This window comes from Gossypium raimondii, chromosome 13, assembly GCF_025698545.1.
Source record: "Gossypium raimondii isolate GPD5lz chromosome 13, ASM2569854v1, whole genome shotgun sequence".
Lineage (NCBI taxonomy): Eukaryota > Viridiplantae > Streptophyta > Magnoliopsida > Malvales > Malvaceae > Gossypium > Gossypium raimondii.
This window is the reverse complement of record NC_068577.1, coordinates 18013933-18086021: the sequence shown is the minus strand read 5'-3', so window position 1 is coordinate 18086021 and position 72089 is coordinate 18013933. Positions and strand designations below refer to the sequence as shown.

At 33.1% G+C, this 72089-nt stretch overlaps 1 protein-coding gene across 4 annotated transcripts; it reads right to left on the bottom strand.

The window, feature by feature from the left end:
• Window positions 1-32938: 32938 nt before the first annotated feature.
• Window positions 32939-38733, bottom strand: LOC105783117 (homeobox-leucine zipper protein HDG2). 4 transcript variants are annotated; one of them, XM_012608337.2, is made up of 13 exons: window positions 38375-38733; window positions 37764-38270; window positions 37143-37345; window positions 36944-37061; window positions 36644-36832; window positions 36148-36570; window positions 35962-36063; window positions 35060-35260; window positions 34801-34975; window positions 34394-34665; window positions 33924-34019; window positions 33406-33834; window positions 32939-33317 (listed from the first exon to the last, which is right to left on the bottom strand). In XM_012608337.2, exons 2-12 carry the CDS (start codon window positions 37857-37859, stop codon window positions 33442-33444), a joined length of 2268 nt encoding a protein of 755 aa, XP_012463791.1. In that variant the 5' UTR covers window positions 37860-38270; window positions 38375-38733; the 3' UTR covers window positions 32939-33317; window positions 33406-33441. The 4 variants fall into 4 exon arrangements, with proteins under 4 accessions (XP_012463791.1, XP_012463792.1, XP_052482578.1 ...); XM_012608338.2 differs by having other exon boundaries at window positions 37143-37406; window positions 38391-38733; XM_052626618.1 differs by having other exon boundaries at window positions 37143-37365; window positions 38391-38733.
• Window positions 38734-72089: the final 33356 nt, after the last annotated feature.

Genomic DNA, 72089 nt, shown 5'->3' with positions numbered 1-72089 from the left:
ACATTTATGGGAAAAATCTAAAACATATTCCCTTCACTGTTAAATATGTACAGTAAAACATTTTTATGATTGACTTCCTAAATGGTGTACATGTGTTTTGTTTACCTGTATGAATAAGTTTTTAACAAGTATTTGGAAGATCTTTGGATGAGCAAATCAACGTAGCCTTGTCTAAAGACAAGAATGTTCCTAGAAAATTAAGTTGGAACAACATAGGATGGATAAGTAAATGGAGAGGATGTTAGAAAACAAAGTAAATTAACCTTTGCCACTATAACCCATGGAATTCCTTCCATCCCTGCTTGGTATGAGCGCATATACACCTAACATACAAGCCAAATAATTAACTCTCTCTCTTACTCTCTTACTCTCTTACATTTGTAGCTTACATATAAATATACACTAAAATAAGTAAAAAGAATAAAGAAATTACATTCTCGTATGTAATGCCAGAAGAGAATGCAACTTACCCAAATGTTTTATGTTGAAAAAAATAGCTATGCATTTTTAGTTAATTTGATATTTTACATGCACGATCTATATAGAGAGAGAGCATGTAATCCGGCACTTGAATTGAAACAATAAAAATCATACAAAAAGATAAAGAAGGGTCATTTTGCCACTTTTTTTGTTTACTAAGGTGTCATGCTATGAAGCAGACACTACACCAAAATAGGTCTTTAGCGGCGTTTTTTTAGGCCTTTAGCGGCGCTTTTTAACGCCACTAAAGGTATTTGCGGCGCTTCCACAAGCGCCGCAAAAAAGGCCGCTAACGAAAACGTCGCAAACTTTTGCAGCATTTACAAACAAAAACGCCGCTAAAGAACATGGTCTTTAGTGGCGTTTTTCTCTAAGCGCCGCTAAAGAACATGGTCTTTAGCGGCGTTTCTTTCTAAGCGCCGCTAAAGAACATGGTCTTTAGCGGCTTTTTTTTCTAAGCTATTTTTGGGATTTTTTTATATTAAATTTTTCATTTTTTCAGCCCTCCTGTAGCAACAAATCAAAAGCAACCAGATTTAAACCAGCCAAAAGCAATAAATTTATATAATATTTCAAATCAAACGAATAAAATAATATTAATATCAATAAATAAAAGTGAATTCATATTATTTTTGCAAAAATGCTAAATGTTAAAATGATAAAAATATTTATGCAATACACTATGACAGCGGAAGTTGCGACTGAAACATCTTCATCATAGTCTGAAGCTGCTGCTAGAGTTCGTCGTACTTTTTGCTCTGCTCTACTTCTCTCGCTGCAGCCTCTGCTTCTCTCGCTGCAGTCGTTGCTTCCCTCGCTACCGCCTCTGCTTTAAGTTGTAGCTGGAGTTCTTCATATTTCCTTTGAACCTCAACTGTGGTCGCTTGCATCTGAGCCATCTGGTCTTTTAACCTTTGAACTTCACCTTGAGCCTGACTCCCCGAAGCCATGTATTGCTGCGAGCTGGATCCAAAATATTGGGTTGGGCTAACAAAAGATCCTTGAAATCGAACCCGACCATACCTTTCAGGACCCAAAACTTCAATAATAATCCGGTTATCAATGTCTTCAAGATGAACAGAACTATCACTAGAAGCAATCGCTTCGTACTCCACCTTTTTGTCCTTTAGTTTTTCCTAATAAATAAATCACATAGTTAGGAACGCAATATATATTAAAAAACATATGCAACATAACAATAGTCGCATTACAAGCAATGAATTAAACCATTAGAAAATAAACACTATAAATAACTAAAATAAGTCAAATCGTATTAAGTAAATGTACCATTATTTCACCGACTTGAGTCATGGAGATCCATCTTTCTTCCTATGTAATTTCAAAAGTTGAAGCGCCCAACTTTTGACCGGACAACAGTTCCTACAATATAGTAGTAAAATGTTATTTAATGGAAAGTTATACATATTTGACAATATTAAAAATTAAAATACCTCGCCTCACTACACATGCAAAACTTCTCGACCTTTGTGTGAGTGAATTTTATTTCACTTTCTTGCTTTTTCCAACTTGTTCATGATCCTTCGTTATGAAATTTTTAGTACATAAATAGTAAATACTATAAACTAAAATAATTACAATAGTTTGGAAGTACGTCATACCTCGCCTTTCTTCGAATGCCAAAATCTAACCGCATCTTCCCATTGGTACCTCAACATACCTGGCGGGACATTTTGCAATTTCTCATCGAAGGTTGTTTTTGTCTTATAATAATTTTTCTTCAAAGTACTTTTATTGTCTCTCCATCTTTTTCCCAATGCCTTCTTTACATAAGCATCCGAGACCTCTAAAGCAAACCTCGCCTACAAAAAACACAAGTTAATAAAGTAAATATAAATGAAACTATTTCCCAAGCATTACAGATGACATTAACATTTTGTTACCTTAATATTATCGAGGGCTTGGTTTTTGTTGCTATCGGGCATTTGATGCCATGACTCATAGTTGATAGGCAACATATTCACATTTCGTGCTAAAATGACCAGGTATCCTGCTAAAAGTCGAGCTTCTGATCCAACAGGCTGACCAAAACTGTTTCGTCCAACTTTGACACGCTCATTGGATTTAACTCGATAACTCTCTAAGTAGCGTCGTCCTCGACTCTCAAGGCGTCCCACCATTTTCAGCTACAAATGGTATATTATAATATAAGAATTTGAAAAATAAATCAATTATAAGTCAACACGCATGTAAATTAAATGTAAAATTATTTTGAACTTCAGAGGATCCTCGGTGTAATCGGAACATTCAAGATCCAATTATTGTCTCATTGTTCAAGACTATTTGTTTCTATCGAGTTTGGATCATTTTGAACAATGCTTCCCTTAAAATTTTTCTTCTAGGCATTTTATCGCAATACACATAAAATAGTTGAAAACTTAATAACTAATTACAACAATAACAAAGACATATAAAATAGTTGAAATATATAATAAGACCAAGATTTAAATTATGATATTACATATAATTAAACAATCGTAAAATCTTACTACATCATTATTCAGTAAATATCTTCATCCGTATCTGACGAACCCATTGAAATTGTGCACTAGTACTAGGGATATTATCGTTTAAGTTTTGTTCTGGAAAAGGGCAAAGTTTCTGACCTGTCGTCGATGTTATCTCTACTTCCACTGCCCATGTCAAACAAGTTGTTCAGTGGTAAGTATAAATGAGTTATGTGAGTATATCATATGATATATATTTATGTATTAAGTAAATTATGTAAGTTATGTACGTATATAAGTTATGTAAGTTATGTATTAAGTAAGCTATGTAAGTTATGTATTATGTAAGTTATGTAAGTTATCAAAGTAATGTATGTTATGTAAGTTGTAAGTTATTATGTATTATGTAAGTTATGTAAGTTAAATGTATTATGTAGGTTATGTAAGTTGTGTAAGATATTTAAGTTATGTGAGTTTTGTATTATGTAAGTTATGTAAGTTATGTAAGTTTTGTATTATGTAAGTTATGTAGGTTATGTAAGTTTTGTAATGTACAAGTGTCAGTTATTGTTATTAAATTTTAATAAGATTATTGTTAAATATATTTTAATAAAAATAAAAATAAAATAAATAATTTAATTATATTTTAACATAATTATTGTTAAATACAATTTAATAAAATAATATATAATTTAATAACATTACTAATATAATTATTAATAATATTTAATAATAATTTTAATATAATATTATTATTAAGAATATTTCAATGCCTAATATATTTGCTTCAATCTAGCATCTCACATGTTCTCTTAGGTCACAATAGCCAATATAAAATGAGTTTAACATACGGTATGATAATCCTCTAATAACATTTTATTTTAATAGTCAATTTTAATAGAAAACATATTTTTATATTTTATTTTGTCTTTTATGATAACATGATAACAAAAATTAATTATAAGGTATACTCTTTAATAAATTAATTATTTATAGCAATCTTTTGGTGAAATAAAACCTTCAAATTTTACATAAAATTACTAAATTTTAATAACATTAGTTCTTTTCATATGTGAAATGAAAATCAAAACTCATAGTCCTATGTTATTCAAAAACTCATAGTTCTTTTTAATTAATTATATGATTGCGTTTTTTGCACGAAGCTGCTGAAGAAAAAACATGCTAGAGAAAGGGAAAATTTTGTGTTCATATTCCTTTCTAAGCTACAAGAACTGTTACCAAGTAAAAGAATTGATTTTCAACAAAGAAAACCGAACACATAAGGTACAATTTGTAATTTAAGCAAAGTCTAAATGTGATTATGAATAAGTTTACATCCAATTACGAGTCATAGTTAGAACATTATAATTTAAGATACAAACCAGAAAATGAAAGTAGAACCCAACATTATATTTTAACTCACATTCTTAAATTAAAAAATAGTGATTTAAAGACACTCATATGCTTAAATGATATGGAAAACCAGATTATGCATAATGTACAAACCAGATTATGATGAGAAAGTCAATGGTATGGATGAGCTCTTAGCCATTTAGCAGCAGAAATCAATAGAAGGTACCATCTTAGCAGCAAAAACCAATAGAAGGTACCATCTTAGCTGCAAAAACCAATTAAAATCCAAAACCTAAATTCATGATTTCTTTTTTAATTTCTTGAATGATTTTTTGAATTTCTTTTTTGAGATTTTCTATTACTCTTACGAACCTCAAAACCCAAATTGAAGGAATCTGTCATTAAAATCTTGAGAAACATAATCTCATAAAAATCCATTAAAATCGAATTCATTACTTGGAAATGTAATCATCATAAACTTGTAACAACTTTTTTTTATCAATTAATAAAATAAAACCTAAATTACACATCAAAATTTCATCTAAAAAAAACAAGCACATGATTTCATCGACACCAACATAAAAGAAATAAAAGCATAACATTTACTCCAAACCGTTGTCACCAACAGCATAACATTTACTCGAAACCAATGAAAGCATTCCCAGTATAAAAGAAGTGAAAGCTTTACAGTACCTTCGCGACGATGAAGAAAAATTAAATGATCGAAAACCCTATACACAGAGAAGACGATTTCAAGACATTTCAGGGTCATCAACAAATAACAAACAAAAAAATTAACAAAGACAAGAAAACCCAATGTTTAAATGTGCAGAATCGGGAAGTCGAACCTTAAATACTGATTCCCCCGATGACAGAATCTGAATGTCTGGCCACCTTCTCTGTCTTCTCTGTGTGGGTTATGTAAGTTAGCAAGAAACCGAAACAATGAAGCTAAATAATCCTTATAAGTTTGCAAGAAACCGAACAACGGAACACTGAAGCTTTTCAATTGAAGAATCGCATGTAAGAAATCGCAGATAGAAAAAAAAATTAGGGATTTCGACAGATAGGGGATTTGGTGCTGGGAGCGGGGATTTAGTCCAAAACTGATATATGTTTAAAATGACCCCGTTTTCTATTCCAACTTTTACGGCGCTTACAAGGAAACGCCACTAATTTTACAACTTTTACGTTGTTTTGAGAAAAAACGCCACTAATATTTAATTCGTCAATGAAAAGCTATTGCTTTCGTTCAATTTTATTATATTATCTGCAGCGTTTATTGACAAAACGTCACTAATATTTAGATTTTGTTGCATTTTTCAGAAAACGCCACTAATTATTCACTTTTTAAATATATATTAATAAGTTTATAAGTTTTCAAATTTTTAATAGATTTATGAATTTGATACATTCATATGACATTATTTTAAGCAATACATTGTTATGACATTATTAAAATTATTTCAATAATATTATTTAAAAATATGATCTGATTTAATACATTATTTTTAATTGTTAAAATTTAATAAATTTTATAAATCTTAAAGAGTGTATAATTTAAATTTTATCAACATTCAATTTATAAATTATTGATATTATTCAAATAATGTATTACAATTTTAAATTTATGTTCTATTTTTAAGTTAATAAACGAATGTAAATAACACAATTAATTTGTTTCATCATAACATATATGCCACAACGAGTTAATAAACTAAGCATTTGTGTCACTTAGAACCCTAATAACATAATAAGAAGTAAAAACAAAAAGTATTTGTAATTTTTTGAATTTGGTATCACAAAAGCAAGTGTCAGGTCAACCACTGAATATTTATAATGTACAAGTATGTAATATTTATAATGTACTCTAAAAAATTATACGTAAAAAATAATAATTTAGTGTATATTAATGTTTAAATAACATATACCCTTCAGTAGAAATCATTGAAGCCTTTAGGCAGTTCAGCATATAATTCATTTCATGAAGCGGCGCTTAACAAAAACGCCACAAATCTTACAAATTTTGAGGGCCAACTAAACTCGTCAATGAAACGACTCCGTTTTATTCAATTTTTCAAATATTATTTGCGGCGTTTTTCATAGAAACGCCACTAAATATTCACTTTATTTATAAGTATTTGCGGCTATTGTATCCATATTTGCGGCGTTTTAGTAAAAAACGCCACTAAAATTTCAAGTACAGAAAGAGACGGTGCCGTTTTATTAAAATATAAGTAAATTTTCTGGCGTTTTCATAAAAAGCATACAAATGATTAACTGAAACGACGCTGCTTTTCCGGTTTAAAGATAATTCTACGTTTTTAAAAACATACAAATAAAAATGCAAAAATATTTGCTAAAATTTGAATAAATTTTATTATTTATTTATTTATCTCTTGTATATTTAATTTAAATTTTACATAAATAATTCTTAAAATTTTAAGTAATATTTAAAAGTATTTAATATAAAAATTAATAACCCCTAAATCCCAAATCCCTAACCCATAAGCCCTAAATCCCCCTTAACCCTTAAAGCATAAGCCCGAACCCCTAAATCTCCCTAACCCCTAAAGCATAACCCTTAAAAATTTTATTATATAATTTTACTATTTAAATTTTACGTAAATAAATATTAAAATTTTAAGTAATATTTAAAAGTATTTGATACATGTATCAATCTACATGCATAAAGTGATCATCTATCTATTATATATCTCTTAAATAATATAAACTATATACTCATAATTTAAATATATTAAATTTATTATTATCTATTTTAGAAATATATAAGAATATATTTGATATAAAAATTAATAAAACTAATTAATCTAAACTTAAACTCTAACCTTACTATTGAAACCCTAAACCCTAAACCCCTAACCCCTAAATCCCCTAAATCCCCCTAACCCCTAAACCTTAAATCTCAAACCTTAAATCCATACCCCGACCTACTCCTTAAACTCTAAACCATATACTATAATGATAATTAATTCAATATTTTAAAATTAATACTACTTCTTTTACGATGGTATAAGAAATTATTTAATATATAAACTAAAAAAATCAGTAATGTATCCAAAAAACTTTAAAAATATTTTAAATAATAGTTTTTTAATTTTTCCATTTTTAAGAAATATTTTAAATTATTTTAAATCCCTGAGCATTAGCGGCGCTTTCCTAAAAATGCCGCTAAATCCTCGAAAGCACAGAAAACGGCACCGTTGGGCTTAGTTTTTTTTGCGGCACTACACCTAAAACGCCGCTAAATCCCTGAGCATTAGCGGCGCATCCTTAAAAACGCCGCTAAATCCCCGAAAGCACAGAAAACGGTGCCGTTGGGCTTAGTTTTTTTTTTGCGGCGCTATTCCAAAAACGCCGCTAAATCCCTGCATTAGCGGCGCTTCTTTAGAAACGACGCTAAATCCCCGAAAAGCTCAGAAACGGTGTCGTTGTGCTTAGGTTTTCTTGCAGCGCTCTTTCAAAAATGCTGCTAAAGCCCTAAGCATTTGCAGCGTGTTATTAAAAACGCCACTAATCACTCGAAAGCTCAGAAAACGGCGTCGTTGGGATTAGGTTTTTTGGGGCGCTTTCTCAAAAACGCCGCTAAAGCCCTGAACATTAGCAGCGCTTTATTAAAAACACCGCTAAATCCCCAAAAGCTCGATAAACGACGTCGTTCGGCTTAGGTTTTTGCAGTGCTTTCTAGAAAACGCCGCTAATTCTTATTTTTAGCGGCGTTTTCCATAAAACGCCGCTAATAATCGATCTTTAGCGGCGTTTAAATAACAAACGCCGCTAAAGACGCCGCTAAAAGCCTGTTTTGGTATAGTGAGAAAATATCTGCTTTTATTGAATATTTGTTCTTAGTAGTTATTTATATATCCATCCATGCAATGTTCTAATCTCATATCTTGAATTACAACACACTAACAGGTACGAGGCCAATACCATTGATCTATCAGATCACAAAGAGCTGGAGTAAGTATGCTATTCAAATATGCTACTTAATACTCATTATTCTGGACTTCGTAAGAGTGCCTTGCAAAATAGATCATAATAACTTTTATGATCCAAGATACTGATTCTGCAAACATGGATTCTTTATCTTATTTTTTATATACATGTTTAGTCTTGGTTCGATGTGCTTTGAGACACTTGCCTGACCTTGTTGATAAGGTAAATAAATATGCACACTATGAGGTATCTAGGATTCTCTCTAACATAAGAGAATTTTTCATTTGTATTCTAAGAAAGGAGTCATTTCAAGTAGAGTTTTGAAATCATACAAGCCTAAAGGTGTTGTTATAAATATTATTTTCTACTTTCAATTGTTATATATTTTTAATTAGTGTACAATTTTATTAATTTCTTAATATAATACTTTTGACTTAAAAAACCATAGATCATTATTGTAATAGGCCCAATTTGCCCAGGCCCGCATGCATAAACCAAATAAAAATAAATAAGGGCCAACAATTCCAAAGTCCATTTACATTTGTCCAAAAGACCCAAATTACATCAGCCCAAATACTAGACCCTAGCCCAAATACAATGTGACCCAAAACAAGCCTTTAGAAACCCTAGTAGTAGCCTATGACCCCTAGAACCGCAGTGGCCAGAGTTTCCTCCGCCCGAGTTGTGCCATCACGCGCGTGTGCACCTCCGTCCATTGCTCCAGGCTGGCCTCCAAATCTGCAAACAAATAGCAACAACAGAAAAAGGAAACAAAAATACAAGAAAAGGGGGATAACAGATTGGATTTTGGAGGCATTTTATTTTGATTTTTTCTGTAATTCCGGCTATAAAAAGCCAATACGAATACTGTAAAAAGGGGACGAAAAGCAAAAAAAAAAAAGAAGAGAAATAAAATCAAAGAGGTGAAACGCATCTCTTATTGTTTTTTTAAATTTATTTTTCTCGTTTTATTTACTGTTATTATATTGAACAAGAACAAAAATATTACCTTCGCGGTTACGCCGTTGAGATCCATGTCTACTTTGCCTGAATCGGGCCGGATTTGGTGTCGGAATTCGGATCGGCCGAATCATCTGAGAACGGCAGCATAGAGGAGGCTTTGGGGTCTTTCTGAAATTAGTTAAAGGGAGGGGGCTGATAGTTTTAGGGTTTCATAGGGTATTTATACAGCACATGAAACGGTACCGTTTAAAGCCTTTGTTAATAGCTTTAAAACGGCGCTGTTTAGAGGTATAACCCGGCGACCCGACCCGAGTAGTGCAAGATCCGCGTGTTTTACTTTCAATGGGCCATTTGCCCATTTGGTCCCTCGATTTTTAGAAGCGTGTTTAAATCAATTTTTTTAGTTTCTTTTAAATTTAGCCATGCGCTTTATTTTTGTTTCAAATCAATCCTCATTGCGGCGCAGCATTTTAGGGAGGCGGATTATTTCCATTTTGGCTCCCTCATTTAATGCACACGTTGTAAATTAGTCCTCCATTTTGTTTTAATTACATTTTTTTCTTTTTCTTCTTTGCAATTCGTTTGTTTTTAAAAAAAATAAATTGTTATTTATTATTATTATTATTATTATTATTATTATTATTATTATTATTATTATTATTATTAAATGCATGCATCGTTTTTTTATGTAATATGTATATTTGTATATTTATTTTTATGTACATTTATATTTTTAAAACTAATATTTTCTTCATATTTATATATCTACACATATATTTTTAATTAATTTTGATAATGTTGATATCATTTAATTATTTTAATATATTTATGTATATATGCATATATTTATTTTATTTTATTTCTTGTTTTCATAAATGCATTATGTATTTTGTATATAAGTTTTATAACCCAAAATTTTATTTGTAAATCATATGTATTTTTTTAATTTCTATGTGCATATTATATACCTTCTTTTCATTATTTATTTTGCTTGCTTTCTTCATTCTCTATTTAATTGTGTTTACATTTATATTTTTATTCATTTGATATTTTACTGGTCATGGAATATTGTTTTATATATATTCATTTCGTTTATTTATTTATACTATTTCTATGTCATTGTGATATTTGTTATTGTGACATTTATACATACAATATAACATTACGTCCTTTTTTTACTCGAATTTAAAAATAAAACTTTTCAAAATAGAGATAATACTCGTATTTAGGATTTTCAAGAAAATTGAGCCCTAACGTATTGGGTTCCGATTTTCTTCGTTAAATCTAATAATCGAGAATTACTCTTTGATCAAAAATGAAATGAAAAAGCTTGTTGTTAGGAATTTAATATGTTGTGTCCTAACGCATTGGATGTGACGTATTGATTTCTCGAAATAAAGATTTTTTGAAGTATATATATATTAATAAAAGAAATATTCAATGTTTGGGATGTTGAGAAATTGTGCCCTAACGTATTGGGCTGCGGTTTCGTCATAAATCTTAAACAATTGAATATTCTTTTAAATTTTATCACACAAATCTTTTGGACAAACTCATCTTGAAGAAATAAAATAGCGTGCCCTAACATATTGGGTGTGATGTTTTCTATTTCAAAATGAGAGAGTCTTAATAAATAATTTAATTTAATTAAGGATCGTATTTTTCAACTCTCGACATTAAGACATTAATTAATCAACTTGGTACCAATTTTTGGGCGTTACAAGGGTTCTAATCCTTCCTCGAACGTAATTGACTCCCGAACCCGTTTTTCTAAAACTCGTAGACCAAAGTTGTTTTTAGGTGGTCCAATCACACCTTAATAAAAAGATTGGTGACGAATCCAAATTTTCATCGACAGCAAATTTTTGTTTTTTGTTTTTTAAAATGAAAATGGTTTTGACAGCTTGGCGACTCCACTGGGGACTTTTTAAAAAATAAGAGAGTCAAGCCACAAAGTTGATTAATTTTTGTCTTATGGTCGAGAAATTTTTTTTTTTTAAATTCATGAGATCCTTTTGCATTCATTATTTTCTTGCTTAATTGATCTTTGCATTATACATTGCATAAGTTGAATGATTTTACCCCTCTAAGTGGGAGTGAGAAACTAGTCCTTCGTGAGGTTTTCACCTCCATGCAGGATAGTGGATCGCTTTCGGAATACATCCGTACCTATGTCTTCGTGAGATTTTCATCTCCGTGTAGCCATAGGGAAATGTATCCCCCTGAACTGAACTCGGTCTGTATGAGCCTATAATGGGTGAGGATCGAGGAATCTGCTGGTTCAGGTACCCTAAATTTAGAACCGAACCGCATATAGAAGACCTTAGGAGCTCACCCTAGGTAGAGCCACTTCAAACCCCTAGTGGTCACCTGAATAGATGTTCTATTTATTCTTACTTGTTTTTTCTTTATACTAACCAGTTTCTTTTTTGTTATGATTGCATTACATTTTCATCATAAAAAAGAGGTGCTGATTCACATTCAGTTGCGAAATAGAGAGCTTGTCATAAGAAAATGAGTTTCTTGATAAAATGGAAGACAATATGGTTGTCTGAATATGGTCCAAGAAAACGTGATAAGAGAAGGATGATAATTTAATGGAGGACTACACGACTATGGATTCAAGATGACAAAGATTATTCGAGAGCCGCTGAACTTTCTTAAAGAGAAGCCAACGAGCATCACGAGGATGAGCGAGCAACGAGTTACGGCCCGGATCGAGCAAAAAGGAGATAGAAGAGACGTCTTTTTGAAGAGTTTGTGAGATTTATCTTAACGCTTGAATGAAGAAGAGGATCGAATGTCTCCGCCTATGAGGGCAAGGCCGTATAAATATTCATTTTATGTAAAGAGATTTGTTTTCTAGTAAAGTTTTCTAAATGGAATTGAATCAGAATCAATGTCTCTTTATGCATTCATTGTATGTATTCGCATTACATGACATTATACACATTAAAGTCCACTAAAAGCGCCTAATCGATTAAAAGTATTCCTTAGTTAACCTGGAAACCAACCAATCAACTAAACTCCGTTACGGTACTCGGGCGAAATCAAGAAGTATGGACCAAAGATTAGAAAAGCTCGAACAATTCCAAAAAGAAATGCAGGATCAGCTTCAGCAGCAAATGAAAGAGCAGCTCGAGAAGATTCAGCAGAATTTGATGGACAAAATGATGGAATCTTAGGGGAATATGATGGCTAAGTTGACTCAATTGCTGACTGGAGGAATTGATAAAGGAAAAAGCTATGTGCTTAATATTGAAGAAGGAGATAGTGAGGGACCTGTCTATCCTCCAGCCTTTACCCCTCAACAAGTTGAGGAATGTCCGCGCAAATCCTCTGTCACCATCCAGCCTCAGCAGTTTCAGGCCGATGCTGTAACACCAATAAATTTTCAAGCTAAATCAGGCTCTAACCTCGGAGACATTAATCCTGCTATCCCTGACTTCGACGAAACAGCTAAAAAAGAGAAAATGAAGGATGAATTGCCAAAACAGCTCGAAGAAAAGTATAAATGGCTGGAAGAAAAACTTAAACCGGTGGAAAGTATTGAGAACTACCATGGAATTGACGCTAAAGAATTGAGTTTGGTTCCGGATTTAGTACTCCCTTATAAATTCAAAATGCCTGAGTTAGAGAACTACAATGGAGCTAGTAGCCCCGAAACTCATATTACCATGTTTTGTAAGCGGATGACTGGGAATGTTAATAATGACCAGCTGCTGATACATTGTTTCCAGGATAGCCTCACAGGGGCAGAGTCCAAGTGATACAATCAATTGAGTCATACCAAGATTAATTCATGGAGAGATTTAGCGCAGGCATTCATAATGCAGTACAGTCATGTAACTAACATGGTACCTGATAGAATCACTCTACAGAACATGGAAAAGAAACCTGGTGAAAGTTTTAGGCAATACGCACAGAGGTAGAGGGAGATCGCCGTCCAAGTTCAGCCGCCGCTCTTGGAAAGAGAAATGACAATGCTCTTTATAAATACATTGAAAGCCCCGTTCATCACACACATGTTAGGAAGTGCTACAAAAGGCTTTTCTGACATAGTTATGAATGGTGAAATGATTGAAGGCACCATAAGGAGTGGAAAGATTGATGCTTAAGGAAATAACAGAACGCAAGCCTCAAAAGAAAAAGAAAATAAAGTGAACAACGTGAATACGTACAGCAAATCGATTACTAATCAGCGGGATTTATCAAGGCAAGAGTCAGGTGTGAAGCAAGGCACTGAGAAGCTCCAGTTCACGCCAATTCCAATGTTATATAAGAAGCTGTATCAAAGCTTGTTTGATGCACATGTTGTTTCTCCTCTTCATGTAAGGCCTCTACAACCTCCGTATCCCAAGTGGTACGATGCGAACACACAATATGACTATCATGCAGGAACTATAAGGCACTCAATAGAGAATTGCACTACATTTAAAAAGCTGGTTGAAAGACTAATCAACATGGGTGTTGTCAAGTTTGATGACTCATCTAGTGCAGAAAATCCACTACCCAGTCATGATTCATAATGGATTGAATGCAATATATGAAGGGGTGTTGAGAAGTGTTCACGATGAAACAATTGAAGAAGGGACCTTGTCAGATATTTTCCCTTATAAACCTGGGAGTGTTCTAAATAATTAGACTATAGAAGAAATCCCTGTAGTATTTAGAGATTACTCAGAGTAATATTCAGAACACACTTGTTGCTTTTAGCCTAGAGGTGGTAAGAACTCTTTTGTGAAATAGGCTTATGTCTGAACATCATTATTCTAATAAAATGCATCTTTACATTCATTTTTGAGCCAATATTTTTTCATTATTTTTGAAATAATTATTCTTTCATTCTTTTGGATTTTCTTCCACATCATTTTTTCATTCATAATTATATTGTACAAATAGTTATTCATAAATACATTCTTTTGTATATTCTTTTATATTGGGTCTCCAGATATCAATAACATGAGTGACGCTGCTACGGACTCAGAAGTGAGATCTATGTTTAGAGGGATTTCAGGACTTTGAGAATGACATAGATTGTAGCCTATCTCCAGACTTATTGAGGATGGTAGGACAGGAAGAGAAACAAATTTTACCTTATGAAGAGACAATGGAGATTGTGAACATGCATAAATGGAGAAACAAAGCAGGACCTTGTTGAGTTACTTCAAGAGTTCAACGACGTCTTCACATGGTCATGCTAGGATTGCCCGAGTTAATCACTGACATTGTAATCTGAACAATAGCATGACATCAGAAATTTGCAGTATGGTTAAGATTAACATCATGAATGATGCAGTGAAAATTCTTTGTCGGGGCAATACCCTTCTCTTTGACTTATCATAGCTGTTGACACCATTTTTTTGATGAAAACGGGGTCGACTTGGATTTTGAAAACGAAAATAAAAACGGGAGTCGCCACTAATCTTTTGTATGAGGTGTGATCGGGTCACCTCGTAAAAGTGGTTGTTTTTAATAAACAATTTAATTTTATTAAAACAACGAGTTTGGTCCACAAAATTTAGAAAAATGAGTTCAGGAGTCGGTTACGTACGAGGAAGGATTAGTACTCTCGTAACGCCCAAAATTGGTACCTAGTTGATTAGTTAATGTCTTAATGTCAAAAATTAAAAAATTTGAAGAGATTTAAAATACGATCATTTATTTTTAAAAACTTATATAAATCGAGTTACTCGTTAAGACCCTCTCATTTCAGAAAGAGAAAATGTCACATCCAATGCGTTAGGGCACAATATTTTACCTCTTTAGAAATGAACTTGTCTAAAAACTTGCACGATAAAGTTTAAAAGGGTATTCGATTGTTTAATTCAGATGAAGAAATCACAAGCCAATACGTTAGGGCACAATTTCTCAAAATTCTAAACATTGAACATTGCCTTTATTTATTTTTTAGAAAAAATCCTCATCTCGAGAAAACGACGTGTCATGTCCAATGCATTAGGACACAACGTATTGAATTCTCGATAATGAGCTTTTATTATTCTTTGATTAAATAGCATTCTCGATTATTTAGATTCAACGAAGAAAATTAAAACCCAATACGTTAGGGCTCAATCCTCTCGAAGATCCCAAATATCGAATATTGCCTTTGTTTTCAAAATTTTCTCTTTTTACTAATTTGAGTAAAAATTATATGACGGAATAGCAATTATGATAATGCAAGTCAAAATAATACAAGCAAAAACAAATAAAAATAAATAAATAAATAACAAATCAATTATGTATATACCATAACAAGTAAATAAACAAATAAAAGCTAAAACATTTTTTTAGGATAATAATGGGCATATAAGCAAATAAATAAATAAACATCAAGTGAAACAATAATAAAAATAAAGAAAATAGACAAAATTATAAAATATAAAAATATATGTACATGTAAGAGAAATATACATGTATGTATATATATATAGAATTATAAAAATATGAAAAGATATATATATTTTAAATTTATTAAATATAAGAGTATATGTAAGTATGTATATATACGTATATGTTTATAAGAACTATATATATAAATATATATATATACAAGTATATATCTATATTAGTGAAAGAAATAAAAAAAATATGTATATAGATATATAAATATGTACATAAACTAAAAAAATATAAAGTAAATATATGAGAATGATAGTAACCAAAATAACAAAGGTAACAAAAAAGTTGGACTAAATCAGGATACAATGAGATTTAAAAGGTATAAATTATAAACTAAGAAAAAGAAGACCCAATGGGAAGCGCTGGAAACAGACGAGGACTGGATGGGAAATTATTCCCAGCCCTTTAAACGGCGTCGTTCCATGCGTTTTCCTTCTTAAACGGTCTAAGTACCAAACTGAAAGAAAAAAGAAAAATCTGTGGCAAAATAAAAAAATGTAAAAAAAATAGGACCCAATTGTAACCAGCCTCAAAAGCGGAAAGACTGAGGGTGCAAATAACCCCTTTTTCCAAAAAACACACAGATCCTAGGCGGTTCGGGTCGGTCGGGTCCGATCCATGTCAAAATGGCGTCGTTTTAGGGCTTTCTGAACCCCTCCAAAACGGTGCCGTTTTAACATCCTATATAAGTTAAAAATTTTGCAAAAAAAAAAATCATTCTTCCCCACTTTTCTCCAAAAATTTTTTTGAAAATGCTCTCAAGCCCTCCCCCTTCTCCAAACGTCCGGCCAAGGATCCGGCCGCTGGCCACCGCGCTAGCCGCCGGTCACCGGCACCGGTTCCACCATCTGCGGTGGCCGGAGAAAACCAAAACTCACCTTTTTTTCCTCTTTTCGAGTAGAGCCCCGATTTGGGGTTAAAACAGTCCAAAAGGCCTTTAGAAAACAAGAAAAACGACGAGAGAAAAAAGAAAGAAAAAAAACTAAAAGCCTTTCGGCTTCCCAACGCCGCCGGTGGGGTTTTTCGGCAACCCGTTGGTCCGACCACCCCAAGGCCGGAGGAATATCCGTCTGCGGCACTAAAGGTAACCGATTTCTCTTTTTTATATTCTATTTGTTCTTTGAATTAAAAAAAATAAAAGAGGCACCTTTTTTTAATCTGTTTCAAGCTTTTTTTTATTTTATTTTTGATGTCTGTGTCAAAAAAAGAAGAAGATTACAGTCTTGGTATTCGGCTCTTCATAGCCGATTTTCACAATATTTTGTTTCTATTTTTGCTCCCTTTTCTTGCTTTCTGCCTTTGCGTGTTCTCTTTTGTTTTTGCAGGTGGAGCAGGTGAGTGAAACAGTGGCGGTGACAGAGGAGGAGATGGGATGGGGCAGAGGAGACTTGAAGGCCCTAGGTACGGCGCCTAGGGTTTTTTTTCTTTTCTTTGCTGAAAATAGTTTAGGTTTGGGCCGTTTTGGCTGTTAGGGTTTTTTTTTTATTGGGCCATTTTGGGTCTGTTGCTTTTGGGTTTAATTTTAGCTTGTTAGGCTGGGGTATTTTGGGTTAATAGGCCCCGGGCAAATTTGGGCTTGTACAATAGATTTGCCCGTTGAAGTCCAATTGCCATCTCTCCGCACTTTTGTTGGATTTTATCCTAAATTGAAGAGGAAGATCCAAAGTTTTCTGTCATAGTTAGATTTTGCCCTAGAAGGCTCTATGAAAAAAATTTGATCACAAAGAAGATCTTATGCATACAAAATGAAATTGGAGGATCTTATGTGGAAGACATTACCTAAAAATATTGATTCTGATTGAAAGGGATAACAAGGACTTGCCTAATCCTATGAGTTCAGATTCCAGAAAAAAAAACAAAATCAAAAGAATCAAAATGATGAAAAAGTAAAAGGAAAAGAAAAGGTAAAAATGAAGAGGCCAAGGTGAAAACCCGTAAAAGGCACCTTGAGACCAAAGGGGATTTGAGTTGAAAACCCGAAAAGGGCGGCTCAAATATTGATCAGAATGGGGCACGAGGTGATTAGAGCAACTCGAATTTTAACCGGATTGGGGATGTGGTGATCTTGTTATACCTGAATCAACAGAAAAGGGTAGGCAACATATTGGGGCATCGACAGAGTATTGTAAATCTCCTAAACACATGTCAAACTCAGAATGGTCTTCAGAAAGTTCGTACAGAGAAGTTCAAGCTGCGATATCTGGGGCACCTAGTCTTTATACTATTTTTTGCTTATTCTGGGAATACTTCATTTTTTTCAAGATACAAATCAATTCCTCTTTCATTCTCAATATTCTTGATAATTTATTGCAAGCTATACTCTCAAATCAATTCTATTTTATTTATCATTTTGTTCTTTTTGCAAGCATGTTGCATTAGAATAATGATTAATGGACTAATAAAACTTTCACAAGGGAATTTTTTCATATTACTCTAGGAGTTTCTAAATAATACAGGAGCCTGAAACAGGACTATTATTTAGAACGCACCAGGTTTAAATGTTAGAAATCTGAAAAGGAAGAGTCTAAATTAGGACTTTCTCTTTGGATTTTGTTGTCAAAAACATTGATTGAACAAAATGACAAGATGTGGTGTTGATGTAAGAGCTTAAATAAACAAGAAAGCAATGATCACATACAATAGGAAGAGGTTTCCTCGGAGAAGAAAGCCTTCATTTGTGCATGAGCCTTTGGTATGAAACCTTGGGAATGATGTAAGGGACCAGAGAGATTTAAATCCTGTATCCTTAAATTGTGATAGGAGAAGATTGAGAAAAAGCCATATATTTCTACCCTTGGGTTACAGCGGGAGAAAATTATACAAATTTTGGTGTCCCAGTGGATTGAACTTTAAAGTTCACAGTGGGGGCAATCTGATCAAGTATTTCTTTGGAGATGCCAACCAAGCAAAATGGCGTTGTAGCACGTCAATGTTAAAGCCTTAATAAACTTTGAGCAATAACAGCCTAAGCGGAATCATTCTCGAAAAAAAATATGCATCCATGTAAATATCATTCATACATGTCTAGTTAGGAGTATTTGATGCATTTTGATCATGCCATCCTAATCTTAGGCATAATTAGGTTCATTATACAGGTCATGTTCCCTAGAGAACAGATCAATGAAGATAGTAGATCCTATCTTCCTATATTGGTAGGAAGTGGATCGAAGATCTTGTCTTCCCATATTGGTGGCGAAGTAGATCAAAGAAAGCAGATATTATCTTCATGTATTGGCGTGAAGTAGATCAAAGATAGCAGATCCTGTCTTCCTATATTGGTAGCGAAGTGGATCAAAAATGCAGATCTTGTTTTCCCATACTGGTGGCGAAGTAGATCGAAGAAAGCAGATTTTGTCTTCATGTATTGGCGTGAAGTAGATCGAAGACATCAGATCTTGTCTACCTATATTGGTAGGAAGTGGATCGAAGATCTTGTCTTCCCATATTGGTGGCGAAGTAGATCAAAGAAAGTAGATCTTGTCTTTAGGTATTGGCGTGAAGTAGATCGAAGATAACAGATCCTGTCTTCCTATATTGGTAGCGAAGTGGATTGAAGATAGCAGATCTTATCTTCATGTATTGGCGTGAAGTAGATCGAAGAAAGCAAATCCTGCCTTCCTATATTGGTAGCAAAATGGATTGAAGATAGCAGATCTTATCTTCCCATACTGGTGGCGAAGTAGATCGAAGAAAATAGATCTTGTCTTCATGTATTGGCATGAAGTAGATCAAGGATAACAGATCTTACCTTCCTGTACTGGCAGTGAAGTAGATCAAAAATAGCAGATCATATCCAGTCTTATCCTCCTGAAGTTGCAGTGAGGCAGACTGAAGAGAGCGAATCTTATCTCTCTGAAGTTGGAGTGGAGCAGATTAAAGCCAATAATCCTATCTCCCTGAAGTTGCAGTGAAGCGGATTAAAATCACAGATCTTATCTCTCTGAAGTTGTAGAGAGCAGATCGCATCTAGTCTTATCTCCCTAAAGTTACAGTGGAGCAGACTAAGTAAGCAAGTCTTATCCTCCTGAAGTTGCAGTGACGCAGAAGGAAGATGGCGAATCTTATCTCCCTGAAGTTGCAGTGGAGCAAATTAAAGCCAATAATCTTATCTCCCTAAAGTTGCAGTGGAGCGGATTAAAATCACAGATCTTATCTCTCTGAAGTTGCAGTAGAGTAGATCACATCAGGTCTTATCTCCTTGAAGTTGCAATGGAGCAGACTCAGCAAAGCAAGTCTTATCCCCCTGAAATTGCAGTGGGGCAGACTGAATAAACAAATCCTAAAGTTGTAGTGGAGTGGATTAGAATAATGGATCTTACAGTAGAGCAGATCGCATCAAATTCATCTTTAAGTTGCAACAGATCAAGTTGAAGCTATAAGTCTTATTTTCCTGAAGTTGCAGTGCAGCAGATTAAAGATAGCAAATTTTGTACAAATTCTATCTCCCTAACATTGCAGTGGAGTAGATTGAAGCACTAGTTCCTATACCTCTAAGGATGCAGTATGAAGGAATAAAGGCTACATGAAGAAGAAAAGAACTGAAGAAGCCGAGGTTCAGTAAGACGAGGCACAATTGGGCTTTTTAGTCTTTGCTCTGTTCCCGCTATGCGACAACGAGCAAAGAGGGGCAGCTGTAATAGGCCCAATTTGCCTGGGCCCGCATGCATAAACCAAATAAAAATAAATAAAGGCCAACAATTCCAAATTCCATTTACATTTGTCCAAAAGACCCAAATTACATCACCCCAAATACTAGACCCTAGCCGAAATACAATGTGACCCAAAACAAGTCTTCAGAAACCCTAGTAGTAGCACACGACCCCTAGCGCCGCAAGGGCCAGAGTTTCCTCCGCGCGAGTTGTGCCTTCACGCGCGTGTGCACCTCCGTCCGTTGCTTCAGGCTGGCCTCCAAATCTGCAAACAAACAGCAACAACAGAAAAAAGGCAACAAAATACGGGAAAAGGGGGATAATAGATTGGATTTTGGAGGCATTTTATTTTGATTTTTTCTGTAATTCCGGTTATAAAAAGCCAATACGAATACTGTAAAAAGGAGATGAAAAAAAAGAAAAAAAAGAAGAGAAATAAAATCAAAGAGGCGAAACGCATCTCTGATTGTTTTTTAAAATTTATTTTTGTTGTTTTATTTACTGTTTTTATATTGAACAAGAATAAAAATATTACCTTCGTTGTTATGCCGTTGAGATCCATGTCTACTTCGCATAAATTGGGCCGGATTTGGTGTCGGAATACGGATCGGCCGAATCATTTGAAAACGGTGACGTAGAGGAGGGTTTGAGGTCTTTCTGAAATCAGTTAAAGGGAGGGGGCTGATTGTTTTAGGGTTTCATAGGGTATTTATACAGCACATGAAACGGTGCCATTTAAAGCCTCTGTGAATGCTTTAAAATGGCACCGTTTATAGGTATAACCCCGTGACCCGACCCGAGTAGTGCAGGATCCGTGTGTTTTACTTTCAATGGGCCATTTGCGCATTTGGTCCCTCGATTTTTAGAAGCGTGTTTAAATCAATTTTTTTAGTTTCTTTTAAATTTAGCCATACGCTTTATTTTTGTTTCAAATCAATCCTCATTGCGGCGCAACGTTTTAGGGAGGCGGATTATTTCCATTTTGGCCCCCTCATTTAATGCACGCGTTGCAAATCAGTCCTCCATTTTGTTTTAATTGCATTTTTTTCTTTTTCTTCTTTACAATTCGTTTGTTTTTTTAAAAGAAAATAAATTATTATTATTTATTATTATTATTATTATTATTATTATTATTATTCTTATATTCATATGCATGCATCGTTTTTTATGTAATATATATATGTATATTTGTATATTTATTTTTATGTACATTTATATTTTTAAAACTAATATTTTTCTTCATATTTATATATCTACCCATATTTTTTAATTAATTTTGATAATGTTGATATCATTTAATTATTTTAATATATTTATGTATATATGCATATATTTATTTTATTTTATTTCTTGTTTTCATAAATGCATTATGTATTTTGTATATAAGTTTTATAACCCAAAATTTTATTTGTAAATAATATGTATTTTTTAATTTCTATGTGCATATTATATACCTTCTTTTCTTTATTTATTTTGCTGCTTTCTTCATTCGCTATTTAATTGTGTTTACATTCATTTTTTATTCATTTGATATTTTACTGGTCATGGAATATTGTTTTATATATATTCATTCATTTATTTATTTATACTATTTCTATGCCATTGTGGTATTTGTTATTGTGACATTTATACATACAATATAACATTACGTCCTTTTTTTACTCGAATTTAAAAAGAGAACTTTTCAAATAGAGATAATACTCGTATTTAGGATTTTCAAGAAAATTGAGCCCTAACGTATTGGGTTCCGATTTTCTTCGTTAAATCTAACAATAGAGAATTACTCTTTGATCAAAAATAAAATGAAAAAGCTTGTCGTTGGGAATTTAATATGTTGTGTCCTAATGCATTGGATGTGACGTATTGATTTCTCGAAACAAAGATTTTTTGAAGTATATATATATTAATAAAAGAAATATTCAATGTTTGGGATGTTGAGAAATTGTGCCCTAACGTATTGGGTTGCGGTTTCGTCATAAATCTTAAACAATTGAATATTCTGTTAAATTTTATCACACAAAATTTTGGACAAACTCATCTTGAAGAAATAAAATATCGTGCTCTAACGTATTGGGTGTGATGTTTTCTGTTTCAAAATGAGGGAGTCTTAATAAATAATTTAATTTAATTAAGGATCGTATTTTTTAACTCTTGACATTAAGACATTAATTAATCAACTTGGTACCAATTTTTGGGCGTTACAAGGGTGCTAATCCTTCCTCGAACGTAACTGACTCCCAAACCCGTTTTTCTAAACTCGTAGACCAAAGTTGTTTTTAGGTGGTCCAATCACACCTTAATAAAAGATTGGTGGAGACTCCAAATTTTCATCAACAACAAATTTTTTTTTTCAAAAATGAAAATGGTTTCGACAGCTATCTTGCCAATTGATGTATTATCCCAACTTTATGGCTTAAACATGATTTGTCTTATACCCTTTCCTTACAATCAAATTATTAACCCAACTTTATGGAAAAAAACTAGCTTCCTCTCCCTTTTTTAGTTTGTGCTTGTTTGCAGTTTTTGGATTACTTATTTGTAAATTTTTATTAATTTAATTATATGTTTCAGGTGAAATTCCTTCCGTTATTGAAAAATTGACTTCTCTCCAAACATTTTCTCTTACCAATAACAAGTTAACAGGTATAATTTCATCTTTCTTATCTTATATTATCTTTTTCTATTAAATTTATGCATTTCGTAATTAAAATAAAAGTTATCTCAAATTTACGTTGAAAAATAATTGTAGTAGTTTCCTTTTAATAGATCAAAATCTTAGAGTCTTTCTATGCATCTAGAAAATGCAAGATGTTGTGAAGTAAATTGATCTATCATTTTATTAGCTCGCTTCAATAAATATCTTGAAAAGCGTAAAAAATATCATTTTATACATTACATGTGATAATTAAATGATAACAAATTAATTCAACTATTCATTAATGATTAAATTAATAAATAATTAGCTTTTTTTAGAAATGCAATAAGGTGGTATGATTTGATTGAAAAATGCCTATGCTAATGTGATGGAATTGTTTTATGCAATACTATTTCTATAATTTATTACATTGTTATGTTGAATCTATTTTTATTGAGTTGTGGCCTTAATTATAAATGCTACTATTGACCAAGTCTTTCATTTTACGCTTTCATTTTTACCTACCGAAACTCGGATATGCTTTTAAGTTATTAGGGGCTTCCCATGTATAAATATGTGCTTTACAATGGTGTTTAGTCCCTTGTTAACTAAGGCTAGTATAGTTGAGTTTTTACATCAGCAATATCTTGATATAGAGCATGGTTTTGCAGGGCTGTTACTGAGCTCCAAATTATCTATTTCTTTCTCTTTTTTGGTCAGACCGAATTAAGCAGGCCAAAGTTTGTAAAGGTAATAGAAGTGAATTTCACCCTTATATTTAAAACTGCTGCTTTTTCTTCGATTGATATTTGATGATTGAAAATATTGCGATATGCTAAATACCCCACATTTTATCTGGTAGATACTTTGAGAATGGAGTTGAATTTCAATAGGCTGTTTAGTTTAAAATGGAGGTGAGAATGGAGTTGAGAATGGAACATGCTATTGTCTTTCTCTGGATATGCTACTTGCAAACTGTTAAAGCCTTTATTGTCTTATATTTAAAGCCTTCGTTCTCATATGTTGTTTGCAAATTGTTTGGCTGAATGCTTAACCTGTATGCTCGTGGAGTATGTATGTGATCTCTTTTGCTCCTTAGTTATTAAATTGGTTTTGGTTTAATAATGTTCCATGGTGTTGATTATTAGGAAAGTTTGGTTGAATATTCATTCCTTTTTTGTAATCAATTTGAAAGGTTTTTTTTGTTTCCGTTTTAGTATATAAATTTTCAAGTTTATTACTGTACATATTTTGTGACATTCAAATTAATTCTTACATTTTAATGATTAATTTAACTAAATAATTAGGGTTTAGCATTAGTTGTAGTATCGAACTCGTAATTTTGCTATTTATACTATTTTATTTTTCATTTATTTTATTTTTTTGGCTATTATGGAGTTCAATATTTTATTAAAATATTAACATGATTTTTCAATATTTTGACTAAAAATATTAATTTATTATATGATTAAATACTCTCTTTTGACTAAAATATATATATATATATTTAATACTAATTAATGTATATGTTTAATAATATTGAAAATTATAATGTATGATTTTAATATTTAATGTTTTTAAATGTTTTAAAACTTAAAAATAATTTTTATCAATATAATAATATTTAGTATTATTTAAATTTATTTTATATAAAAATCAAATTACTAATCTTTTTCCAAAAAAATGATTTAAAGGCTATTTAAATGAAAAATTATTTTGTTAACCATCAAATTATAACCCATTCTTATCCTAAATAAAGAAGAAAAAAAAGCTTATAAGATGGATTTATCGTACTAGTATTTTTTTTTAAATTGATCGATGTTTACACCTATAAGATGGATTTATCGTGCTAGTATTTTGTGGGGTTCATATTAATAATCCCAAGTTTACACCTATATATCGTTTTCTAGTATTTATTTACTATGTAGTTTTATTAAATAAAAAGAGCAAATAGTGGCTAAGGTCAAACACCCTCTTTTAACGAGGAAAGGGAAAGAGAAAGAGAAAGTGATAGTAAACATATAATTATTAATTTAAATATTAACTCAAAATAGATGAAAAATTAAAATTATTAACTTTATCAACATATAATTATTAATTTGTTAATTTTGGTCTTTTAAGTATAGTAAACATAAAGGTGAAAAAAGCATAAATTTATAAATTAAAAGAGTATAATTAAAGGGTTAAAATTTAAAGTTAAAATTTAAAGAGGACAATCATAACTTACATAAACATTTAAAGAATAAAAAAGACTTTGGATCATAACTTACATAACTTACATAATATATAAATATATATCATATCATAACTTACATAACCTACATAACTTACATAACCTACATAAATATATATCATATTATAACTTACATAACTTACATAATACATAAATATATATCATATCATAACTTACATAACTTACATAACTTGCATAAATATATATCATATCATAACTTACATAACTTAATTCTACTTATAAATAAACAACTTACGAATTAGTTTACACCCATTAGATACTTGATACTTGATATGTAATATCTATTTTAGTACAATGACATGATTTAAATCAATTTAGAACACTTAAGTAACCGTAATTTATTGTCAACTTTAGACTTCAAGAACCACGAAATGGATAAGAGTTGGATGAATTTGTTAAGGGTAAGCAACGAATATCGAAATGGAGTACAAACTTTTCTAAATTTTACATTTCAAAATGAAAGCCAAGAGAATATGATTCTTTGCCCGTGTAAGAAGTATGGCAACATCAATTGGCATATTCGTGAAGTTTTCTACGAACATCTAATTGTTGATGGCTTTATTCAGGGGTATAAAAAATGAATTTTCCATGGAGAGTGTACAAATCGTAGAACCTCTTAAATGATTAACCCAACTTATCCTCATAATGCTTACCATCAGCCTGTTAGAGAAGATGACATGAAGTTATGTTACGGGATGCATTTAATATGTGCAGTCATGGTTTGCAATCATTTCCACCTAAAATTATTGCATCTGATGATTGTGATATTGGTGGAAATACTTTTACCGAACGAGAAGAAGTATACTTGATGAAGAGCCAAATGAAGAAGCGGCGAAGTTCTACAAGTTACTTAATGAAATGAACAAAGAACTTTACGAGGGATCGAAATTTTCAAAAATGTCCTTCTGCATTTTTCTTTTTCACTTAAAATGTTTGGAAGGGTGGACCGGAAACTCTTTGACATTGCTGTTAGAGTTTTTAAGAGATATGTTTCTGTTTGCAAAAATCCCTCATTCATGCAAAGATATGAAGAAACTGATCAAAGATTTAGGCCTTGGGTACGACAAAATTCATAATTTCCCAAATGACTATATGTTGTATTGTGATGATCGAAAAAACTAACAGTCTTGTCATGTTCGCGGTAAATCTCATTGGATGAATAGAAATACAGAGGATGTGAATGAGGATGAAGGTGAGGCACAATCAAGAAAGAAGCCAATAAAGATTTTGCGATATTTTCCACTAATACCAAGGCTTCAAATGCTTTTCATGTCTCAAAGGCAGTTGAGTCTATGAGGTGGCATCATGATCAACGGGCCGATGATGGATTATTAAGACATCCTGCTAATTTTTTAGCTTGGAAATCATTTGATAGTAAATTTCCAAGCTTTGCAAGCGATCCTCGGAATGTGAGGCTTGGGCTAGCAACTGATGGATTTAATCCTTTTAAAATCATGAGTATTTCGTACAATACTTGACTTGTAGTGCTTGTTCCTTACAATTTGCCTCATTGGATTTGCATGAAGCAATCTTCTTTTATCTTATCTATGATTATCCCTAGAGAGAAAGGTCCTAGAAATGATATTGACATTTATATGCAGCCACTTATTGAAGAGTTGAAACAGTTATGGGGGGTGTTGAAACATATGATGTCTTGAGGAAGGAGAACTTTTATTTATGTGCAGCTTTGTTATGGACTATTAATGATTTCCCAACTTCTGCCAATTTATCTGGTTGGACTACCAAAGGACGTTATGCTTGTCTTTGATGTGTAGCGCAAACATGTTCGAAGTGGTTATATAATGAGAAGAAGTTCTCTTATATGGGGCATCGTCGGTGGTTAGATGGAAATCGTAGATTTAGGTTCTAGAGACTATATTTGATGGTATTGAAGAGTTCAGAGAAGCTCTTGAGCAGACCATTAAATCTGAAATCTTGTTCATGTTAAAAGATATCAATTTCAGTTATAGGAAGATGAATTAACCACCTAACACGCAAACAAAGAGAAGACCGAGGGAGGCGTATGTTGGCGATGTTGACCGGTAGATTGATGATGAATCTGATGAAGAGGATGATCCTAATGAGGCAGACTTGTGGAAAAAAAGAAGTATTTTTTGAGTTGCCTTATTGGGAGCATCACATTTTGCGACACAATCTTAATGTCATGCATATTGAAAAGAATGTTTGCGAGAAATCATTGGGACAATTTTGAATGTCGATAGAAAATTGAAAGGCAATCTTTAGAGTCGACTTGATCTAGTTGACATGGGAATTCAGTGTGACCTTCATCCCCAATTACTTTTGAATGGAAAATCTCGATTGCCGCATTCTATTTTTGCAATGTCAAAGAAAGAAAAATAAGTGTTCAACATAGTGTTGAATGATATAAAGGTCCAGATGCATATGCATCAAATATATCTCAATGTGTGAGTCTTAAAGATCGAATAATATATTTCTTAAAATCACAGGATTATCACATCTTGATGCAAGATTTACTACCAGTTGCTTTACGGTGTTGTATGTAAGAAAGGTGATGTCTTGTATAATTGAACTATCCAATATAATGAAAGCTATTTGTGGCAAAGTTTTGATTGTTGAAGAACTTGAGAAAGTACAAGATCAAGCTGCCTTAACTTTATGCAATTTGGAGAAGATCGTTCCACCTTCCTTCTTCATTATTATGGTGCACTTGCTAATCCATCTCCCTCATGAAGCAAAACTTGGTGGACCGATTTTCTATCGGTGGATGTATCCTATAAAGAGGTGCTAATTTAATTATAAAGTTTTCATCCATTCATGAATATACCTTTAGTTACAACTTTTGATAATGTTGTATATCGTGTTTAGGTTCCTATGCAAATTGAATTCTTATTGTCATAATAAGCGTTATCTAGAAGGACCAATTACTGAAGGTTACTTGGCAGAGGAGTGTATGACTTTCTAGTCTAGATATTTAAAAGATGTTGAAATAAGACTGAATAGACCAAGTAGAAATGCTGAGCTCACTAATCATAACTTAGCCTAAACTTATCTATTTCGAAGTTATAGAGAATCAATCAGTAAAGTTGAAATTGCACACTTAGATGATAGATCTTGGGTACAAGCACATTGATATGTTCTTTTTCACCACGATTCAATTGAACCATTACGCAAGTAAGTTTTAGAATTTGATAAATATTCATATTTTTAATTTGTTTATCTTCTAACCAAGTAATCCACTTTTTGACATAGTGAGTACAAACAAGTCTTGAGATCTCTTTCACGCTCCAAAAGATTTTAAAATTGAGAGATTCATAAGTTATTCACAGAATCTTTTCATGAATGGTTAGGGCAAACGGTATGCAACTGAAGCTTTCATTGACAAATAATAATGTTTTCGTATAACATTTATAATTAATCAATTTACTTTTGATTCAATAGGTTTGGAGTGAAAATGACATCAATGACAAAGTTAAATGGCTTTCTTAAAGTCTGAATAGAGTAGTAAAAAGATATAGTGCCTTCCTCATCAATGGATTCAGGTTTCATACAAAATCTCGCGAAAGATTGAGGAAGAGTCAAAATTGTGGAATAGTTGTTAATTCTTCAATTACAAGTTATGCTAGTGCTAGGGACAGTAATCCTGTTGAGGAAAATATGGAGTAATACAGACTTCTTATTGACATTATTGAGTTGGGTTACTATGGCAAACGAAAGGTTGTCTTATTTCGATGCGATTGGGCTGATGTTAATACTGCTCACGAAATTAAAAAAGATAAATTTGATTCTACAATGGTGAACTTCTCTCGATTAATTCACACTGGACAACAATTGATAGACGAGCCGTATGTATTTTCTTCTCAAGTCAAACAAGTTTTTTACTTAAAAGATCCAACTAATGAGGGTTGGTACGTTGTACTCCGTAACACACCTAGAGACTTGTTTGACATAGGCAATGGAAGTAGAGATGACATCAACGAAAGGTCAGAAACTTTGCATTTTTCAGAACAAAACTTAAATGAAACTATCCCTAGTACCAGTACACAATTTCAATGGTTTCGTCAGGATGTGGAAGAAGATATTTACGAATCATGATGTAGTAAGATTTTACGATTTTTTAATTATATGTAATATTATAATTTAAATCTTGATCTTGTTAAATATTTCAACTATTTTATATGTACTATTATTGTTGTAATTAGTTACTAATATTTCAACTATTTTATGTGTATTGCAGATAAAATGTCTAGAAGAAGATTGCGAGATCTAAGTATTGCGAGATCTAATCCTCCAAATTCGGAAGAAACAAATAGTGAACAATAGACTGCTATTGGATCTTCGAATGTTCCGAATACAATTGACGAACCTACAGAAATTCAAAGTAATGTTAACTTTAATTTACATGCGTGTTGACTTTTATTATTGATTTTTGTTTCAAATTCTTATATTATAATATAATATTTTTTTAGTTGAAAGTCGTGGGATGCGCAAAACTCGAGGACATACACTATTAAAAGATTTATATGAGTTAAATTATGTTGAGCGTGTTAATGTAGCTAGAAACAATCATTGTCAGTCTTTTGGATCAAAAGCTCAACTTTTAGCAAGATACTTGGGCATTATAGCACGAAATACCAATCTGTTGCCTATCAACTACGAGTCATGGCATCATATACCTGATAATAACAAAAATTAAGCTCTCAATAATATTAAGGTAATAACATGAATGTAATTTATAATACTTTGGTTTATGTTTCATTTATATTAACTTTCTAAACTTGTGTTATTTGCAAGAGAGATTTGCTTTAGAGGTTTCGGATAATTATGTAAAGAAGGCATTAGGAAAAAATGAAGAGACCATATAAGTGCTTTAAAGAAGGAATATTTTAAGAAAAATATAAGCCTCAAAGAGAAATTGTGAAATGTCTAGCCGGGAATGCTGAGGTACCAATAGGAAGATGCAGTTAGATTTTGGAATTCAAAGAAATGAGAGGTATTACGTACTTCCAAACTCTTATAATCATTTCAATTCATAGCATTTAATATATACGTAATATGCGTAATAATAATTTCATAATGTAGGATCGTGAGCAAGTTGGAACTACAAGTAGGCAAAAACAAAAATTCACGCACACAGTTAGGTTGAAAAATTTTACTTGTGTAGCTGATGACGAGGTATTTTGAATTTATTAATTGTGCCAAATATTAATTACTTTCTACTAAATAATATTTTTCCTACTATATTGTAGGAACTGTCATCTGGTCAAAAAGTTAGACGCCTTCAGCTTTTTGACATTACACATAGAAAGAAAGATGAATCTCCTATGATTATTGAAGCTGCAGAAATTATGGTATATTTACTTAATAAAATTTAAATTATTTTAAATATTTATCATGTTTAATTATAATGGTTTAATTTGTTGTTTGTAATGCAAATAATGTTATGCTGCATTTGTTTTGAATATATATTTCGTTTCTAACTCTTTGATTGATTTATTAGGAGAAACTAAAGGATAAAAGGGCGGAGTATGAAGCGATCGCTTCGAGTGATAGTTCTGTTAATCTTAACGACATTGATAACCGAATTATTACTGAAGTTTTGGGTCCTGAAAGGTATGGTCGAGTTAGATTTCAAGGATCTTTTGTTAACCCAACCTAATATTTTGGATCTAGCTCGCAGCAATACATGCCTTCACGGAATCAGGCTCAAGCTGAAGTCTGGAGGTTAAAAGACCAAATGGCTCAGATACAAGCAAGCACAGTTGAGCAAATTACTCAACTTAAAGCGGAGGCTCAAAGAAAATATGAAGAACTCCAGCTACAACTTAAAGCGGAGGCGGTAGCGAGGGAAGCAGAGGCAATTAGAAAATATGACGAACTCTAGCTACAGCTTCAGAATATGATGAAGATGTTTCAACAATCATAGAATCCGCCATCTTAGACATTTGTTTTCTTATTGTAAGAATATTTTAACATTATAACTTTTGAATATAATAAATTTTGTTATTTCGTTTATTAATTTAGATCATATACATATTTCTTTCGTTGGATTTGAAATATCATTTAGATTTGTAGTCTTTTGTTGGATTTGATGTTACAAGAAATTATGTTGACAATTCGGGTTCTATATGAATGAAAATGGGTTGTTAAAAATCTGCTAAAGTTAGTGGCGTTTCTTCCACAAACGCCGACAAAGAACATGACTTGTAGTGGCATTTTTATTAAAAACGCCGCTAAAGAACAAGACCTTTAGCGACATTTTAGGAAATCCGCCGCTAATGGTCAAGTCCTATAGCGGTGTTTGTGAGAAAAGCGCCGCTAAAAGTCATGTTCTATAGCGGCCTTTTGGGGAAACGCCGCTAAAGGTCATGTTCTATAGCGACATTTTTCCACATAATCGATGCAAAATTTAGCGACGTTTTTTGCAGCGCTTATTAAATTGCGACAAATTGTTTTAGCGGCGCTTATAAACGTCGCTATAGGCCCAAAAAACGCCTCTAAAAACCTATTTTGCTGTAGTGAGCACACACTCACATCCTAGCCAGCATTTCTAATAATAAAAGAAATAATCAAAATAATAGTGAATAAAGGACTGGTTTTTTTTTTATATATGAATAATTTAATAATTTCATATACCGAAAGTTACAACACTTTATAATAAAAATATACCAAGTATAACAAAAATAAATTTAAACATTTTTAAAGTTTCAAATTTGTGCTCACTTGCTTTTATAACTCGCAATATACATTGGCTGTGGGGTGTGTTTTGTAAAATGAAGCTCCCATATCATACTTGTAGGCTGGAAACAAATTGACTAATTGAATCCGACTTAAACCCCTAATTTATAATTTATTCACAACATATCAATACATAATAAAAATGGTGGATGTTGAGACCTAAGTCAATGAGTTGAGGAAAAAAAAAAGTTATCATTAAAGGTTGTCATCAAAGCTTTAATTTTTATGTATTACAATGGACAAAAAATGGAGTTAATATACAAAAATATGCATAAACTTGCAACAATTTAATGAGTAATTAATAAATAGTGTACTAGCAGATGAAAAAGAAAAAAGAACATGAAATTAATATTTAAGAGAGTTGTATTTATGTTGATAGCCAACTAGGCTAGGCAATTATGCGCCAAACAACATTAAATCATGTTCCTTTTTCTAGCTTTCTTGGTAGCCATCTTTGCATTTATGTGTTGGAAACATTAGTATACATTCAATGATCCATTCATATCAATGATAAGGAATGTTATGAAATCTTCTCTCATACTTAATTTTTGCACTAAAGCCACAGCCATTATGACTTCCTTGATGCTTAAATAAATGAGCATTTCACGGTGAAATCCATCCAAGTTTTGTGCAATTCATCCTTCCACTTTCCTAGTTTTCCTTAATTATTATTTTATAGTGGTATTGTTAGTATTTGAAGAACATGAAGTTTTTTTTATTTCGGTGTTGTTACACTGAAAAGTGAGACACTCTTAAAGTTTTATCCTTTAATTTTGAAGAGAGCCTAAGAGCATCTCTAAATGTCTAAGTAGATAAAATGATGACCATTGGAGCATGGTTATTGATTGAAGTTTCTTTATGTGCCATGATTTTAGCTGTTCAAACATCAAGAGACATCCTAAGTTTTCTTTTAAGATTAAGGTGCGCTGCTCTCTTCAACTTAATATCCAAAAAACATCAACAATTTTATATTAATATGTTATGTAGTTTGAAGATGAAGGACTTCCTGAATAAAATAAACGAAACCCATTTAAAAAAAAAAAAGCTTTTAAATGCCTCAAAAAGAAAAAGAAACGATAGTAACAAATTAAAAAAACTGTCTGGTAGAAGTAGATGTGTGAGAGCATTAGAAACACAAAATAAACTAAGGGAAGAAGGAAAAAAGGGAACTAAAATCCCATTACATAAAACAAAACTATACAACTCCTATTTCATTCATTCATTCGTTTTTTTCTTTTTGGGGAAGTCAATTCCCGAACCTCTAGACTTGATGAATTTTGTCCAAGTCAATTGAAATTTCTCAGCCTCGAACAAAAGTCAAACATGTCATATAGGATCATGCAAGGTGCGCTCTTGACTTCTCCCTTTCGTTTTTCTATAATCCCAAAATTCCTCAACTCACTAATTTTCTTCAAATTTAGTTACCTTCCCTTTTTCCGTTCCTGTATTAGACAAGAAATTAATAAAGATAAATAATCAATATCCTGAAATCTATGGCAATGTGTAAAATGGTTCAAATTATATATATACCTTATCTAGTTAGCTATCATTTAAAGCTGAGCTACTTCATGCATTCTCGCATGACAAAGATGCTTTTATCCTTTCAACGGTGCAAGCGATCAGATTGTTAACTGTTGCAACCGATCCAAGAGAAAGCTTTGCAGTTGGAACCGAGTCGACCAAAATCTGAAACGCAACAGTTAAAAGGGATCCACTGGAGCTGCCGGCCGCATCAGTGTCAATGCCACCACCGGCACTCGAAGTCGTTGCTGTAATAGTTGATCCATCTGGTAGAATAGCAAAACCGGAAGGGAGAAGAGCGACATAGTCCGGGTCACCTCCATTTAAGACGACATTCATCGCGACAATATCAACCGGGGCATAGATCACGAAAGAGGCCGTTGGGTCTGTACAACTTTCTTGTAAAATCAGCATGTTACTCTGGCTTGAATTCGCACTCTACACAAAAGTTATTTTATGTTGTGTTATGAAATAATACATCAAGTTATTGTTAAATGAAAATCAACAAAATTACAAAGGAAACATACGTTTACTCGAAGTAGTGAAACACAATTGCCTGTGTCCCGACCATTGGCTATGTGTGCCATTTCTTGGACAACTCCACCATTTGAAAGAATATCCCACTGTATTTTGGAGACAAGTTGATTAAGACAATTATAAACACAATAAATAAAAATGTACAAATTACAACACGCATAATTGAGTTATCAAATCGATGCTTACTCTTAATTGAAAAAAAATCATTTATTAAATGCATCTAATCAGTCCATGTCAGAAAAGAAAATTGCATTCTAAGAACAATGATTGATTTTTGATGATATCAAATAAAATAAATGAGCATTAACCATAAGTTGATGTACAATTTAAGGCAAAAAAAGAAAAAGAGGTGCCAAATATTCTATGATTCATATGCAATAATATTTGATACCATCCCATTCATGAATAAACATGAAGTGGGAAAATACAAAATCAAATTAGTATGGAGTTTTTGGCATACCTCACTTCGAGAATTTTCATCTCGGAGGAAATCGAATACCCTCTTTGGTGAAACAGGAAGCCAAAAGGATGTGGCAGCACTTAGCACAATCCCAGGTGGTCTACCTGGATCATCCACGCTTTTTCTAGTCATCACCCTTACATCATCGGCCCCTGTCCCTGATAATGTCGTCCAAGTGTGCGCGGTCGACGCACTCACTCCGGCACAAAAACTCATCACCATTCTCTCAGCTAGCTTCAGCATACTCTTTCTCCCATCTTGATTTGTTATCACTAATCTCAGCAAATATCAAACTATTTCAGCATCACCATTGAAAAATGTTCTAATATTGTTTTAGATACGAAATCGTCAAAGGATGTATAATTGGAATAGGTCGATTTATGTATTGATTCTACTTTAATTATTACCTCCAACGTCACCGGTGGGTACGTTAGTAGCCATGACACTTGCGAGCCTCTCACACTGTCGGTCTAAAGTAGCGATCCAACGTTGTGCTCCGAAAGCATGGCCGGTGCTTACGAGCTGCTTGTAAAGACTGTGAACGCCACTATCGTCGACTTCAACATGTTCGACCCAAGTAACCTATATTTTGCATGATGCCATTGGCATTGACTGAGCTAATTGGAAGAAAACAAATGTCATTTGCAAATGATTGTTTTTACGTACCTTTGAATACCCGTTGGGCATTTCTTGAATTAGGCATCCAGACGGTCTCCTTCGGCATCTAGCTGTTGGACTAGGGCGTATATTATCCAAGGAAACATCGACCACTGCCCAAGTTCCCTCTGCATGTTGCTTGCAGTATCTTACGTAATAGCTCTCACGAGTGGGCACAAGTGGTGACGGAACTTGAAATTCAGTTGCCATCTAAGAAAGTGTAACACAATATGAAATATTAACAAAGGGTTATTAAATTTAAACAATTTATGAAAGATGGTAACATGATTTTTATCAATCAGATAGGTAATGGACCAGCAGCGAAGCCAAATATTTTTTTAACCGGCAGAAATTAAATTATATATTTTAACGATAATAAAAATATAATTTTATAATTTTAATATTCTATATCTTAATACTTTTTAAATGATTAAATTAATTTTTTATCGTTTTTGAGGTTAAAATGTAATTTTACTATTATTAATTCAAAATTTTATAAATTATAAAAAGATTTAAATAAAAATTTTGTATTTTAGAGGGTACTGAGGCATTTTCCAGCCCTCTTGACTCTGCCACTTTCATAGACAATAAGTGCACTGACTTTATGAACCCACCATAATTTTAGTAGAGTTAATTTTAGTAGAGTTAAGAGACAAAATCATATACTTATTGATGTGCCCTCGGCTTATGAAACCATAGCAAACGTTTTAGTTTGCGTATAGTTCGGTCTCTTTTTAGTTTGCGTATAGTTCCGTCCCTTTTAAGTAAAAGAAAGTACTTTCACTTTAGGGCTCTAGGAGACAAAATTTTGACCTAAGATATTACCCTCAACAGAAAAATCTCTACTGGAAACAATTTGTTGAGTTACATAATCCTCAGCAAGAAAAAGGCGTATGGGATTTCTATATTACCACTTGAAGGGCTCCATTATAATTGCCTGCTATCCCTGTTGAAAGAACATCCAAAGTTGAAGCCTTTGAAACTATTCCCGAAAACACCGTTGACCACTGATTCTGAATTTGAACACAGAAAGATGAAATATTTAGTGCATTTACATATTTTCAAGGTGTTTATGGTGGATAATAGTGTAAAATTACCACATCCATGAGAATCTCCACAAGGTTAATATGGTTCATGATTACAACGGCAGTTTCTCTTGAAGCTTCGCATTTGAAGCCGGTAGGTTTGGGCCCAATTCCTCTAGGGAAAGTCCTGATGTATTCTTCCTCGTTCAGCACATACGTTGTTCCATCAAGGCTGGTCATCCATAAGGGTTCACCCATCTGAGCCATTCTAACTAGTTCCTCCATTGCTGCCACCGCAAGCTCGATAATAATCGGCTTATCGGCTTCCGAAGGTGAACTGATCGACCTAAGAAGATCCCCAGCACCATACATATCCCCAGTGCCAGGTTGTGCACCAAATTCAAATGGCCGTGGAGTCATAGGAGACGAAAGAAGAGGGTAGCTCACCACTGGCTTGCCAACATACTTTGCAGCTATTGCTGATATTCGATCAATCTGCATACGACACTCGAAACCAATTACTAGCAAGCTAAAAAAGGAAAGAAATCTATATATAGCAATCGGGTACCTCTTCTCTTAGTCGAGCATTTTCAAGCCTGAGATGGTGTTCATCAAAGGACATTTGTCCTACAGCAGTTGGACCTCCACAATTAGGGCATGAAGCAGTGCTTAAAGCTTCCCTATACCTCATGTTGTCTGCCCTTAGCTTCTCGTTCTCAGTTCGTAGTTGTGTGTTTTCGTGGCGCTCATGCTGCGTCTGTTAAGAAAACCAAAATGACCCAGAGTTTGAAATGGTCCATTCACCACTTTCAGGTCCCTAAATAATGGAAAAGAATTCAGGCCAAAATGGTGGTTCAAGTCATTATACCTTCATCTGGGTACGCTTGTTTTGGAACCAAAATTTCACCTGCAATGGCTCTAACCCTAACTCACGCCCAAGTTCCTTCCTTTGCTTGTCGTCTGGGTGAGGACACTCCTTGAAAAAGCTACCAACAAGGCACAAATTTTTTCATTAAAAAACTCTTTTGGTTAATGTGGTAACTTAAAAAGGGTTCTTTTAAGCTTACGCCTCCATTTCTTGGATCTGGTGCTGTGTATGGCGATGGTAACGCTTCTTTTTATTAGGGCGAGGATTTTGATCATCACCAGAGGCAGCTTCATGGTTTTCGCTACCAGATTTGGTTGTACTGTCCAACTCATCATCTCTCATTCGACCAATTTCACTTTCGGACTCCAGAGGGTGGAGTTGACCTTCCATCATATTGCTTGGCTGTTGGAACATTATTATATCTACAGATCTTTAAGTTTCCCAATGCTTAATGTTTTTCAATCTAAACAAACAGAATACCAAAATTTCGCCACTCAAAACTAATAATAATGAAATTTTAGTGTACGGATTTATGGTATGTGACATAATATTGCATGTTATGACACTAATTTGACTAAATAAGAAGCAGTGGAGCTATGCTTTATAGAAATATAAAGATTTTTTCTGACTTTATACATATGAAAAAAGGGCTTTTGTGTTTCTCAAATTTCGAGAAGGATTTTGCTCCGAATAGAAAATTTTTTTCCAAACAAACACCAAAATCACACACACAAAAAAAAACCCCCATTTTCTTAAGTACAAAACGGTGAAGGAGAGAAAGCACAAAGTTAAAATGGTAGGGGGAACTCAAAGCTCTAACCTGAACAAGTAAGGATGTCCCAAAACCACTAACATTTCCGTTTCCACTTATCATCGTCGGCATGTTTCTCGCCGGAATCATAACTCCGGCCAGCATATTTCAGAATCCAAAAAGCACTAGAACAGATATATATATTGTTTCTTGCCCTTCTTCACACTACTTAAACTGTCCTTTGATTCGAGTTGAGATGACCTTTTAGATTCCCCAACAGTGAGAAACAAAGCTGACTGTGGTTTTTTTTCTTTTGGGCAGCTCGAAAGTTACTCTCTCTCTCTCTCTCTCTTCTTCGGTTTATATATTTGTGTATTTATCCTCGAAGAATATCCTACTCTTACGTGCCAATATGAAAGCCAGACAGCATCTATAAAGAAAAATGTTGACAAATTTGATACGGTACTTGACAGACAAAAAACCAGGCAAATGAAAGAAAGAAAGAAAGAAAACACGTTCCAGCGAAAATCACGGAGAATCCAACTATGCTTTCTATGTTTGTCTCTTCGGCTTTCCCTGCATCATTTGAGAGTAAAAACGTAAACTAAAAGAGACTAGAACAAGTAGAAATTAGTTCAAGTTGAAAAGCTTATGAAAAAAAGAAGAGTGAAACACTGTACCAAAGCTGAGTTATACCTAATAAAGATGAACCCTAGGAAAGCCCAAGGAAGAAGAGAGAATTAGGATCTGTTCTGGGAAAAAAAAAGACTTGTTTACTGTAAACTGCTAAGTGTTGTTTGAAAGAAGTAAAACAGGCTGTTTGGGTGTGAGGTTGAATGGTATAAAAAGTTGGTGTTGGTGGGGAGGGGATCAAGCAAGAAAGTAACTGATACAAAGAAGAGGATGATGAAGAAGAAGATGATGATGAAAGAAGGGAGAAGAGGAAGGAGATAGAGGGAAACAGATAGAGGAAATTGTGGCAGCGAATAGTTATTGCAGATCGTGTTGAGAGGGTGCAATTGCATTTAATGGAGAGGGGGAAGCTGTAAATGCTATTGAGAGAGAAAGAGAGAAGAATTTTGGGTCTTTAAAGTTTTTAATATTTTCAATTTTTCCCCCCTTACAAGAGTTTTCTTGTACATGACGGCTACCAAACAAAAACTTCATATTTACTGCCTTTATGCCTTGTAAATTTTATATCATTTTAATTATTAATGCCATGATTTTTCTTTTTCTCATGCATGTTATACTTTATAAAAGCAAATTGCATGCGGTGAAATATATTAATGATGAAGATTTTAGAAAGTAATATTGCAACCTCAAATCCTAATCATTTTTCAAGATTTTCATTCCACGTTTTTTCCTGGGATTCTAATTCCTTTCATCCTGTAGGAAAGATAGGATAAAAACGAAAATCATGTCAACTGAAATCAATGTTGAAGGAAATAAAGGGAAAAGGGTGACATCGATGATTATTTTCTCTAGCATGTTTTGAAGGATATCGACATTAAGAGCACAGGAATGTTCTAATTAATTCACAATCACCCATACAACAAATAAGATTCTTCGTGAAAGCTATATTAATGGTGTGCGGTACTAATTAAGAGGAATTATGAGCATGTAGGTTCCGTTCAATACCATATGAAGATGATTATTTAAAATTTTGGGATTTAATTCAAAAGAAATTAAACTAAATCCATTTAGTTGTTGCGGAAATATACATTCAAATAAATACATAAATGAAGTTGAATATTAAATAGAAAGAAAAAATATATCACCATCAATTATATAGAAAAATACAAAATGAAGGATAAAGCCATAAATCACAATTGTTCGTGTTATGCATTTATTGTTATAGAAGTTGAAAGGTTTTAAATATACACGGATCTCACTAACCTGTAAAATATGATGTCATATAATTTATATTTTATTTCTCATTCACTGTCTACCAACACCTTAATTTACATCCATTTCTTCTTTTATAAGGAATAATTCGCGTAATAACATTGATTATATATAAAGAAAATATAACTTTTCTTTCATTTTATTTTTTAAATAATTAGATATAAAATATTATACTTATACTTACCAATAAAATTGAAAAGGTTTGAATATCACATGCGAAAAGAATGATTTTGCAATCACAACACTACATCAACTTGAACCCTTTTTTTTCTTTTTGTTTCCCACTTTTGTTGTTGTCTATTTTAATATGACATATATAATGGTAAGGAATAACTTTTCTATCATTTAATTCTCAATGAATATGAGAAAAAGTGAAATAGAAATTATATATTTAAGAAAAAATTTTAATTCTTAATTGAGTTTTAATTGATTAGTATTGATATTGTTGCTAAGAGGAGGTGGGTTTGAGTATGCTAAAATATATTATCCTCCTATTTAAGGGTTGGGGACATGCTATAAATAATCCTAAATATTGTATTAAAAGAACAAATATGATAAAATATATAATAAAATTATTTTTAAAAAATAAACTCTTAACAATATAAAGTGGGTCAAATTGCTCACGAGAATTGATCATATAAACAACAATTTTCTTTTAAAATTTTTCAATTTCACATGCACCATTTAAGTTTTTAGCTTGCCATATTTGTTTAAAATAACTTTTACCATTGACTTCTAAGAAAAATTGTCAACAACCTTTTATTTAGACAATTAGTTGTACCGAAACAAGCATTGGGTTCACCGGTCTCGCAGATAAAATTAGGGTAAATTCTAAAAATAGTCACATTTGTTTGCCACATATTACATTTTAGTCATTTATATTTAAAATGTTATATTTTAGTCACTTACGTTATTGTTTTGTTAAGAAGTGGTCACTCTACCGTCAAACTCTATCACCTCCTTAACGAAAGTCCTACGTGGCAGTCTAAATAAGTTTTAAATGCCAACTTGAAAGTCCAGTTACTGGGATAAAAATAGGTTTTTAATTAAATAAATTTAATTTAGACTGCCACGTAGGATATCCAAGTTGGTATTTAAAACCCATCTGGACTGCCACGTAGGACTACTGTTAGGGAGGTAACAGAGATTAACGGTAGAGTGATCACTTCCTAACAAAACGATAACGTAAGTGACTAAAATGTAATATGAGGTAAACAAAAGTGACTATTTTTATAATTAATCCATAAAACTAAAGTATGGAAAAATTAATGAGAATAATTGGATAAAAGATGGCAAACACAAGTACAGTAGAAAAAAGGTTAGGTGGATGAGTCATATGCCACACAACTTTCGATTTATTAAAAGAAGTTATTGCAAATTATTTATTATGAGAATTTTGTATAAGCACATATATAGATTCCTTAGAAATAAATGTGGTTTTTTTCAATTTAAATGTATGGTTCTACGATTGTAAAATAAATTTGGTAAGGAGATAAATCTTAAAATTATATATGAATTTTGGTTTAATGAGTAATTGTTTACATGAATTTTGATTTTGTGTAATTTTATATATGAAATTTGATTGATCTAATTCTCACAAATTATTAGCACAATTATTTATATAACATCATTTTATATTTATATTTTGAATACGAAATGATTATATTTATCTAATATAAAAATAAATAGATATATTTATTTCATTAAAAGTGTATAATTGAGTCAACATTAAAACTTTTCTTATACATTGAATCATAATTAAAATTTATTATGTATAATTACACTAAATTAAAATTTATATATCAAATTACATATTAAATCTAAATTTATATATAATTTTAATATTTATCTTTCTAGTTAAGCTTTGTAAGTAAGGTGGGCCTTTTTCTGACTTCAACCATTAAGCCCAAGCTATTCAAAAAGTCCCATCTCTCGATCAACTTTTTTTCATTTTTCACAATCACATTAAATGCCTTTGAGCCCCTCAATGCCTCTACATGGCAAAAAGGCCATTTAACTTTCCCTGTGCCTCGCTTGCACACCTCCCTTATTTATATTTCACATTCTTTTCATCTATCCTCTAATGATATACATTGCATGTAATTTTATATATTAAATAATATATTCTTATAATCTAAATATAATTTTATTAATTCAATGAGAATTGATTTAGTTTATAAAAAAGTTTAAATAATTTTTAAAAATAATTGATAAAATAAAATAACATTTGAAAGTAATGAAAATAAAAAAAATTAAAAACAATCTTAATAAAATATTAAGTAATTTAGTATGGCCATTTTGTAGTTGTTATAACAATTTATGTCCACGGAACTAACTAAAAATTTGACTAACGCAAGTGTACTTATCAATTAATAGTATAGCTATGGTGAGCAAACATATCATTCCCACGAAGACTAAAAGTTCTAATAATTACCGTCTTTCTATAATTTAACAGAATAATTCGAGTGATTGATTGAAAACTAAAATTAACTAACAAACACGATGAAGAACAAATCACGAAAATAATCAATTAATAACCAAGAAGCGAGGCAATACCCAAGAAAGAATCTGCCTAGATTTCAACTGTCACTATCAATCTAAATTACACAATTTCTTTAATTAGTATGTTGATCCGTATAAACCCCTAAATTATGCTAATATTTCTTTCGAGCATAAGAACAACTAACTCTAAGTTGATTAATTGAAAATTCTTTCTAATTAAAACCCCTATTATCACATTAACTTGTGCTATGGATTCCCATATTAGATTTGACTTTAATCCGATAGATTTATGCCGTCTTATTTCTAGGATTGCATGCAACTCCACTTAACTATGCAAGATCTACTCTTAAACAGGGTTTATTTAACCACTGATTTAAACACATCAAACATGGATCAGTAATCTAAAAATATGAAACCAAGAATTAAGCACACATAATTGAGAATAAGAAATTAAGTATTTATTGCGTAAATAAAAATTAAACGACTGAATCCATCATAGAGTTCATCTCCCTAGGTATTTAGAGAACTAGTTTATACTTGAAAATAAACACATCCAAGACACAATATAATTGAAAGAATCAAGAATTAAGCACATCAAACATGAATCAATAATCTAAAAATATCAAACCAAGAATTAAGCACACATAATTTAGAATACGAAATTAAGTATTTATTGCGTAAATAAAAATTAAACGACTGAATCCATCATAGAGTTCATCTCCCTAGGTATTTAGAGAACTAGTCCATACTTGAAAATAAACACATACAAGACACAATATAACTGAAAGAAATAAAGAAACTCATGATAATTTCTTAAGAAATCAACTGGGAATCTTCAATCTTGATGGAAATCCGCTTCAGAATCGACTTCAATGATGTTTTTCGACTTGTTTTCTTTAATATTCTATGACAGCTCACGCCTATCTTCTTATTTTTGTCATATATATGTCTTAAAATACCTGAAAAACCTAAAAATCACAATTTTCCGTAGTCCGGTGTGCAATTCTGTGAAATCAACACGGCCTACCACACGCCCGTGTAGGTCACACGGCTGTGTGGTCTAGCCATGTGGAATGATTCAACTCGTGTGGGTCACGCAGCTTGCTTCAACGCTCAGATTTTCACTCGTTTTTCACTCATTTTGCTTTCAAGTGCTCTATTAAGCATTAAAACATGAATTTAAAGGATTAAGAGTACAATATTCACAATTAACATCGGATAATCATCCAAAAACACATTAAGAATGAGGTTAAAATATGTTACTTTCAACACATGTTAAATATCCCCACATTTAAATGTTTTCTTGTCCTCAAGCAAAGTTCTCAACCCACATTTAAGTTAAGTTCCCTCGATTTATTGTTTCCACCGATAATGTCTTAAGATAATTTATAGATAATCATGTATTGGAAATTTAAACTAAAATGACACTAAATAATACAAGCAATCCAAACAGAAACTTTTAAACTACAAAAACATAGGCATCTCTATTGGAAAAACGGGTTTGGAAAACGTAGCAAAAAATAAATTTAGGGAAAAACCAGAGTTTTAAAAATTTTTCCAAAACAAGATCTTGGTTGTGATATCTACAATAATAAACACTTAATCAAAATTGTACCTTTTCAATTCGTCTAGGATGAACGCTTTGACTGAGTAGTCTTCTCCGCTATCCTCAAGCTTACGGTTGCCGAGTGTGGGCTCGCTTTGAATAAAAAACAATTCAAAAAAATTACCAGTGGGGTAATTTCGCAATTTCTTTAAAATTTTAGGTAAAGTTGTAAATCAGAAAAATATCTCTAGAAATTTTTTGAAATAATATATTCAGAGAATTTTCTCTTTACAATTTTCTCTTGAATCCAAGTATATGTCAAATAATGACCCAATTCTCTCTTTATATGGGGAGAGTTTAGAGAGTTCAACTATGATTAAACTTAATGACTTTAATATTAAATTAATATAATATTTAGCAAGATAAATATTAGATTAAATTTAATATTAAATCTTATTAAAATGATAAAATATTTAAACATTAAATTAAATTAAATTAAATTTTAAGATAATTAGTTTAATATTAAATTAATAAAATACTATTAAGATAAGTATTAAATTTAATTTAATATTAAAATATTAAAATAATATTATTTTTGGAATAATTAATCTGAAATCAAATTCTTTGGTAGAGTCCTAGTAGTAGTGTAACTCTTCCACTGCTCAACCACCGAAGACCAACCGACGCTGGCCACCGGGACACCGCCATCGTAGCCGCCGGTGCCGTTGTGTCCGGTGATGGGGTGCGACATCCTTACGGCACCCCGAGCTGGTTCGGCTACTGTCGATTCAATTCAGATTAATGACAACCCGACCGGTCCAATCTAGCCACAGTTGGGCCGTTGGTCCAATTTCACATACCGGTCTCGGTTTGACCAGTTTTTAGGTTCTGGTCTCAGTTTTGGGCTCCTAGGCCCAATTTATGATCTCAGGTCCAATTTTCAGGTTCAATTACCTATTAGACCAACTATTTGACTTCAAAATTAATTTCCCAAAATATCATATTAATTTTAATTGATTTGATTAATTTAATTTTACTTGATCAAAATTAATTTTCCCAAAAATCACTTAGATTTTCCAAATTAAGTTTTCAAAAAAATTATTTAATCAAGTTTTCTAGTTGAACAATTCCCACGACCACCTAATTTAATTCCACATCGAATAAATCGACTTAATTAAATTATTTTAAAAGTTGTAGAATTTTATTCTAATTCAAGTGCAATCCGATCGATCTTTTCTTTAGTTAGCGGAGGGACCAATCAGACATATACAATTAGGCTCTAGTAATTGCAATTATGTCTAGAAACATCGTTTTGATAATTCACAAGTACTTAATCATGGAGTTAGTCTACAAGAAGTACCATGATTAAAAACTCCTTATTGTATACTATTTACAAAACCAATTCATCCAACTGTTTTGTCCAATGACCTCCTCATATGTGTGTTACCCTCATATGATATCCTTGATTCCTTTAAGCTAAATACGTTCACTCGATATAATACTATTTTATCTCATTGTCACCATTGTGTCTTATTAATGATTAATATGATCACTGTTAACAAATAACTATGATAAATTGCTCGTTTGAGAACAAACAACCCTTGACCACGTTCCATATTTATCAATCCATATAATGCCAATGAAAGGATATCATTAACTCTTTAATTGAGCCATAAATTCCACTGTTGCTAGTAAAGACATGCCATACACAAGTCATGTTGTAACACCCTTAACCCATATCCATCGCTAGAATAGGGTTATAGAGTATTATCAAAGTTTTCAAATCAAACGAACATAAATTTCAAACTATTCAAAACATATCATTAAACACATTAAAATCAATTCAAAACATACATATTGTCTCTTATACGAGCCTTCAAGGCTCTAAATACACGTTAGAAACAAGTCGAGACTAAAACAAAAGCTTAGAGAATTTTTCAGAAAATATTGAAAATTTTCAACTCTGCAAGGGTCACATGGCCAAGAGACATGCTTGTGTCTCAGGTTGTGTGGGAATTCGAAGTAGGGACACACAGCCGTATCCCAGCCCGTGTCCGTGCTCATGTAACTCACTGACTTGGTCACACGGCCAAGCAACACGCCCGTGTGCCAGGCCGTGTGTTAGGCCGTGTAACAGCCTGACTTGCAACCCCTTTAAAAGCTACAGGGGACACACGACTGTGTCACATGGCCTTGTGGCACACACGGCTGAGACACACGCCCTTGTCTCTGCCTGTGTGGATGAAAATAGACCATTTTACAAGCCATTTTCTCACCCAAATTGCTCAAACCATCCAAATACATCAAAACCATACATAACCAAGCTGATCAAACATTTTATATTTGCATACAACCAATATGCCCATAGGGCATCTCAAACTCAACACATAATATTGTATAATCACATTTTCAATTTAACTAAATGTTCAACTAAACTTTAGCTAAGCTTACAACATTAACAAACCTTTAAATTGCCTACCAAAACATACTAATTGATACCAAAATTACCATTCAAAAACTAGCACCAAAATATACATATATGTCATGTATAACATAGTACCAAACCATCACCTTTCCAACACATCACAAGATATTTATAACATCCATTTGAGGCTACAATTTTATCTTTAAACATTCAAGCATCATAATCTAAGGTATCGATCACTTTAAGGCTAAATATTTACATATCAAACTAAGTTCACATAATCACTAAAAAATCCAAGATACAAGCCAAAGTAAATGGCAACTTCAACAACCAAAAAACCTATACATGATATTATAATCGAACTTAAAAACATCCATAGATATCGAAAGAGCCAATGGATAGTGTGATAGATCTCCGGCGACTTTTCAATCCCAACGGGCTTTCGACAACTACAATCACAGAAAAACAAACACAAAGTAAGCATGCTATGCTTAGTAAGTTGGTAACAAATATAGTCTCAGTTTGTCAATACATTAAAAAACCACAAAGCATATATATCCCAATTCAACATGAGCCCAACTAATTCAAAAACTTGTATATATACATTCTTATTCTTAGATTTCCACAAAGGTATACATTACCTACCTTTCATTATAATAATTTAATTTACATTGAAAGCTTTTACCGAAGCTCAAACGAGGTAGTAATATGATGGTTGGCACATCCCTTTTTGATATTCAATAGCCGAAGCTATCCCTTTTCTTAATTCAATAGCTGAAGCTATCATCTTTCATAATTTGATGGTCGTCACCATCCCTTTTCATAATTCGATAGCCGAAGCCATCCCTTTTCATAGATCGATAGCCGAAGCCATCCTTTTTCATAATCGATGGTTGTCACCATCCCTTTTCATAATCGATAGCCGGAGTTATCCCTTTTCGTTTTTAATAGCTGAAGCTATTCCTTTTCGTCCGTCAATGATTGCCGTTGAATTTTTTCGCCAAACATAATTTGATATTATGCAATAATAACATTAAGTCGTAATTGAAAATACTATTTAAACGTATGAACTTACCTCAACGATAAATGTAGAAAATGAAGGCGACTAATTCGAAACTTTTACCTTGCCTCAATCTAGAGCTGTACGTGATTTATCTTGATATAAATGAATAAATTTAGCTCAATTCAATAATTATTCTATTCAATTAAACCCAATTTCACATTTTAGCAAAATTAAAATTTTTCCATTAATGTTTTAATTTCTTTACAATTTAGTCCTTAGGCTCGTAAAATGAAAATTCATGCAATTTCACCCCTACCCAAGCCTAACCGAATACCATACAAGCTTATAGCAGCCTACACATTTCATTAATTCACAAATTACACTAAATTTTTCATATTTTCAATTTAATCCCTAATTGACAAATTTATTAAAAATCACTTAACAAAAGTTATTTATCTTACAACAAGGATTCATTTTCTTCCATTAAACACCAGAAACAACTAAAATGCATTCATGTTAAAACCCTAGACATTAAAAAACTTTACAAATTAGTCCCTGGGCTAGTTAGATTAAGCTACAACAACTCCAAAAACATAAAAATCATTAGAAACGAGAAAAACAATACTCACATGCAAGCAAAATTGAGAAGGCCGAATGTTCAAGCTTCCATGGATGTTCTTCTTTTATTTCGGTGGTGTTAAAAAATTTAGGAAGATGACATATTTTATTTCTTTTGTTTTTAACTAAATTATTAACTTATTTACTAAATTAACCTTACTATTAACCTTTAAATTTTCATATCTATATTCCATACTTGTCCACTCAATATAAAAATGTTATAATTACCACATAAACCCTTTAATTAATTAATTTCATAGCCATTTGAGACCTTTAACAAATAGAACTCAAGTTTTGCACTTTACGCAATTTAGTTCTTTTTATCAAATTAAACATGCAAACAATATAATTTGTTAACGAAATTTTTATACGGTACTACTATCATGCTGTAAATGATAAAATAATAAAAAATAATTATTTTGACATCATATTTGTGATTCCAAAACCACTATTCTGATTTCATTGAAAACATGTTATAATTCTCCCTCCTAAGAAATTTTCGTCCCCAAAAATCTTACCAGGAAAGATGTTCGAATATTGCTTTCTCATAGCTTCCTTGGGTTACCAGGTGGCTTCCTCTATCCCGTGACATTGCCAAAGAACCTTTACTAAATTTATGTTCTTGTTTCTTAATTCTTTAACCTCTCATGCCAGAATTCTGATCGGTTCATCACTATACGACATACTAGACTGAATCTCTACATCCGTTGGGGAGATAATATGTGAAGGATTAGATCGGTACTGTCATAACATAGACACGTGAAAGAAATTATTAATCTTTTCTAACTCTAACGGCAAAGCTAATCGATACACAACAGGTCCGATTGTTTCAGTAATCTCATACAGTCCGATAAATCGCGGACTTAGCTTCCCTTTGTGATTGAACCGAAGAACTTTCTTCTAGGACGATACTTTCAGAAATACTTTATCGCTGACTTGAAACTCTATGTCTTTACGTTTAAGATCTGCATATGATTTTTGTTGATCCAAAGCTACTTTTAAACTATCCTGAATCATCTTTACTTTTTCTATGGTTTCCCGAATCAAATCAACCCTGTGTATCTTTTTCTCACTGAGCTCAATCCAGTATAACAGAGTTTGACATTTATGACCATACAAAGCTTCATACGGTGCCATCTTTATGCTCGACTGAAAACTGTTGTTATACGTGAATTCAACCAATGGTAAATATTCCTCTTAATTACCTTCAAACTCTAATACACAACAACGGTGCATATCCTCGAGAATCTGAATCACTCACTCGAATTGACCATCGATCTGAGGATGAAATGCAGTGCTACAATGCAATCGCGTATCTAGAGCTTCATGTAACTTTCTCTAGAATCATGATGTAAACCACGGATTTCTATCCGAAATAATGGAGACTGGCACTCCGTGTAATCTGACAATCTCAGAAACGTATAACTCAGCTAATCTCTCAAGGGAGAAATCTGTACGTACCAAAATAAAATGTGCTGACTTCGTCAAACGATCAACGATAACCCAGATGGCATCTTTCTTTCTCAGAGATAGGGGTAGACCCGATACGAAGTCCATAGTTACGCGATCCCATTTCCACTCCAATATCATCATTGGCAGCAATAATCTAGAAGGTACCTAATGTCCAGCTTTAACTTGCTGACATACTAAACATCTAGATACAAAGCCAGAAATCTCGCATTTCATTCTCGACCACCAGTACATCTATTTCAAATAACTGTACATCTTATTACTTCCGGGATGAACAGACAAGCTACCACTATGAGCTTCGTGCAAGATTTTTTTGATTGAGCTCGAAATTTTTCGGTTCACAAATTCTACCTCTGAACAATAAGCAATCATCGGATCCTATCTGAAAACCTGAATCAAAAATCGACTCACTCTGTGCACGTTTAGCTAGCAACTCAACATCACATTTCTGAGCTTTGCTAACCTGCTGTAAGAACATTGGTCTAGCTTTTAACTCAGTTAAGATTGAACCATCGCCAGATAATATCAGTCGAGTATTCATCGGTCGAAAAGCAAATAAAGATTTTCTACTCAGAGCATCAGCAACTACGTTCGCTTTTCCCAGATGACAATCAATGATTAACTCATAATCTTTTAACAGTTCAAGCTAGCTGCGCTGTCTTAGATTTAAATCCTTTTGCGACATTAGATACTTCAAACTCTTGTTATCGGTAAATATATGGCATTTTTCACTGAACAAATGGTGTCGCCAAATTTTTAACGCAAATACAATAGTTGCCAACTCGAAATCACGTGTCAGATAATTCTTTTCGTGATGCTTCAATTGTCTGGAAGCATAAGCTATTACTTTGCCTTTCTGCATCAAAACACAACCTAAACCATTTAAAGATGCATCGCTGAAAATCACAAATTCTTTACCTAATTCAGGCTGAACTAAAACTAGTGCCTCAGTTAACAGTGCTTTCAACTAATTGAAACATTGCTGACATTTCTCGGACCATTCAAATTTTACATCTTTTTGTAATAGTCACGTCATCGGTGTAGCTATCATTGAGAACCCTTTTACGAATCTTCAATAATAACTAGCTAATCCCAGAAAACTTCTAACTTCTGATATGTTTCTCAGAGGTTTCCAATCAATAACTGCTGAAACTTTACTTGGATTAAATTTGATGCCTTCGGTTGATACTATATGTCCCAAAAAATCGAATTCTCGGAGCCAAAATTCTTATTTGCTAAATTTGGCAAACAGTTGTTTATCTCATAGGGTTTGCAACACAATTCTCAAGTGCTCAGCATGTTCAGACTCGTCCCGTGAATATATCAAAATGTTGTCAACAAATACCACAACAAATCTATGTAAATACGGTCTGAAGATTTAGTTCATTAAGTCCATAAGTACTGTAGGTGCATTAGTTAAACCAAATGGCATCACAAGAAATTCTTACTGTCCATACCTGGTTCTAAATGTAATTTTTAGCACATCTGAATCTTTAACTCATAACTGATAGTAACTAGAATGAAGATCAATCTTCGAGAATTCTGTTGAACCTTTCAACTAGTCAAATAGATCGTCAATTCGAGGCAGTGGATACTTGTTCTTGATTTTAACCTTATTGAGCTGACGGTGATCAATACACAATCTCATCGATCCATCCTTTTTCTTAACGAACAGAACCGGTGCAACCTAAGGTGAGTAATTGGGTCAAGGCAGTGGATACTTGTTATTGATTGCAACTATGCTTTCAACTCTTTTAACTCTGTAGGAGCTATTCTATATGGTGCTATCGAGATCGGATGTTCCTGATACTAATTCAATAGCAAACTCAACTTCTCTGATTGTCAGTAATTTAGGTAACTCCTCTGGAAACACATCAAGATACTCACAAACTACTGGGCACTGATTCAAGCTTCAACTCAGACACCTTAGAATCCAGTATATATTCAAGATAAGCGTTGCAACCTTTTCTCACATATTTCTGTGTTGACATAGGTGAAATAACAATAGGCAACCCACTCAATCTATCTGATTCAATTTGAAGTGTTGTATCGTTCTAACATTTCAATACAATAAGCTTTCGTCTACAGTTCAGAATAGCATCGTGTAGAGTCAGCCAATCCATGCCCAAAATCACATCAAACTCGTCAAATGGCAGTAGCATCAAATCAACCAAAAAATTGTAACCCCGAGTCATCAACAGACAGTTCTTGAAAACTGTATCAACTAATACATGCTGACCTAGGGGGTTCGACACTTTAACCACGAATTTAGTGGACTTAATAGGTAAATTCTTACTAGATACTAAATTTGTGCATACATACGAATGGGTCGATCCGAGATCAATCAAAGCAATCATATCAGTGTCAAAGATAGAGAAAGCTCCCATAATAACATCTGGCGTAGAAGCTTTCTCACGTGCGGGGATAGCGTAAGCCCTAGCTGGTGCTCGTGTTTTACATCTCATAGCAGAGTCTTTTGTTCCACCATAGCGACCACTCACATTTCCAAGGTTACAAGGTGGTCTACCCTTGATGGTAGTATTACTGGGTCGAACATTCTGAGTCCTTTCTTTCTCAGATATTTCTGGGCAATCATGAATAAAATGTTTAAACAAATTATATTTGAAGCACACCCTGTCTTTCGCTCTACACTTGCTAAAATGTCGACGTCCATACCGTTGACAATCAAGTTTATTATCTTTAACGCTAGCTACACAAGCTATAGACGTAGCTTGTATCTTTGAACTTGCATAATGTTTGCCTCGGTCACTATTAGGGTATCCCATTGAAGCAATCAAATGGCTATGGTGTTCTTTCGATCTCTTCAACTGTGGCTGATACGACTTTTCGGTCGACCTTTTTCTTGAATCTCTGGCTTCAAAATCAACTTTTCTTTTCTCTTTGCTAAGCTCTTTGGCCTTATGTGCTCTGTCAACTAAAACAATGAATTCTTTCAGTTTGAGGATCTCAACAAGAAGCTTTATATCCTCATTTAACCCCTCTTCAAACCGTTTACACATTGTAGTCTCAGTCAGAATGCACTCCTAAGCATATTTACTCAGTCTTGCAAAATCCCGCTGGTACTTTGACACAGTCATATGGCCTTGTTTGAGTTTAAAAAATTCTTTACATTTTTTATCATGAAATCTCTGACTAATGTATTTCTTTCGGAACTCAGTTTGAAAGAATTCCTAGTCAATACGCTCTCTCCGCACAGCTGAAACCAAGGTATTCCACCAATGATATGTTGAATCTTTTAGTGGAGATACTGCACACTTTATACATTCAGCTGGTGTACAAGATAACTCGTCGAAAACTCAAATAGTTTTTTCTAACCAAAACTAATCTCTCTCAGGATCATCATCAACTGTAGCCCGAAATTCTTCAGCCTTATATTTCTGAATTTTGTCAACTGGTAGCTTATTAACTCGTACTATTTCCACGCCTTGAGGAACAACGGGAACCAGTGGGGGTGAAGGTTTTTGAGTCGTCGGGTTCGTTCCTACGAACTCGATAAACCACTCATTTTTCATTTCGAAGAAAACTTCTATTGCTTCTTCTCCTCGGCCCTCAGATACAGGCCTTGAACCAGTTGACGCTACTTTGTGAATGGAGGCTTGTGCGTTACATTCAACTTCATCGGAGTCGGCACAGTTGGATGTCATTGCTATAAGAAAACATGTTTTTAAACGGTCAAGGGATATCACACTATCACATGTTATATAATGGCATGTATATCTAGACTCAAACATGCTACATTTAGTTTGAGAATCGACTAAACCGTAACTCTAATACCAATAAATGTAACACCCCTAACCCATATCTGTCGCTGAAATAAAGTTCAGAGCATTACCGGAGTTTTCAAATCAAACTAACACAAATTTCCAACTATTTAAAAATATCATTAAACACATTAAAATCAATTCAAAACATATATATTGTCCCTTATACTAGCCCTTGAGGCTCTAAATACACGTTAGAAACAAGTTGAGACTAAAACAGAATCTCAGAGAATTTTTCAAAAACTATTGAAAATTTTCAACTCTGCAGGCGTCACACGACCAAAAGAAACGCCTGTCTCGCAGGTCGTGTCTCAGCTCGTGTCTGTGCCTGTGTAACTTACTAACTTGGTCACACGGCCAAGCTACATGCCCGTGTGCCAGGCTGTGTACCCTTCGAAAAAAGCTCACACGCTCGTGTGCCAGGCCGTGTGCTAGGCCGTGTAACAGCCTGACTCGGAACACCTTTAAAAGCTACAGGGGACACGTGGCGGTGTCATCTGGTTATGTGTCACACACGGTTGAGACACATGCCCGTGTCTCTGCCCGTGCGGATGAAAATAGGTCATTTTACAAGCCATTTTTCTCACCCAAATTAACTTATACCTATAATCACTTTTGTACGATTAATCAAACCATCCAAATGCATCAAAACCATACATAACCAAGCTGATCAAACATGCTATATTTGCATACAACTAATATGCCCATAGGGCACCTCAAACTCAACACATAATCTTGTATAATCATATTCTCAATTTAACTAAATGTTCAACCAAACTTTAGCTAAGCTTACAATATTAACCAACCATTAAATTCGCCTACCAAAACATACCAATTGATACCAAAATTACCATTCAAAAACTAGCACCAAAATATACATATATGCCATGTATAACATTGTACCAAACCATCACCTTTCCAACACATCACAAGACATTTATAACATCCATTTTTGGCTACTATTTTATCTTTAAACATTCAAGCATCATAATCAAAGGTATCAATCACTTTAAGGCTAAATATTTACATATCAAACTAAGTTCACATAGTCACTCAAAAATCTAAGATACAAGCTAAAGCAAATGACAACTTCAATAAGAAAAAAGCCTACACCTGCCATTATAACCGAACTGAAAAACATACATAGATAGCTAAAGAGTCAATGGATAGTGTGATAGATCTCCGACAACTTTCCAACTCGAACGAGCTTTCGACAACTATAATCAGAGAAAAACAAAAACAAAGTAAGCATGCTATGCTTAGTAAGTTGGTAACAAATATAGTCTAAGTTTGTCAATACATTAAACAACCACAAATCATATATATCCCAATTCAACATGAGCCCAACTAATTCGAAAACTCGTATATATACATTCTTACTCTTAGATTTCCACAAAGGTACACATTACCTACCTTTCATCATAATAATGTAATTTACATTAAAAGCTCTTATCGAAGCTTACACCAGGTAATAATACGAGGGTTGGCATATCCCTTTTCGACATTCGATAGTCGAAGCTCTCATTTTTCTTAATTCGATAGTTGAAGCTATCCCTTTTCATAATCGATGGTCGTCACCATCCTTTTTCATAATCGATGGTTGTCACCATTCTTTTTCATATTCGATGGTTGTCACCATCCCTTTTCATAATTGATAGTCGGAGCTATCCCTTTTCGTTTTCAATAGCCGAAGCTATTCCTTTTTGTTCGTTAATGATCGCCGTTGAATTTTTTTGCCAAACACAATTTGATATTATGTAATAATAACATTTAAGTCATAATTGAAAACACTATTTAAATGTACAAACTTACCTCAACAATAAACGTAGAAAATGAAGTAGACTAATTCGAAACTTTTTGATTGCCTCAATCTAGAGCCGTACATGGTTTATCTTGATCTAAATGAATAAATTCAGCTCAATTCAATAGTCATCCTATTCAACTCAACCCAAATTCACATTTTAGCAAAATTACAATTTTTCCACTAATATTTTGATTTCTTTACAATTTAGTCCTTAGGCTTGTCAAATGAAATTCATGCAATTTCACCCCTACGCAAGCCTAACCGAATGCCATACAAGCTTATAGCAGCCCACACATTTCATTAATTCACAAATTACTCCAGAATTTTTCATATTTTTCAATTTAATCCCTAATTGTGAAATTTATCAAATATCACTTAACAAAAGTTATTTATCTAATAACAAGGATTCATTTTCTTCCATTAAACACCACAAACAACTAAAATGCATTCATGATAAAACCCTAAACATTCAACAGTTTTACAAATTAGTCCTTGGGCTAGCTAGATAAGCTACGATGACTAAAAAACATAGAAATCATTAGAAACTGGACAAACAATACTCACATGCAAGTAAAATTGAAAAGGCCAAATGTTCAAGCTTCCATGGATGTTCTTCTTTTTGTTTAGCGGTGGTGTTAAACAATTTAGGAAGATGACATATTTTATTTTTTGTTTTAACTAAATTATTAACTTATTTAATAAATTAACCTTACTATTAACCTTTTAATTTTCATAACTATTGTCCATACTTGTCCACTCAATATAAAAATTGTATGATTACCACATAAACCGCTTAATTAATTAATGAATTTCATATCCATTTGATACCTTTAACCAATAGAACTTAAGTTTTTCATTTTACGCGATTTAGTCATTTTCATCAAATTAAACATGCAAATGGTATAATTTCTTGACGAAATTTTTATATGGTACTATTATCATTCTGTAAATGATAAAATAATAATATAATAATTATTTCAACATCAGATTTGTGGCTCAAAACCACTGTTCTTATTTCACTGAAAACAGTCTGTTACACATGTACCCAACATACTGGCTATGGGCTCGATCATCTTTAGAGCATAAACCTCCAACTATATCAAAGCACATGAATTGCATAAGCATGGTCAGTGAGTAACTCAGGATTTAAGTAAATCACACAATGAACGTTACAAGTGAATTAATTTGCAAATAGACTCAAAATTAATTCATCTTGGGTCCAATCCAATGTATCATTGTACCAATGAATACATCTATGTCTCCACCCATGGAGTCAACTGCTTTGATAGCCAAGACTAGCCATCTCCCCAATTAGAATTGTAGACGACATAATAATCATTCTTAGTATTTGAATCAAATGCTAACTTTGATTCTTTTACGGGATTACAAACTTATTTAGACTATCTACTGAAGTAAGTTGTCTTTCTCGCAATATAAATGTTCTTACAATGCCACTTATCTTCAGTTTAAACTTAGACAGTCAATCAGCTAATATTTTCTTGTCACAAATTCACTATACATGTAAAATATAAAAGACAAAAATATAAAAGACATAATAGTGAAATTTGAAATTAACTTTATATATTTACTCATCATTCAAATAAATATAACACAGTTACATGTTTACTACAATATGGGCGCATTTCCCAACAATCTCCCACTTGCCCTAAAGAAGAAAATGTTTCACGTTTCGCATTGACATATCCTCGACGTGTTCGTTAAAACTCCTAGTTACAAGAGTCTTAGTAAATGGATCCGCAAGGTTATCTTAATAAGCTACTTTCCTCACATCTACAATTCCTTTGACTACTACCTCTCGTATCAAGTGATACTTCCGATCAATTTGTTTCGTCCTTTTGTGACTTCTCATTTCCTTGGTAGTAGCTATTGCAGCACTGTTATCACAATACAGTGTTATAGCTTTTTTCATATTAGGAATGGTTTCAAGATTGGTAAAGAACTTTTGATGCCTTATTACTTATTTTGTTGCCTTAGAAGCTGCCACATACTCGGCTTCCATACTAGAGTTAGCAGTGCAAGTTTGTTTTACACTTCTTCATACTATGGATCCACGACCTAGAACGAATACATTTCCTGACATCGATTTTCTTGAATCTTTATAGGTTTGGAAGTCTGAGTCTGTGTATCCAATAGGAGTAAGGTTCTCCCTAGAATACACAATCATGTAATCCCTAGTTCTTTTAAGATACCTTAATATATGCTTTGTAGCTTGCAAATGCCAGAGACTTGGATTCACTTTATATCAACTAACCATTTCTACTGCAAAATGGATCTCTAGACGTGTGCAAAGCATCGCATACATAAGGCTTCCAACTTCGGAAGCATATGGAACCTTACTTATATGCTCTCTTTCTTTCGCTGTCTTAGGACAATCATTTAAAGAAAGATGAAAACCTGATGTAGTTGGCTGAACGTCTAGCTTTGCATCGATCATTGCAAAACATTCCAGTACCTTATTAATGTATGAATCTTGAGATAGAGCTATCGTTTTATTCTTTCGATCTGTAAGGATTCAAATTCTAAGAATATAACTAGCTTCACCTAGGTCCTTCATGCTAAACTATTGAGCTAACAATAGTTTAACCAATGAAAATTCTCCTACATCATTTCTGATAAGTAGAATATCATCGACATACAAAATGAGGAAGACAACGTTTGCAACACCCCATACCCGGCCTCGACACCAGGCCAAATACTGAGATGCCACACTATCGTCTCACGTCGATTTCATTGTAATTATCAGAGTTGAAGTACATGCAGTTTTGTTTTACTTTAATTATTCTAGAATTTATGAGAATATCAAGTCATGCAAGCTTAGTTTAGCATTTAATCATACTAACATACGACAAAGAAACATAGAATGCACACATCTTGGGCATTGGGACCACTTAGCGAATTTTTCCAAAAATGTTACGTAAGTATCAATATCGCCTCTATGGTATTGATATTTCCTTTAGGTGGTATCAATACCACTTGGAAAATCGATACCAAACTAGCATTTTGTTTCTCACCAAATTCAAAACATCAAAAATTATCGATACCTTTCACAAGGTACTAGTAATTACTCCAAAACTATCAATACTCGGGCCTAGGTATCGATACCAAATTGATATTCTGACTCCCTTCACTTTTGAAAATACAGGGGTATCGTTCTAAAGGCCTTAATATCGATACCTCTGCTTTAGCATATAACATCATTTAAATCATTCAAACTTAGTCACTAAACATCATGCTTTATTCACCTAGTCACATATGCATCAAAATGTCCTAACAGTAAACCAAAGAACATGTCCAAGTTCACAAGCTTCCTAAACATACGCAATATACAAATAATCCCCAATACGTCTTAATAAACCTATATAAATGCCTACCACATTGCTTTTTTATTCCCTAGAACTAGAATAAGCAAAACACCTATTGTAATGAGTAAAGAATGGCTTGGATCAATCCCTCGACGGCCTCACCTCTCAGACCAAGAATGCAACTACTCTGCATAGGATAAAATGGATGGGTGAGCTTAACAAGCTCAGTGAATTCCTAGAACAACCACAACAAAAACAAGTCGTCATGCATCAACCAAACAACACATAGCATATTCCCAAATGTCATTAACCAAGTACCATAACTTGCATAATTAGTCATATTCCATGCATACTTTTACACATTGATTATATGAATGTTTAGGCATATATATTACGACATGCATTAACCACATATAATTACAAATAATCACATATAATCACATTTAGTCACAATGTATGAAAATTTGACTCTTGAGTTTATGAAACATAAAGTGGACTCTATCACCACTAATCAGATACACAAATCTCCAACACACCACACATAGACTCGTAGAGTCAAACATATCCCATAAGCTAAGCATATAGCTAACGCTCTCCAACACACCACATATACATATCCCAATGAATGGAGCTTGGCTCACTTTTCTTTACCTCTCTGAAACTGTCCTTGGGCCTCAGCGCCCCATATATCACAACACGAGTAAGTGAGTACTCACAATCCTATGGCATGTCAGCTATACCTAACAATTTCATTAAGTTACAAGGCCAAAATATCCATAATGTCATCAAGTATTACTTACCAATTATCATACGTATTCACCACATAATCATATCATTAGCATATTATACACACTGTCACATGGCTTGAACAACATACCCTTATATTTACCGTCACAATAGTCATCACAACATGTTCATGTTTCATCACATCATAATCCTCTTTATCACAATTCACAAACATATTTATCACACATTCAACATAGGTAAAAGAACACTTACACTAGAAATTTAGAGAAGGGGTTAAGGCTACCTCTAAATCCCCAAATACAAAACGAATCACTTACGATCAGCTATTCCAACACATTCGCCGAAATATTCACTTTTGCCAAAAAATCAAAAGCTTAGACAAGCTTCCCTTTGATGTTATCTCTACTTGTTGAAGGCCCTATCGACTCTGACACTTTAACTAGACAACCACACATATTCAGTCAATAACTTACCTCAAACAGCCACAAACATAGGCCTAAGCTACATTTTTCTCTAACCAAAACCTTTAGCAGAACAAACATAAAATTTGAATAACTCAGACTATGCTTAATCTTTTCGCATGAAAGGTGTCGAAACCACTTTTTTGAAAATAAAAATATAGTATCGAGTTAAAAAATAAAAATTGGAGTCATCACCGATCTTTCATTGAGGTGTGATCAGATCACCTTAAAAATGATTTTGGTCTACGAGTTTAAAAAAAAACGGGTTCGGGAGTCAGTTACGTACGAGAAAGGATTAGCACCCTCGTCACGCCAAAAATTAGTACCAAATTGATTATTTAATGTTTTTAAGTCAAATGTTGAAATTTTGAAAAGATTAAAAACGATCCCCCTTTTATTAATGACATATTTTTAAACAATATCTGTATAAATTTAAACATATGTAGAAAGGCCTTCTCATCCCTACGCAACAAAATGTCGTATCCCGTAAGTTAGGATGCAACATTTGAATTCCCGAGCATAAGCTAACCTTTAAAAACCTTTGTTGAAACTTTGTGTATTTGAAAACTAAAAATGTTTGACCATCTTGGTTCAATTAGGACATCGAAACCCCGTAAGTTAGGGCACAATTCCTCGAAGTTCCAAAGACGATATATAAGTTTGCCTTTATTAAAAAAACCTCATCTCGAGATATCGAAAGGTCATATCCAATGAGTTAGGACACAACATTTCGAATTCCTGAGATAAGCTTTGATTTGAAACTTTTACATTTGAATTGAAAAAGGGATACTCGGTTACTTAAATTCAACGAGGAAAATTGAAGCCCAGTAAGTTAGGGCACAATCTTCTCGAAAATCTTGGATACCGAGTATTGCTTTATTTTGAAAACTTTTTGAATAAAAGGATTTTAATGCTTTAATAAAACGTAATCTTTTTGACAAATAAAATGCAATGGGATGACAATGTATAACGCGAAATGATAATTCGTAAACTAAAATGTACACTAATGAGCGACAAAGAATCAATAAATACGAATAAACAATACCATACATATAAGAGCAATAATCTTACATCACATGTAAATATTAACATCAACATTTAAAAGCTAATGAACTAAAAGCTAATCTTAAACGAAGTACCAAGCAAATTAACACAAATAAAATGTAACAAGTTTTTTAAAATAACTAAAAAACAAATAACATGAAAGAAGGAAATTATACATTAAAAATAAATTTAATATAAATAATGTGTATAGATATGAAAGTTTGAAATAAAATTAAAAATATAGTTAAAAATAAATACTACATAAAATAAGAGTATCCTAATAAATTTTAAAATAAATATTATATAAGAAGAAAATCAAAATACATAAAATAATATACATATGTTAATTTAAAAAGTAATACATATGGAATGAAAAATTCACATAAATAATAGTATATAGTAATATATGTAAAAGGTTGGAATAGGCAAAATATAATAAAATAGGGTTTTAAAAGAAAATAAATTATAGATATAGAGATAGATAAAAGAATATAACAATATGAAATCAACAATATATTATGTCGTATTTATAGTGAAAATAATTTAATATAAATTGTGTATATGTAAAATAGTATTATATAAGAATATTATCGTATAAATCTTTAAACATGAAATATATAAAAGTGAATTTTAAAAGTATATTATAAAATAAAACCATAAAAATGTGTACTAATTATATTGAATTTACATGAAAAACATATTAAATAATATATATGGAAATTAAATTAATAATATATAACAAATTAAAAAAGTAATAATGCATGGAAAACTTAGAAAATAATATATATAAAAATTAAAACAATAATATACAATAAATTTAGACAATGTTAATAGTAAATTTAAAATAATATTGAGCTTGATCATTAAAATAATATTAACTTTAAAATTAAATACATTAAAAATAATGGAACAAAAAATATTTAAATAAAATTTAAATAAAATTAAGCACATTAAATAGGTAAGGATTAAATTAAATTAAAAACAAAATTGAAAGAACAAAAAGAAAATAAAATGAAGTAAAGGGGCCGAATGTAACGCGCAGATAACTTGGGGGACCAAGTGGGAAATAATCCCCGTCCCTCCAAAACGCGGCGTTACAACCTAGGCCGAAATGAAACAAAAACAAAATGCGGAGTGAAATTTGAAAAACAAAACTGATTTGAACACACCACGAAAGAGGGGGGACCAAATGCGCAAAATTCCTAATAGCCGCAAAACGCACGGATCCTCTCCTTGGGTCGGTCAACAAGCGGGTCACAGGCCTTATACGATGTCGTTTTAAGGCCACTGAAGCAGGCCCTAAACGACGTCGTTTCTTACACCATATATAAACCATTTCAAAACCCTAAATCAGCAGCCATTTTTTAGTTTTAAAACAAACTTAAAAAAAACTAAATGCCTCTGCCTCCAAAAACGCTGTTTCAGCTCAAAACCCCACCCATCTTTTTTGATTTGAACTGAGCAGGTGAGGGTTTTGACGACGCACTATAAAGGTATGATTTCTTTTTTCTTTTTTCGCATATTTTTTAAAAAACTCAGAAATCAAAGAAGCGAAGAAAAAGAAAGAGAAAAAGTAGAAATTGGTAAATCACCTTTGAAACTTTTATGCGCTTTTTTTATTCTCTATGTGCGTAATCCCTCAAATAATACAGAAATGGGGTTTTTATAGCCCCAAAATACAGTAATTTTTCTCTATTTTCTTCTATTTTTTCTATTGTCCTCATTTCTTTTGCTCTTTTTCTGTTATTTTTGTATTTTTTCGCAGGCGTGGAGGCTGTTGTGCTAACGTGACAGCGCACGTGGGATGGGTGGCATGCGGCGGTTGAACCTGTGTCAGAAACCGTAGGGGTTTCTGGAATATTCAATGTGGGCTATTGAATTTTTTTGGGCCTATTGTAACTGGGTTGGGTTAGGCTAGAATTGGGCTGGACAAATTTGTAATTGGACTTTATATTTGGACTTTATTAATTTGGTGTTAATTTAGTTTAAATTTGGTTTTTTTTTCTAGTTTGGGCCCAGGCAAAATGGGCAGTTTACAGCTGGCCCTCTTTGCTCATTATCGTGTAACGAGAATGGAGCGAAGACTTTAACAAGGCCAAATTTGGCCGGTCTTGTCGAGTCTTAATTTCTTTTGGTACTTCACTTCTTAAAGTAGCCTTATTCTAACCCACTGCATCTTCAAGGGTATAAGAATAGTAATTTCAATCTACTCCACTATAACTTCAGGGAGATGAGACTTGGCTTCAATTTGCCCCGCTGCAACTTCAGGGGGATAAGATTCGCCATGCTTTGCTTTACTGCAACTTCAGAGAGATAAGGTCTGTAGCCCATCTTCAATCTGCTCCACTGCAATTTCAGGGAAGTAAGATCTGCTACCTTCAGTCTGCCCCACTGCAAGTTCAGGGGGATAAGACTTATTATGATTTGCTTTACTGCAACTTCAGAAAGATAAGACCCGCTATCTTCAGTCTGCTCCACTGCAACTTCAGGGAGATAGGACTAGTGTCTTCAATCCGCTCCACTGCAACTTTAGGGAGATAGGATTATTGGCTGTGATCTACTCCACTACAACTTCAAGGAGATAAGATTTGCCATGATCTACTCTACTGCAACTTCAGAGTGATAAGATCTGTGATTTATAGTTTTAATCTGTTCTACCGCAACTTCAGGGAAATAAGATTCGCTATGATTAGTCTGCTCCACTGCAACTTTAGGGAGATAAGACTTCACTTCAATCTGCTCCACTGCAACTTCAGGGAGATAGGATTATTGGTTTTAATCTACTCCACTGCAACTTCGAGGAAATAAGATTTGCCATGATCAACTCTACTGCAACTTTAGAGAGATAAGATCTGTGATTTATAGCTTTAATCTATTCCACTGCAACTTTAGGGAGATAAGACTAATGTCTTCAATCTGCTCCCCTGCAACTTCAGGGAGATAGGATTATTGGCTGTAATCTGCTCCACTGCAACTTTAGAGAGATAAGATTTGCCATCTTCAGTCAGCTCCACTGCAACTTCAGGGGGATAAGACGTGCTTTCTTCAGTCTGCTCCACTGTAACTTCAGGGAGATAAGAGCTGTAACTTTAATTCGCTCCACTGCAACTTCATGGAGATAGGATTTGTGGTTTCACCGATCTATTCTCTGGGGAACATGACCTGTATAATCCATTTCATGGGCCTATTTATGCCTAGTGATTAGGATGTTATGATCGGAATGAATCAAAATCTCCTAACTAGATGTGTATGCATGAATGCAAAATGTCATGAAAATGATCCTTTAATGTTTGAGTTATTATTGCTCATTTTTCATTAAGGCTCTATCGCCGACACGTTAGAATGCCATCTTGTTCGGCTGGTATCTCTACAGAAACACTTATATTTTACTTAATCGGATTGCCCCCACTGTAATCTTCAAGGTGCAATCCACTGTAATCTTCAAGGTTCAATCCACTGTACTTTTGGGACATAAAATTTGAACCATTTTCCTCCCATTGTAATTTAGGAGTATAAGACCTGGCTCTTTCTCAATCCTCTCCTACTGCAATTTAATGATACAGGATCTGAATCTCTTTGGTCTTTTACACAATTCCCAGGGTGTCGTACCAATGTAAAATTTTCTTTTCCAAAAATGACCTACTCTTATTACTTGGTGATCATTGCTCATTTGTTTATTGAAGCTTTATCACCAACACGATATCTTGTCGTTTTGTTCAATCAATACTTTGACAAAAAAATTCGAAGAGATAGTCTAAATTTAGACTCTTCCTTCTTAGATATTTTCAACCTTTAAACTTGGTGAATTCTAAACAATAGTCTTGTTTTAGGTTTCTATATTATTTAGAAACTTATTGAGTAATATGAAAAAATTTCTTTATGAAAGTATTATTAGTCCATTAATCATTATTCCAATGCAACATGCTTGCAAAAGATCATAACAATGGATAAAAATAGAATTGATTTGGGAACATGGCTTGAAATTAATAAATTATCAAGGATAGTAAAAAGAGGAATTGATTGGGAACACGTATCTTGAAAAAGAATGAAGTATTCCAAGAACAAGAAATTCAATATAAATAGTATGAAGATTAGGTGCTCCAGATATCGCATCTTGAATTTCTCTGTACAAACTTTTTGAAGACCATTCTGAGTTTGACATGTGTTTAGGAGATCTAGAATACTTTGTCGATGCCCCAAGATGTCGCCTACCCTTTCCTGTTGATTCAGGTATAGCAAGATCATTGTATGCCTCATTTTGATCAATATTTGAGCTGCCTTTTTCGGGTTTTCAACTCAAATCCCCTTTGGTCTCAAGACGCCCTCTGCAGGTTTTCACCTTGGTCTTTTTTTTGAAGGATTCAAGGCGCCCTTTGAAGGTTTTCACCTTAGTCTTTTTTAGGACTCAAAGCGCCATTTGCGATTTTTCACCTTGGTCCCTTCTCTTTCTTCAAGTGAAGTATTTCTTGACTGAATCTTAGTTTACAGGATTTGACAAGTTTTTACCATCCATCTCATTCAAAATCAATGCTCCTTCGAAAAAGGCATTTTTTACAAAATAAGGTCCTTTCCAATCTTGGCGTTCATTTCTTTCTAAAGTCCTTTTGTAGAGGAAGGATCTTTTTCAACACCAGGTCCCCCTCATGGAATTCTCTGGGATGAACCTTTTTGTTGTAGGCTTGTATCATTTGTTTTTGGTACATCTGACCGTGGTGAATAGCTTTTAGCTTTTTTCATTCTATTAGGTTTAAGTGATCAGATTGGATCCATTCGGCTTCATCCAACTTTAGCTTAGCCAATACCTGAAGAGAAGGGATTTCAAAGTCAATGGGTAAAATTACCTCCATATCATAAATCAGAGAGAAAGGTGTTACCCCAGTGGAGGCCCTAATAAGTGTTCGATAAGAAAAGAGGGCAAATGGTAATTTTTCATGCCAGCCTTTGTAAGTCTCAATCATTTTCCCCACAATCTTCTTAATATTCTTATTAGTTGCCACTACCGCACCATTCATTTTTGAGAGATACGGTGACGAGGTGTGGTGTCTGATTTTGAATTGATTACAGACCTCAGCTATCGTGCTATTGTTCAGGTTTCAATGTGTTGTTTGATATAATCCTCTCTGGCATTCCATACCGGCATATGATATCTTTTTTTTTTGAGAATTTGCTGACTGCCGACTTGGTGACATTTTTGTATGGAACAACCTCTACCCGTTTGGTGAAGCAATTAATAACCTAAAAAATGAAGCGATGCCTATTAGAAGCCTTCGATGATATTGGCCCGGTGACATCCATACCCACTTTGCTTAAAATTTGAGCCGCCCTTTCCAGGTTTTCAACTCAAATCCCCTTTGGTCTCAAAGCGCCCTTTGTGGGTTTTCGCCTTGGCCTCTCCTTTTTCTTTTTCTTTTCTTTTTTCTTCTCTTTTTATTTTCTTTTTTCATCATTTTTCTTTTTTCATTTTATTATTATTATTGAAGTATTTTTTGATTGGTTCTGAACTCATAGGATTAGGCAAGTCCTTGTTATCCCTTTCGATCAGAATCAATACTTTTCAGATAAAGTCTTCCATACAAGATCCTTCCCATCCACTTTCATTTTGTATGCGAAGGATCTTTTTTGGTATCAGGTTTCTCTCATAGAACTTCCTGGGGCGAAATTATTTTTGGTACATTTGACTTTCAATCAGAATAAAATCCAACAAAAACTTGGAGAGATGGAAGCTCGATTTCACTGGGCAACACTGTGATAAGCCAAAGAGAAAGGCGTTGCCTCAGTAGAGTTCTTTTTACTGAACATACTGCAAATTTTTGATATCGTGCTTTTATTCGAATTTAATGCATTGCCAGATTACAATGTCAGTGCTTAACAAGGTCTTGCTTCATTTCTTCGGTTATGCATGTTCTAATTTTTACTACTTTTCCTTCCTCCAAGGTCACAATCCCCATTGTTTCCTCATGAGGTAAACTTTTTCTTCCTGTTCTACCATCCTCAACAAGTCCAGAGATAGGCTGTAATCTATATCATCCTCAAATTCCTGAGATCCCTCTAAACACATGTTTTGCTCAAAAGGAGATTCTGAGTCTATAGCAGTGTTGTTCATGTCATTGATATCCAGGAACCTGTTGTAGGTACAAAAGAATATAAAAAGAATGTATGAATTTAAGAATGTTTATCTGTACAATATGATTATGAATTAATGAAAGAATGATTTGGAAGAAAATCCAAAAGAATGAAAGAATAAAAAATAATTATTCGTAAAGAATGAAAGAATATTGGCTCAAAAATGATCGCAAATATGTATTTAATTAAAATAATGACGTTCAGACATGAGCCTATTTCATAAAGGAGTTCTTATTTCCTCTAGGCTAAAAGCAATAAGTGTGTTCTGAACATTACTATGAGTAAGCTCTAAATACTATAGAGATTTCTTCTGCAGTCCAATTGCTTAGAACACTCCCAGGTTTATAAGGGTAGATATCTAACAAGGTCCCTTTTCAGTTGTTTTCATGTAGGGGATTGATGTGAACGTTTCCCTCTTTTTTAACCTCTTCACAGGACTCTATCTCTTTATTGTCCATCATATCTTGTTAGATCTTAACTAACTGCTCTTGTATTTGCAGCTGTAGTTGGTCTTGCCTCCCCCTTTGGAGTTGTTCAAGTTTTTCCAATCTTTGGTCCATGTCTTTTATTTTTGCTAGGGTACCGTAATGGTGTGTGGTTTGTAAGTTGGTTTCCAAATTAACTGAGGAATGATTTTAATCAATTAGGATCATTTGGTGGACTTTAATGCATATGATGTAATGTAATGCAAATGCATGAATTGAATGCAAAAAGAGACGTTGATTCTTGGTTCAATTCAATTAGAACAACTTTACTAGAAAACAAATCTCTTTACAGAAAGCGGATATATATACGTCTTTGCCCTCATACTCCAGGCGAAGACATCGATCCTTTTCTTAATCCGGATGTTAAGATAAGTCTCGCGAATTTTCCAATGGATGCCTCTACTAGCTCCTTTTTGCTTGATCCGGGCCGCGACTCATTGCTCACTCATCCTTGTGATGCTCGTTAGCTTCTTTAAAAGGTCGGGACGTTAACGACTCTCGAATAATCTTTGTCAACTTGAATCCTCGAGCAACGAAGCAAAGTCGTGTAGTCTTCCATTAGACTATCACTCTTCTCTTGTCACGTTTTCTTGGACCATATTCGAACAACCGCATTGTCTTCCACTTTATCAAGAAATCTGTTTTCCATGACAAGCCCTCTATTTAGCAATTGAACGTGAATCAACACCTCTTTTTTTATGATGAAAATGCAATGCAATGAAATCAACAATATATTATGTATGTATGTATGTATGCATGTATAGTGAAAATAATTTAATATAAATTGTGTATATATGCAAAAATTAGTATTATATAAGAATATTATTGTATAAATCTTTAAAGATGAAATATATAAAAGTAGATTTTAAAAGTATATTATAAAATAAAACCATAAAATGTATACTAATTATATTGAATTTACATGAAAAACATATTAAATAACATATATGGAAATTAAATTAATAATATATAATAAATTAAAAACTAATAATGCAGGGAAACTTAGAAAAATAATATATATAAATCTTAAAACAATAATATACAATAAATTTAAACAATGTTAATAATAAATTTTAAATAATATTGAGCTTGATCATTAAAATAATATTAACTTTAAAATTAAATACATTAAAAATAATGGAACAATAAATATTTAAATAAAATTTAAAGAAAATCAAGCACATTAAATAAGTAAGGATTAAATTAAAATAAAAACAGAATTGAAAGAAAACAAAGAAAATAAAATGAAGTAAAGGGGTCGAATGTAACTCTCAGATAACTTGGGGGACCAAGTGGGAAATAATCCCCGTCCCTCCAAAATGCGGCGTTACAACCTAGGCCGAAATGAAACAAAAACAAACTACAGAGTGAAATTTGAAAAAATAAAAAAACTGATTTGAACACACCACGAAAGAGGGGGGACTAAATGCGCAAAATTCCCAATAGCCGCAAAGCGCGCGGATCCTCTCCTTGGGTCGGTCAACACGCGGGTCACAGGCCTTATACGACGTAGTTTTGAGGCCACTGAAGCAGACCTTAAACGATGTCGTTTCTTACACCATATATAAACCATTTCAAAACCCTAAATCAGCAGCCATTTATTAGTTTTAAAACAAACTTAAAAAAAAACTAAATGCCTCTGCCTCCAAAAATGCCGTTTCAGCTCAAAACCCCACCCATCTTCTCCAATTTGAACTGAGTAGGTGAGGGTTTCGACGGCGTACTATAAGGGTATGATTTCTTTTTTCTTTTTTCACATATTTTAAAAAAAAAAATCAAAAATCAAAGAAGCGAAGAAAAAGAAAGAGAAAAAGCAGAAATTGGTAAATGACCTTTGAAACTATTATGCGATTTTTTTATTCTCAGTGTGCATAAGCCCTCAAATAATACATAAATGGGGTTTTTATAGCCCCAAAATACAATGATTTTTCTCTATTTTCTTCTATTTTTTCTGTTATCCTCCTTTCTTTTGCTCCTTTTCTGTTATTTTTGCATTTTTTCGTAGGTACGAAGGCTACTGTGCTGACGTGACAATGCACGTGGGATGGGTAGCACGCGTGGCTGCTGTGCGAGGGAAGCGTGCGGTGGCTGAAGCTGTTTCAAAAAACCTAGGTGTTTCTGGAATATTCAATGTGGGCTATTGAATATTTTTGGTCCTATTGTAACTGGGTTGGGTTAGGCTAGAATCGGGCTAGTGTATTGGGATGGACAAATTTGTAATTGGACTTTATATTTGGGCTTTATTAAAATAGGTCGTTTACAAAAGGAATTCCATTCATCTACAAATTCATCTACGACTAATTCCCAACATTTAAACTTCACAAAACTACGCATTTTAAGGTATCAAAATTTTTCGACAAGTGTTGGCCATTATAACAAAAATTCATTAAAACCCAAGAAATCCTTAACAAAACTTTAAAGTTACTTTAGAAAGCTTCTAATTAGGTTAAAACTAATTGAAATTTAGTTTAAAGCCATGTTTTTATCCACAAACTCGAAATTCACCATTAAAGACTCGATTTTTAGCTTTTACCTAAAACATGCATTTTCATGGCTAGAAATTCAGTTTAAAGAACTAAATAACATTTAGAACTAATAGGAAGATGATTGATTACCTATGACGGAAGAAAACAAATTTTTTGACACAAATATGAGAAACCTACACTTAAGGAATTTATTGAAATTGGTTAGATTTTTTGGTGTTTTCTTGGAATATTTTGAAGATAAATGGCTTGAGAATTGACAAAAATCAAAAGAGAGAAGATATAACAACCAAAATCGATGAAGAGGACTTGAGAGAGCAAAAATGACACAAGCAAGAAGAGAGGAAAGCTTTTTCGTGAAACAAGCTAGGAAGGGGGGTTTTAGGTTGATTTTGAAAAATTGTTTTAATTTCTTCATAAAGACTCATTGCTTTTACCCTTTTACAAATCAGTCCCTTTCCAAAAATTAATGACATTTAAAACTCGTTTCCAAAAATTGACTTAACTTTATGAAAACCATTGTCGAAAACATTATTGAGTACCAACCATACGAAATTCTGTGCTCATATAGGCCAAAGTTCCTAAAATAGCCCTAAAACTCCTAGGCATTATTTTGGCGTGTCACAACTCTCCCTCGTTAAAAAAAATTTCATCCTCGAAATTTACCTGAGCTAAACAAATATAGATATTGACGTCTCATTGCTTCCTCGGTTTCCCAAGTAGCTTCTTCAACTTTGTGTTTGAGCCACAAAACTTTATCCAATGAGACTCTTTTGTTTCGCAACATTTTCACTTCATGATCTAAAATCTCTATTGGTTACTCATCAAAAGTGAGATTAGGTTGAAGCTCAATCCCTTCTATTGGTACAATATACGACAGTTCTGAACGATACTTCTGAAGAATAGACACATGGAAAACATCATAGATTTGCTCAAGTTTCAATGATAACTTGAGTCGATACGCTGCTGGTCCAACCCTCTAGACAACCTCATTTGGCCCAATATATCTTGGACTTAACTACGATTATATGTTAAGCACACTTCGTGTGAGCTTTCCCGAGTATCTGATGATATTCTAAATGGTTCAATGGGCATGAAAAGGAAAGGAATGATAAGTGTTCAAATGAACTATATTATGTATTCATGGAAGGAAATGATGAGTGCAAATGAAGTATGTTCATGTACAAATGGCTTACCATATGTTTACTTCAAGTAAATTATTTATGAATGCACTAACTTGTGTATTTGATGATGGTGCTTAGGCTTGTGACAAACTTGTGGTTGGATTAAATTATACTTATTCTTAATGTTTTATAATGAAATGGTAAGTTATGTTTCATGTTTTACGAACTTACTTAGAATTATGTGCTTACATAGTTTTCTTTCCTATGTTTTATAGAGAATCGAAAGCTCGATTGGTTTGGTAGCTCATCGGAGATCTATCACACCATCCAACATAAATATTAGTAGTTTTTGATGTTTTGGCCAAGGTTATAATGGCATGTATAGGGGTGGAATTGTTTTGGTAGTTTGTTGAATGTTAGTTGATGATTTTTGGCATGTATAAGTTGTTTGGATTTGGTACCTTTTAATACTTGCCAAACTAGGTCATTTTGGGTATTTGTGATGCATGAATGGTATGGCTCAAGTAACATGTTTGTGATGAAGTGTTAATGGTCATATTTGTGGCATGATTTTTTAGAAGTTGAATTGTGTTTGATGACGAAAATGTGATAAAAAAATTGCATGTTTAGGTAAGTTATAAATGAATGCATTTGAGGTGTCTTGTATGGCATATTGATTGAATGATCTTAGATTATTGAATTGGTCATTTCATGTAGGTTTTGGTCATGTTTTGACGCCTTGATTATATGTACAAAAAGGTTTTTAGGTATATGCATGAATTGGTGATGGAATTGGCTTGAATTTTGAGCAAATTCATGTCCACATGGCCTGAGACACGGGCATGTGACTCAGCCGTCTGTGACACACGGCCTGGCGATATGGCTGTTTGTCCCCGTAAGTTCTATTGCATGCAAGTCAGTTATATGGCCTGGCACACGGGCGTGTAACTTGGCCGTGTGACCCAACTCAAAGAGTTACACGGGTAAAGACACAGGCTGGGACACGACTGTGTGTCCCTATTTCGATGTTACACGGCATGAGACATGGGCGTCTGTCTCAGTCGTGTGACCCTTACAGTCAAAATTTTCTAACTTTTTATATACTTTTCTATTGTTTCCAATTTGGTCCCGAATTGTTTCTAATGTATTTATAGGGACTTGAGGGCTCGATTTAGGGACGATATGTATGTGAATGAATGATTTATATCATGTTTATATCAATGTATGAAATGTATATTTTAATGTTTAGTTTTATTTATTTTTTCATTTAATTACTAATTTACTACTTTACCCTTATTTGTCCACCAGCTCTTTGAATGGTACAATTACTATCTTAGTCCATTAGTTTAAGATTTCATAGCCATTTGACCCTTTTAACTAATAGAATTTAACTTTTACACCTTTTACGGTTTAGTCCTTTTTACCTAATTAACCATTGAAACTTCAAAATTTTTCAACGAAACTTTAATACAATATTAATTTAATCACATAGACATTAAATAAATATTAAAATAATAAATCAGTCGTCAAAATTGTAGTCTCGAAACCAC

Coding starts and splice junctions, on each gene's coding strand:
- LOC105783117 (XM_012608337.2), bottom strand. CDS start 37,859: ATGCTGGCCGGAGTTATGATTCCGGCGAGAAACATGCCGACGATGATA. Junction 37,346..37,763: donor GGACATCCTTACTTGTTCAG/GTTAGAGCTTTG, acceptor ATGTTCCAACAG/CCAAGCAATATGATGGAAGG. Junction 37,062..37,142: donor CAGATCCAAGAAATGGAGGC/GTAAGCTTAAAA, acceptor CCTTGTTGGTAG/CTTTTTCAAGGAGTGTCCTC.